This window comes from Sturnira hondurensis, unplaced genomic scaffold, assembly GCF_014824575.4.
Source record: "Sturnira hondurensis isolate 20B ecotype Veracruz unplaced genomic scaffold, ASM1482457v3 Scaffold0015739, whole genome shotgun sequence".
In the NCBI taxonomy this organism is placed as follows: Eukaryota; Metazoa; Chordata; class Mammalia; order Chiroptera; family Phyllostomidae; genus Sturnira; species Sturnira hondurensis.
In genome coordinates, this window is record NW_028088370.1 from 61,353 (window position 1) to 122,300 (window position 60,948).

Here is a 60,948-nt window from a genome sequence, read left to right on the forward strand (position 1 = left end):
GTGGGGGAAGGGGTGTGCAGGGTGGAGGGGAATGAAGGGGGGAATAGAACAACTGTAATGGTATAATCAATAAAATATATTAAAAAATGAAGTGACATCCTTCAGGTAAAAAAATAAAATAAAATAAAGTAGTTTTCTTTGCATGATAAGAATATAAAAATTTCCCTTTTTTCCTTCTTCTTCTTCTTTCCTTCCTTCCTCCTTTTTCATATTATTTTAGTATCTTAACTTTTCATTATTTTTCTTAATTAAGAATGTAATAAATAAATTACTGAAAAATTTGCGTTCCCACTCCTTTCCCTCCCTTCTCAGTACACACAAACCTGCACATGGTGACGGGGAATCGCAGTCCCCAGGTAGTCAGGCTTGACTTTCATTGTCTTAGAGACTCTACAAATGAATCCCTGTGGGAAGCAGTAGACAGATGGACGATCATCGGGAGGGTTATGAGGTCACAGGAAAAAAAAATTCAGCAGAGCAGGTCCTGACTCAGTCTGAAAATGGCTCACGTTTGGTGGCTCTTTTCCTCTCCTTTCCTGGGCTCTCTCCCCTGTACTGTAACCCCATCAGAGGGGTTGCACTAAATTGTTTGGAAAGCAATCTGATTGACTGCTCCCCAGGAGAAAGAAGCTGACAAGCACATTATAATCTTTTTAAGGGGAGGCATACTTTCCTAAGTTACCATGGACACCAAAAGTCCTTTAAATCAATGTGGAATTAAGTCTCCCATAAGAAGGACAGTCCTGCTTGAATCCTGAAATAAATTCTCCTACAGAGATGCTGGTGGCCAAGGAGACATTTTCCAAACAAGGCTCCCTCTGAAAGGCTGGACTCCTGCCATGACTGCATTGTCCTCTCCCACATTTGCCACGTTCCTCCATGTCACAGCACTGCCGTGAGCCTTCTCCGGAGTTCTGCCAGGGAACCAGGACCGTTAGCCACAGGAGGATGTAGGGTAAAAGAGTGGCAATGAAGAGGAAGAAGTACCGAGAGCCACACGCAAGAGACCACCAGGTGTGTGTATCATCAGCCATGAGGAATTCCATTTCTTTCTGCTAATGACTACTTTTGTGTCATTCCAGGAGATTGCTAGATACACCCAGTAGGGTCAGCCTGGAGTAAACACAAGAGCTGCAGCAGCTGTCAGGAGGGCAACCTATCCTGCAGGAGAGTTGGAATGGGGGAAGGGTTGCGGAGGGGATCGGGGCAGACTCCTGGAGGCTATGAAATTTGAACAGGAATGACAGTGAGAAGGACAGCAAGGCATGCCCACCTCCAGGAGTTAAACCCCCCAAGTCAGAAAAGCCTGGACAGCCTGAGGGATGCACAGAAGTCTTTGGCCCAAAGGGTCAGGGACTTCCCAGCTGAAGGCAGGATACATAATCAAAGTGTATTCATGACTGCAGAGCTAGCAGACTTGAGAAGCCTAAATGAGGTGAAGCAAGATGTGAGGATGACCCCCAGTCCAGAGAAACCCTCAAATCTGGCAGCAGCACTTGCAGTTATTCTTGGTGTGATATCATCACCTTGAATATAAATGAATGTAGTCTTTCAATAGATGATTTTGTAACACTGATAAGAATGTTCAATCCACGTACCCTTTGATATTGTGGTTCCACTTACAGGAATCTCCTACAGAAATGCTCCCCACCTGTTGTAGCTGAGAAAACAAAACAACCTAGGTATCTATCAGTAGGTGACTGATGATCAGCATCCTTCTGTGAAATACTCTGTAGCCATTAAGAAGAATAAGCTAAAACAGACAAAAAATTGAACTGTACAGAAGTCCAATAACCATTCAATCAAACCAGTAAGAGGGGTGGAGTTGCCAGCCGGTGGAGAGAGATGGCGGCAGGAAAAGGCAGTGGCAGCCAGACCCCGGGAGTGCAGGCGGTGCAGGACTGACTGCAGTCACACATTTGTGTGCAGATAGACTAGGCAAAAATGGGCAGCAAGATGGACCATGTAAACCAGGGCCCCAGTGATGGGAAATAAAGCCTAAAAGCACCAATTGAAAAGGTGCCAGCTTGTGGGAAGCAGCAGAGGGGACTGAAATCCGGAAGAGAGCAGAACAAGTGCCATTGTTCCCTCTCTGACCCTTACCCCACATACAGCATCACAGCCCAGTGACTAGGTTGACCCACCCTGGTGAACACCTAAGGCTCTGCCCCTCACACAAAAGAGGCACAACCTGACCAAAAATGGCTCAATCAGAAGAACAAATCAAAGCCCCAGAGCCAATACTTTTAAACAACGAAGAGATAGCCAACCTATCAGATGCACATTCAAAACACTGATCAGGATGATCACAGAACTGGTTGATTTTGGTCGCAAATTAGATGAAAAAATGAAGGCTACACTAAGTGAGATGAAGAAAAATGCACAGGGATCCAAAAGTGATGGAAACAAAACTGGGACTAACATCAGTGGAGTGGACCAGAAGGAAGAAAGAAACAACCAAACAGAAAAGAATGAAGAAACAAGAATTCAAAACAATAAGGCGAGGCTTAGGAACCTTCAAGACATCTTTAAACGTTCCAACATTCAAATTATAGGGGTACCAGAAGGGGAAGAGGAAGCACGACAAGTGGAAAAGTTATTTGAACAAATAATAAAGGAGAACTTCCCCAATCTAGCAAAGGAAATAGACTTCCTTTGGAGGAAGGAAAGTGGAGAGTCCAGGAAGCTCAGAGAGTCCCAAAGAAGGTGGACCCAAGAAGGAACACACCAAGGCACATCATAATTACACTACCCAAGATTAAAATGTAGGAGAGAATTCTAGAAGCAGCAAGAGATAAGGAGGCAGTCACCTTCAAAGGAGTTCCTATCAGACTGTCAGTTGACTTCTCAAAAGAGGCCTTGTGGGCAAGAAGGGGCTGGAAAGAAGTATTCCAAGTCATGAAATGCAAGGACCTACATCCAAGATTGCTCTATCCAGCAAAGCTGTCATTCAGCATGGAAGGGCACATAAAGTGCTTCTCAGATAAGGTCAAATTCAAGGAGTTCATCATCACCAAACCCTTATTATATGAAATGTCAAAGGGACTCACCTAAGAAAAAGAAGATAAAAAATATGAACAGTAAAAGGACAGCAAACTCACAGTTATTAACAGCCACATCTAAAACAAAAGCAAACTAAATGGACAGCTAGAACAGGAATGAAGCCACAGAAATGGAGATCACATGAAAGGTTAGCAACAGGGGAGTGGGAGGAGGAGAGAGGGGGGAGAAGGTACAGAAAATAAGTAACAGAGATGGTGGGGAGAAAATAGAGGGAGGGCAAGAGTAGTGTGGGAAATGTAGAAGCTAAAGAACTTATGACACATGGACATGAACTAAAGTGGAGGGAATGTGGGTGGGAGGGGGTGTGCAGGGAGGAGGTGAATGAAGGGGGAATGGGACAACTTTAAAGGCATAATTAATAAAATGTATTTAAAAAAGAAAAAAGAAGAAGCTATGTCTCTAGCTCTGATGAGGAAGTTGTCCGTGATATATACTGGAATTTTTTAAAAGCAAATTGCAAAACATTATGTACACTATAATCTTAATTTTTGCATTAAAATTATTGAACTAGTATAGATTGTGAACAACACATTGTTTTCAGCATAATATAAAAGTCACATATTTCTCTTGTTCACTAAAGAAGATAGATGGGCAGATAAAACAATAGTAGAAGAATCTGGAATACTAAATTTTATTACTAGAAGTCTCCCTAGAGATCAGAAAACCCACTCCCATTTAACAGACCAGGAAATAAGAACCACAGAGGCTAACATTTTCCACTCTACAAATGTTTAGGGCACTAACCATAAGGCAGACACTTGCTTGGCGCTGGGATATAAAAGTAAGCAGAACATGGTACATGTACTCAAGGGCTCATTGACAGGTTAGTGAGTGATAGTACATGTTCAAGCTTCAAAGTGCACCTAATACAGGGTTGTGAGTAATTTCTGGAGAAGGTCATGTGTGAGCTGACCTGAGAAGGATGAGCAGAAGTCAGGTAGACCAGAAAGTCACAGAACAGTGTTCCAGGAAGGCCAAAGTTGGGGAAAGCATAGTGCATGTAGTTAACCAAAAGAGTTGAAGGATACCCTGGCTGCTGTGGCTCAGTGCATTGAGCACTGGCCTGCATACCAAAGAGTTGGCGGTTCGATTCCCAGTCAGGGCACATGCCTGGGTTGCGGGCCAGTTCCCAGCAGGGAACTCGTGAGAGGCAACCATACATTGATGTTTTTCTCCTTCTCTCCTTCCCTTCCTCTCTAAAGATAAATAAATAAAATCTTTAAAAAAACGTTTTAAAAAATCGGTGGACAACATCTCACTAATTTTTTCATTGAGTTTATTGGGGTGACATTATTACCAGATGGGGTCTGGCCCTGGAGTGGGTCAGCCCTGGGCCAGCCAGTAGTTTGCTGGTTCTTAACTTCATGTAGGAAGAATTTCACATTAGACTAGGTGATTTTGGGAATACATTTATTAAAGCTGTGGACAGTGAAATTCAGGAAGTGCTTAAGGTAGAAGAAGTAACAGGAGAGAGCCTAGATGGGGCTGCTTTTAGCTCACTGGAAAGTCAGAGAAAAGGGGGAGCCTTGGAGACAGGTTCAGAGGTTAGCCAGAAACGAGCTTCTGCCACCTTCTGGTCCCTTGGTTGTAAGTCTCATGGGGACCTTTAGAGTTAGGGGGGGAAATAGCAGAGATACAAGGTGTGGGTGTGCTCTAGAAAGAGCACTGTGAGTCCTGTGTCTTGAAGTTTTTTATCTTTCTCTGGCCACCAGGAATCCCAGGGAAGGTCTCAGGGAAGGGTCTTAACAGAACACTCATTAGCTTCCAGATGTGTCCTTTACTATGTTGCTTAATCAAAATGTGGGTATTTGAAGGGCCAGGGTTATTTTCTGATTAGTTTTATTTTTAAGGAATGTTCTCATAGAGGGACCAGACAGAGGACAGTCCACCCCAGGACAGTCTGGAATTTGTAAATCATTCTCTCCTAGTGTCCTTGCTTAGGGGAGATAAAACCTTTTGATTCATTAGCTGGATGTGAATTGTTCACATTGTTTGGCCTTGTTTGATTATTTTGTTTGTTTTCCATATTCCACTTGTCATGAAAATTCTCTAGCTTCTTACTACCCTGCCTCGACATTGGTTGACAAAATTATAATGTTTTGGGCATACAATTCTATAGTACATCACCTGTATATTGTATTGTGTGGCCACCACCCCAAGTCTAATCTCCTTCTGTCACCATTTATCCCCCCTTTACCCTCTTCTATCTCCCCCCACCCCCTTTCCCTCTGGTAATCACCCTACTGATATCTGTGTCTATGAGGTCTTCTTCCTTCCTTCCTTCCTTCCTTCCTTCCTTCCTTCCTTCCTTCCTTCCTCCCTTTCTTTCTTTCTTTCTTTCTTTCTCTTTCTTTTGCTTCATCCCTTCACATTTTGCTCACTAATTGTTTAATTTATTGATTTTAGAGAGAGAAGAAGGGGGAAGAGAGAGAGAAAGAAACGTCGATTTGTTGTTCCACTTATTTACGCATTCATTGTTTGATTCTTGACTGGAAATCAAACCCACAACCTTGGAGTATCAGGATGATGCTCTAACGAACTGAGCGACCCAGCCAGGGCCTTTGCATCACTAATTTTGATGAAGGTTTCCTGGATAATGTTTGACTGTATAAATGCCAATCCGGGTTTCCTATGCCCCAGTGGATTTTCAGTACACCACACCAGGATGACGATAGGCTCCTGGAGCCCTTATGGAGGACTGGTCTTCAAAGGTGGCATCCTGAGGAATGTCAAGAGCATTGTTGGGATCTGTCAGGGTGATCTTCCAGTGTTTCTTCATAGCTTATTCAATCTGAAAATTACTCCATCCTTACAGAGGAAAATCCACTCAAATAATCTTTTGCCAGGGATGACTAGCTCCTTGCAGGTTGAGTGGGTGGTGGGAGAGTGGGGCACAGCTGTGAGGGGAGGGCAATGGGATGTGTACCAAAACTCTCACTAAACATCTGTGGAGAATTCTGGTTATCTCCTAGACTATGGTTGTAAAAAACTTTTACTTTCTCCATTACAGATGTTAGATCTCTGCAATGTTTGACTTTTTCACAATGTATATCTATTTTAGAAGTAGGCGTAAAAGGCAATTTTTAAGTATATTTTATTGATTATGCTATTACAATTGTCCCATTTTTTCTCTCCTTTATCCCCCTCCACCCTGCATTCCCCCCTCCAACACCACCCCTGCCTTAGTTCATGTCCATGAGTCATACATATATAAGTTCCTTGGCTTCTCCATTTCCTAGACTACTCTTTTTTATTAAGATTTTATTTATTTATTTTTATAGATGGAAAGGGAGGGAGAAAGAGAGAGAGAAAAATATCAATGCGTGGTTGCCTCTCAGTTGGCCCCCCACTGGGGACCTGGCCGGCAACCCAGGCATGTGCCCTGACTGGGAATCAAACTGGTGACCCTTTGCTTCACACCCCACGCTTAATTTACCAAACTACCCCAGCCAGGGCTCCTATATACTATTCTTAACCTCCACCTGTTCATTTTGTGCCTACTAAGTATGCTTCCTATTCCCTGTACCCTTTCCCTTATTGTCCCCCCTCCACTTCCCCACCAATAACCCTCCATGTGATCTCCATTTCTGTGATTCTGTTCCTGTTCTAGTTGTTTGCTTAGTTGATTTTTAGGTTCAGTTCTTGATAGTTGTGAGTTTGTTGCTATTTTACTGTTCATAGTTTTGGTCTTCTTTTTCTTAGATAAGTCCTTTTAACATTTCATGTAATAATGGATTGGCAGTGATGAACTCCTTTAACTTTACCTTGTCTGGGAAGCAGTTTTTCTGCCCTTCTATTCTAAATGATAGCTTTGCTGGATAGAGTAATCTTGGATGCAGGTCATTGCCTTTCATGACTTGGAATACTTCTTTCCAGCCCCTTCTTGCCTGCAAGGTCACTTTTGAGAAATCAGCTGACAGACTGATGGGAACTCCTTTGTAGGTAACTGTCTCCTTTTCTCTTGCTGCTTTTAAGATTCTCTCCTTATCTTTAATCTTGGGTCATTTAATTGTGATGCATCTTGGTGTGTTTCTCCTTGAACTCAACTTCTTTGGGACTCTCTGAGCTTCCTGGACTTGCATGTCTAGTTCCTTCACAAAATTGGGGAAGTCTTGTTTCATTATTTTTTCAAATAAGTTTTCAATTTCTTGCTCTTCCTCTTCTCATACCCCTATGATTCAGATATTGGAACGTTTAAAGCTGCCCCAGAGGTTCCTAAGACTCTCCTCATTTTTTTAATTCTTGTTTCTTCATTCTATTCTGGTTGAATGTTTACTTCTTCTTTTTGTTCCAAATCATTGATTTGAGTCCCAATTTCCTTCCCTTCACTGTTCATTTCCTGTATGTTTTGTTTTATTTCATTTTGGGTAGCCTTCACTTCTTCCTTTATTTTGTACTCAGTCATTTCCATGAGCATCCTGATAACTAGTGTTTTGAACTCTGCATCTGATAGGTTGGCTATTTCCTAGTCTCTTAGTTTTTTCTGGAGTTTTGATCTGTCCTTTCATTATGACCATATTTCTTTGTCTTAGTGCACGTGTTACATTGTCAGGGGCAGAGCCTTAGGTATTCACCAGGGTGAGCAACCCACTTCACTGTGTTGTGGAGCTATATACGGGGGAGGAGTCAGAGAGGGAACGATGCCGCTTGTTTGGCTCTTGCCCCATTTTCAATCCCTTCCCTTGCTTCCCACAAGCAGATTGTGCACTTTCAGGTGCTGATTCCTGAATGGGTGGCTTTGTGTACATTCTAGGATACTATAGGCCCTTCCAATAGACTCTCCTGTGATTGGGAGTTTCTCCCACCACTGCAACCCCTGAGGTTTTTACAGCCAGAGGTTTTGAGGCTTTAGTTTCCCGCCCTGGAGCCCTGGGTTACGTGGTCTGTTTTGCTCCCCAGTTGTTTCTTCCAGTTTATTGATACACAAATGTGGGATATCCCAGTGTGCCAGCCACTACCTTGTTGCGCATCTTCAGCGTCTCCAGGTTCCCATCTCTGCCCCTTGTACAATCTGGATGAATGTTTCTTTAACTCCTTGGTTATCAGACTTCCATACAGTTTGATTTTTTGGCAGTTTTGGTTGTTTTTTTTTGCTTCTAAATTGGTTGTTATCCTTCTTTTGGTTGTGCGGGGAAGTAAAGTATGTCCACCAATGCCCCTATCTTCGCTGGAAGCTGCAATTTTAAGAGTTACTTTATTTCATCCCTTTCCTCCACTGGGTTTCATGCATACTATGCCACATTCTGATATGGCTTCTGTTGTATGTGTTAGGGACAATACCATCAAATGTAAATAGTTACAATTTTCCCCACCTGCATTCCATGGGAGGTCAGATGCTAAAAGAGAGACTTCTTTGTTTTCCTCAAGTGGATGATGGGTGGGCATGAACAGGAATACACTGAGAGAAGTGTAGCTGGCTTTATGTAGATGGTGCCTGAAGCCACTATGCGAATAGCCAATTCTGAAGGGAGAGAAGGTAAAGAGGAGGCAGTGATGTGAGCACTGCCCTCAGCAGCGAATTCTGTGAAGGGAAGGATTTGTAAAGGGATTGTTAGGAAGTTATGTAACCTCCGCCTCATAGTCTCAAAAAACTTCGGTGGAGATCCCTGTGACTTTTCAAGGCTCTTCAGAAAAGCATTCCAAGTGTGATGGTCTGAGGCAATGAGACTTAATAGGCCAGGAAGTCCCAGGTTTCTTTGCCATGCTTTGGCTTTCTCTCAGGAAAGGACTGTGCTGCCCAGACCAAGGAAGTTCTGGTCAGTGCTATAGTTCTAACTCTTCCACTATGACTCAACAGGCTCCTGGTTTATACCTCAGTTTCTGGTGAGCTGCATCAGGAGTCATCCATCCTGAAATGTTGCTGACAAAGTGGGATTTCTGGTTCTGCAGAGCAGTGGACCAAATTCTATAGCAGTCACTCTACTGAGATGCTCTCCCCTCAGTAGCCCTCCCTGGGCAAAGATTACATCTTCATTTACTCTTTCATGTAACAAATATTTAGATTTTCTGCCAGGCACTAGGCTAGGTACCAAAGGTACAAAAGTACTAAAAGATACTGAAGCACTGAAGATACTTCATAGAGTTTATAATATAATACATGAGAGTCAGGACAGACATAAATCAGATTATGTCATAAATGTAAAATTGTCACAATTGCAGGAAATCTACACTTGCTTTGAAACATTATAACAGAGGGATTTGGCCCAGGCAGGGGGACCTGAAGATGAGAAGGAGATACGGAGGGAAAGTGCAGGGAAATGTGCTCCAGGCTGCCTTTGCAGAGGTGATGTAGGAGAGGAGGGACGTGGCGGGTAGGAGAGACCTGAAGAAGACTGGGAAGGGGAAATGGATTGCAAGAGGGGGCTTTGGGGCACGAAGACACGGAGACACTTGCATTTTAAGATTTCCCTAGGCAGAATGGATGAGGGGAGACAATTTAATAGGCTATTATTCAGTCCTTTTAGTGGGTGTATTGCAATATATCCCGGAAAAATCTCCACACAGGCCGCAAGGGAGCATGCATAGGGTGTTCATTGTCACAAGTCCATCATCACGGGTCTGAATAACTAAAATGTTATGAAATATTGCACAGTTGCCCCAAGTCACAGACTAAGTATACACACAGCAACAAGGACAGGTTTTAAAACCATGGTGCTGGGTGGAAAGAGTAAGAAACAGAGTGAGGTTCATAGCACAATATCACTTAGGTACATAAAAAACACATGCACACTAAACAACACACATGTTTTCCAAAGACACTCCCACATACCACTGGGGAAGCTAAGAGGAGTAGAAAAAAAAGAGATAAAAGACCATAAACATATAAATCAAGAGAGAAGCCATTGTAAAACCCAATGATGATAGTGTGCCATAAAGTGAGAAATGACCCTTGGCCAGGTGGCTCAGTTGGTTGGAGCATGGTCCCTAACACCAAAATGTTGCAGGTTTGATTCCCTACCTGGTCAGAGCACATACCTAGGACCTAGGCTGTGGGTTTGATACCCGGTCCGTGAGCATAATGGGAGGCAACCAATTGATCTCTCTCTGTCTCTTTCTCTCAAATAAATATCCTCAGGTGAAGATCTCTAAAAATGGGTAATTCAACCTCTACATCCAGGATTTTAAAAAATAAAAAGATTCTGCACTTCTGCCAAGAGTGAAGGAGCCTTGTCCTAGGGTGGATGTAGTAGAGATGAAAAGTGGATCTGCTATGGTACACAAATGAATACATGTAATGCATTTCAGCAGTGCCTGATATGTGCACAGTAAGTGCCCAACAAACTCAAGCTGTTCTCATTTTTATGTTGCAAACACTTAGTGATGAATTGAGTATATAAGGAGAGGGAAAGGGTGTTTTCAAGGATTAACTCCCAGGTACCGGATTGGGCCATTGTTGCCGAGTGGGAGGTGAGAAAATGGAAAGTTAGGACCCACAATTCTTTTTGAGGAATTTGGATGTGAAGGTGAAGACAGAGCTATCCCTTACATACAGACAATACTCTGAAACACTTTTTAAAAACTAATCAAGTAGTGCTCACTTTAGCAACACACATACTAAAGTTGGAATGATACAGAGAAGAGTAGCATGTCCCCTGCAAAAGGATGACATGCAAATTCATGGAGCTTCCATATTTTTAATAGAACCAGAGGCGTGGAAACAAGGAACAGACTGACAGGGACCACAGGAGATGGAGAAGGAAGTAAGTCAGGAGAGAAGGGGGAGAGCCTAGTTAAAGAATAAGTATACATGCCCCATGGACGTGGACAAAAGGGTGGGGATTAACTGTGGGAGCGGGGGTGGAAGGGGTGGGCAAGGCAGGGCAGAGCAACCAGGGAAAATTGGGGCAACTGTAATAGAACAACAATGAAATAAATAGATAGATAGATAGATAAAATATTAATCAAATGATATAGTTTTATTGTAGAAACAACAGAAATTACAGAAAGATTCAAACAAATTATTTTGAGTCACAAATATCTCCTGTGGAGCAGCTAAGGTCCATATTTGACACTGAGGAGAAACAGCTCCTGAGGCCTTTACAAATGCAAACTTTGTGAAATTCCTGGTAGCATAAGTCTCATAAAATGCAGAATATAGAGCTGAAGCTGAGTAAATGATCACCCCATTCATTGAGATAGACACCACAGAAGGAAAAGAAAGTTTGATGGATGAAAATGATATGTGAAGTTTTGGGCTGAAACAGTGTGTGTTGAAGTCTCAGATTCTTCTAATAAATACAAAAACATTGCGGGGATATTATGTGCCAGACACTATACCAGGTGCTAGGAATGCACAGGTGAACAAAACAGGTGAACAAACAGACTCAGTACCTAACATTACTGAGTTGGCTAGTGTATCAAATAACCAAACCGATAAACATATAATCATAATTTTGGTAGGGGTTATGTAAGAAACTATAAGATACTATCACACAAACAGTTACAGTTAAATGTTTGCACATATCCTTAATATGTTCCTGCGGAGTTTCGCTAAAAGCACGATTTCTGAGTCTACAGATTTGCTTGTTTGTTTTTTTACTTATTTCAAAATTTTAATAAATGGACTTCTTTCTAAAGCAGTTTTAGGTTCGCAGCAAAGTTGAAGCAGAAAACGGAGTTCTCATACACCCATTGCTCCCCCTCAATCAATATTCTTGTTTTTTAGTTTTAAAAAAGTATTCTTTTTAACCAGTGTTACCCCAAAAAATTAACAACAAAGAACAATTATTCCCTTACAGAAGCTTTGAGGAGTAAGAAAAAAACACTGAAAATCTACAAGGACCCCGGTTTGTTAAAATAAGGTTCAACTTTCAAGTTGGAAAGTGTGTAAAGCAAAAACTACATTTCCCAAGGGGCAGCGCGGCACGTTACGTTGGATGAACGGCGCATGTGTACAGGGGGCCCCCAGTTGCGAGCCGAGTCCGCGCTGCGACTCATCTTGTAAATGGGAAAAAGCGCGGTCCTCCATGTGCCGCGAATCTTCGAAAGCAAGCGCGTTGTTATCCACAGGCTTTGAAAAGCGTTCGAGGGGCGAGCTGACGCCCGCTGTGGCAGTTTCCAGCGCAACGAGCTTGTCCAGCCTGGGGATTGGTAGGTGGGGATGGGTCATTTTGTGAAACCCTGGGGGAATGCCGAGAGCGGAGGGCTAGGGTCCTCCCACTGCGTCCCCACTCCTCCATCTCTCTAAAAGACTGTGCGCGCGCGCCCGTCTCCCTGTGGAGAGGCGGGGCTCGGGGAAGGAGGGCCAGCGCGAGCCGTTAGGGTCTACGCGTGCGCCGGCAGGTTTCGCAAGCTTGGGAAGCAGCCGCCCTCGGAGGTTACTGTGGAGGGCGGCGAAGGTGGGGTGTTCAGCCCAGGTGCGAGAAGATAAGGGCTGAGGATGGGCTCTGAACTGTGACAGCTTTTATTATATTCTCAAGATGTGCCCCTCTTAACAAAACAACCTCATTCTCCCTCATGGATACCTCCAATTACCTTTTCTCAACTCTGCCCCCATTTGCAGCCAAAGCTTCAGCCTACTCATCAGTACCTTTTCTCCAAAAAGTCTCTGTCGCAGTCCAGTCAAGCCTTGGCCCACACCACTTCACTGAAATAGGTCTTTATCAGAGCAACCAGTGAACTCCAGGTCCCCAAATTCACTGTTCGATGCAGCTGATCACTGCTCCTTCTTGAAACACTTGTTCATTTGCGGTGGAGAACATTCTCGCCCTTAGCCTCAGCTCTCTCTGGCATCTCCTCTGCAGGTTCTTGCCCCTCTTCCTTTAATGGATGTATTAGCCCAAGGCCTCATACTAATCTCTTCCCTGCCTTCACTTCCCAGGAGTTATCTATTTCAAGGTTTTAAATATAAATACCATCTGTTGTGACAACTCTCAAGTTACCATTTTCAAACCTAGTGCTCTTTCTTGAACTCCAGGTTTTTATTATTGTATGTCCAGCTCTCACAGTGCATCTCTTTTTTTTTTTAATTTTAATTTTTTTAAGTATATTTTATTGATTATGCCATTACAGTTGTCCCATTTCCCCCTTCATTCCCCTCCACACCCCTCCCCCACCATTCCCCCCTTTGATTTATGTCCATGTCTCACAAGTTCTTTAGATTCTATATTTCCCATACTATTCTTGCCCTGCCCCCTGTCTATTTTCTGCGTACCCTCTATGCTACTTACTCTGTGTACCTTCTCCCCCCATCTCCTCCTCCCACTCCCCTGTTGCTAACCCTCCATGTGATCTCCATTTCTATGGTTTCGCTCCTGATCTAGCTATCCTCTTAGATTGCTTTTGTTTTAGGTGTGGTTGTTAATAACTGTGAGTTTGCTGTTGGTTCACTGTTCTTTCTAAAAAAGAACAGTGAAAAATCTATTTCCTTTGCCTCCTTTATTTGTTCAAATAAGTTTTCCACTTGTTGCTCTTCCTCTTCCCCTTCTGGTGCCCCTATAATTTAGATGTTGGAACGTTTAAAGATGTACTGGAGGTTCCTAAGCCTCTCCTCATTTTTTTTTGAATTCTTGTTTCTTCATTCTTTTCTGTTTGGTTGTTTTTTTCTTCTGGTCCACACTGTTGATTTGAGTCCCAGTTTTCTCCCCATCACTATAGGTTCCCTGTGCATTTTCTTTCATTTCACTTAGTTTAGCTTTCATTTGTTCCTCTAATTTGTGACTAAAATCAACCAGTTCTGTGAGCATTCTGAGTAGCAGTGTTTTGAACTGTGCATCTGATAGGTTGGCTATCTCTTTGTCGATTAGAAGTATTGGCTCTAGGGCTTTGAGCTGTTCTTGAGCCATGTTTTGGTCTGTTCACTCCTGTTGCGTATGAGGGGTGTAGCCTTAGATGTTCACCAGGGCGGGGTAACCCAGTCGCTGGTTTGTGACGTGGTCTGGATGAATGGTTCACTGTTGTCGAACTTTCATACAGTTCAATTTTCTGTATTTTGGTTGCGTTTTTGTTACTCAACTTTCTTGTCTTTAAACTTGGTTGTGCGAGGAGGCACAGTGTTTCCATCTACGCCTCCGTCTTGTCCAGAAGTCCAGTGCATCTCTTAAATGACTTGACATATTGAGTTTTACCCTTCACCTTACCCAGTCTTCTCTCTTCCTGTTTCTCAGGCCAGACACCTAGAGTTATCCTTAGTGTCTTTTGCTTCTCCTCTCTCCTCATCCGCCATTAATCTGTTAGCACATATTTGTCCCTAAAGCTTTGAAGTTTCACTACTGGGTGTTTAATTGTAGATATTCTCTTTGGCACTTTGTTAGTCTTTTTTGCCTGAGAATTTGTGTTTTCAGTTCTTTGACACTCTGTCATTATCGAGTTTTATTTATTTATCGGTATTCTGTTCTGTTTGTCCCTTTTAGAGTGTTTATTTCACCTACAGATAAGTATGGAACTGCTTAATGTCTATGTATCTTTCTAGTTTCCTAAAAGCAAGGCGGAGACTGTCTCTCTCACTGTTATCCCACATACCTTCCATTAAGTAGGTACTTGATAAATACCTTTAAATGAGTGAATTTATAAAGGGGCAGTACCTCTTTTCTAGAGGTGGAAGTAGATAATCCTTCTTAGAATATGTTGGTAACAGCTAATTTTTTTTCTGGATTTAGGAAGAAGATATTGAATACCCCAGCTACAGAATTGTTGCTGTGTTTATAATTTGAAAGACTATTTCAGGAGGTTTGCAGGATTCAGTTCAGCACTCTGTTTTGAGGACTTAGTAGGTGACAGGTCCTGTGCTAGTTGCTGGAAATAGAAGATAAGTAAAACTGCATCCCACTCTGCTGAGAGCTCAGAGTCTGGCAGAAGAGACAAGCAAGTGAAACAGTCTTTTTCAGTATATATGTGACAAGTGCAAGAATGAAAGTTTGTGTATGGTGCTTTGGAAATTTGTTTGAAATATTTTATTTATTTTTAGAGAGAGAGGAAGGGAGAGAGAAAGACACGGGGAGAAACATCAGATGTGTGAGAGATACATCAGTTGCCTCATGCGTGCCCCTAACTTGGGATCTGGCCTGCAACCCAGGGATATTCCCTGACTGGGAATCGAACCAGTGACTTTTTGGTTCACAGGCTGGAGCTCAGTCTGCTGAGCTACATGAGCCAGGGCTGCTTTGGAAGTTTTGATTTCCCTTGGCATTGGGGCAGATGAGAGTAGCCTGGGTGGCCGTAAGCATCTTTGTTCTTTACTCCAGTGTACCATACAAATGTTGTCATGTTCTCTGTGTGTCATGGTATGAAAAAGTTGGCAAATACTGCTGTAAAGCGTTAACATTGCTGCCATTTGATTTGGGCCCTAAAAGATGAGTAAATTTGCAAAATCCAGAGGGGAGGAAGAGGAAGGATTAAAGGGCACTTCAGGCATTAGTTGTTTGTTTGTTTGTTTTTAAGATTTTGCTTATTTGTTTTTTGAGAGAGGGGAAGGTAAGGAAAAAGGGAGGGAAGAGAAGCATCAATGTGTGGTTGCATTTGCACACCCCACTGGGGACCTAGCCTTCAGCCCAGGCACATACGCTGACCAGTAATCAAACCAGTGACCCTTGGTTCAAAGGCCGGCGCTCAATCCACTGAGCCAGCCACTTAGCCAGGGCTCAGTCCATAGGTTTTGTTTTGTTTTGTTTTGTTTTTAAGATTTTATTTAGTTATTTTTAGAGAGAGGAAGAGAAGGGGAAAGAGAGGAAGAGAAACATCAGTGTGTGGTTGCCTCTCATATGCTTCCTGCTGAGGACCTAGCCTGCAACCCAGGCATGTGCCCTGACTGGGAATCAAACCAGCAATTCATTTATTCACAGGCCCATGCTCAAGCCACTGTCAGTCCATAGGTTTTTTAGTGACTAACTTTCTGGAGCTGGCAGCTGAGACATGTGATAGTCACAGGCCTTGTTTTTTGGGGGTTTTTTTTTTTCTGATTTCCAAATTTGTATACAAAGATTCTTACAAAGGTTTGAAAAGAGAATCTCATTTAGATTTTTGATGAATCATCTGCATGGGAAAAAATGTTTTATGTCAGTCAGAATTTGTATCTACTATATCCATGGAGTAGAAGGTAGTATGGTGAGCATAAGCCAGAGCTGGGTGTTGATGATAAGGGCAGTTTGAGTCCTCGAGACTTTGGCTGTACAGTCAGACAACTCTGGATTTGAATCCCGCTTCTGCCACTTATTACTTGCATTACCTTGATAAAGCCATTCATTTCTCCAAGATCCAAGCTTCCATAGTACTAAATGTATAGTATGTACTTTGCAGGATTGTTAGGAGGGTTACATAGGATAATACACATAAAAGTGCTTAGCATATGGTAGATACTTAGTAAGAAATAGCTGTCATTATTGCTTTTATTTTTCTACCTCTTTTTTTAGGTACCACAATAAATTACCATCAGTGTAATCTAATAACCTAATAGATAATTGACAGTTTATTGTAGACAAATGCTTCTATTTGCTGACTATATCCTCGGTCTCTTTTGCTATTGAGTATATGAAGTTGTGACAAAACTTGGAATTGGCCCTGGATGGTGTGACTCAGTGGATTGAGCACCAGCCTGCAAACCAAAGGGTGGCCAGTTCCACTCCTGGTCAGGGCACGTGCCTGGGTTGTGGGCCCTGTCAGAGCATGAGAAGAACCACACATTAATGTCTCTCTCCCTCTCTTTCTCCCTCCCTTCCCCTCTTTCTAAAATAAATAAATAAAATCTTTAAAACAAACAAACTGGAAATTGAAAGGAAGAGCATAGATTTTAGAGTTTCCAGTTGCGGAATCCCAGCTTAAATACCAATATTTCATGAGTTACCTAGTATCACTTAACCTATCTGAACTTCAGTTTTCCCAGATACAAAAAGGATGTGTGTATGGAATTGCTATAATGTTTTTAATTACTTACTTATTTCTTTGAGAGAGAGAGAGAGACATTGATTTGTTTCATTCTTTCATTCATTCATTGGTTGAGTCTTAATGTATGCCCTGACTTGGGGTCAAACCTGCAACCTTGGCGTATTGGGACTACACTCTAACTGACTGAGCTACCTGGCCAGGGCAGAATTGCTCTAAGGTTTAAATGTGAATCACCTGTGTAAGCTCCAGTAAGAAGCATGGTAGGTACTAGGGGAAACGAGTGTCGTTTTCTCCTTTACTTTTTAAAAACCCAAGTGATGAATGTAGATGCTTATTGATGGTGGCTGGATTGATGGTATGGGATCTGAGTGTAGGGTTTTAGATGCCTTGCTACCCCTTGATTCAGAACAAAGCTCGTGTTGTCTTAAGACCTTGGAATTAATTTTAGACTATTAAGTATAGGATGTTTGGATTTGTATGAGACCTAGGCTGCTAATAGGGACCAGGGTGATGTTTTCAGCAGGGTGTTTAGCAATTGATATATGCTCTCATACTGCAACCTTTGTACCTCTTAGTAGTCAAACTTCTCAGTTGCAGGTAGGAAAAAGCTAACCCAAATACCAGCCTAAGTGAAAAGAGTATTTATTGACTCTAACTGAAGAGTCCTGGGTATATCAGCTTCAGACATGGCTATCTCCAGAAGACTAAACTATGTCATCAGTATTTTCTGTCTTTCAGCTCTGCATTCCTCCATGTTGGTTTCTCTCTTAGGCAGGCAAAAGTCTCTGTCAGTTCCAGGCTTTTATACCTTTTAACCAGCAACTGAAAGAGGGTGTCTCTTTGCAGATAGCTCCAGCAAAAGATCTGAAATTGATTTTGGCCAGACTTTGGCCACATATTTCTTCCTGAACTAGTCCTGGTGGTCAGGGAGAATGTAATACTTGCATTTGCTTGCTTCAAAAAAAATAGTACTCTTAAGAAAAACATAACAGAATCCAGACTCCAAACTACATCATTCACAATGTCCAGAATACAATCCAAAATTACTAGCATACCCCTCCTTGGAGCCATGGTAAGGGACAGTTCCCCAGAAGGAAATCATAGTGCTGTTAGCAAATGGAGAAAAGGTGCCAGGCAAGATGCCCAGGTTGCTCCAGTAATGTATCAGGCCAGCTTTCCTGCAAATACTGAGTATAAACACTGCACAAGATATTGGGTGAAAACCCCACTGTTTGAAGGTACTGGAGAGTAATCAGAACAGCCAGTGACTGAGCTGGCTGAGCCAGTGACCCAGAAGGAGGAAATGACACTGGTGAGTTTCCTGTTTGTTTGTTGTCAGTTTTAATGCCTTGTGGGCAATATGACAAAGGTGTGTCCGGAAAAAAGATAGCAGCAGAGAAGGAATTCCAAAGCTTTGTACAAAAGTAGTTTTGCCCAAATGTCCATCTGGTGGGGGGGGGGGGCTCCACCTGAAGGGCCCTGCCCCTCCCCACCCTGCCCCGGGCCTGCACCAGCTGCCATGGATGAGAATAAATCTACCAAGACATGATCTGCTTGGGGAGGAAAGGTGATCGATCTCTTAAAGGAGAAGGACCAAGAGCCTTTTCCTCAATGGGCTTTTATTGGGTTCAGTTTGCACAGTAATACAGATAAAGCTCATCAGTCATTGTCAGGTAGTAAGGATCAAACAATAGATAACACACAAAGAACTACCAGGGCTCATTCTCAGTCAGGGTCTGTTAGCTAAAGGGCTACAAAACTGTGAAACGAACTCATTTCCTGCTCGGACCCTTATCAGAAAATTGAGGGCATTCTTAGCAAAGTAGGTTTCACAGGATTTTACATATTCTTTCCTAGGTCTGATCACCCCAGAGAACCCACCCTTTCCAGCACAGGCCACACCACCCTCTCACTGTTTCAGGCTTAAGTCAGGGGAAGTAAGGCAGCCAAGAGATTAGGAGACTTCCTGCAGACAGAATGAGGGCTCAGGCTATGTCAAAGCCAAGGGGTGAGGGTCCATCACCCCCTTTTGGTGTAGCCCCCCAAGTCCTCCCTGAGGACCCCTCATGACCATCTTAGGTCATCCCTCCCTTGAGGAATCTTACCCGTCATCGGCTAACCAGTCATGCTCTAGGAGCCAGGCAGGGTGAAGTAAAAGGAGCAGAGGCGGCACCCCTGCCAGGGAGATAAGCTTTCTGTCTTCAGTGGCTTATGGTCCCAAGGTCTCTCACCCAGCCTTAGCCATGGGGTATTACAGCTTCTGAAACCAGGCAGGGCAGTTCCCAACATCTGTAAACTAATGAAAGGATAAGCAAAGTGGCATATATCCATACAGTGGAATTTTACTCATTTGTAAAAGGAATGAAGTACTGATACATTCCATAACATGGATGAACCTTGAAAATATGCAAAGTGAAAGAAGGTAGTCACAAAATCCTGCATATTGTATGATTCTGTTATATAAACTGTCTAGAATAGGCAAAACCATAGAGATGGAAAGTACAATAATGGTTGCCAGTGACTGGGGGGGCAGAGATTGGAATAGGGAGTGACTGCTGATGGGTACAAAGCTTTTTCTTGGGGTGATGAAAATATCGTAAGATAGTGGTGATGGTTACACAATCTTGTGAATATACTTTAAAAAAAACCCACTGAATTGAACCCTTTAAAGAGTGAATTAGCCCTGGCTGGGTTGCTCAGTTGGTTGGAGCCTTCTCCCAGTGCACCAAGGTTGCAGGGTCCATCTCTCATCAGAGCATATACGAGAATCAACCGCTGAATCCATAGGTGAGTAGAATAACAAGTCATTGTCTCTGTCTGTCTGGTTGTCTGTCTCTCTCCCCACCCCTGTTCTCTCTCCCCACTCCCTTTCTCTCTCTAAAATAATTAACCACAATGAGATACCACTTTACACCAGTCAGAATGGCCATCATAAACAAAGCAACAAACAACAAATGTTGGAGAGGTTGTGGGGAAAAGGAGACCCTAGTTCACTGTTGGTGGGATTGCAGACTGGTACAACCACTATGGAAAACAGTACAGAATTTTCTGAGAAAACTAAAAATGAACGTGCCTTTTGACCCAGCAATTCCACTGTTAGGAGTATAACCTAAGAACCCTGAAGCACCAATCCAAAAGAACCTATGCACCCCGATGTTCATAGCAGCACAATTTATGATAGCCAAGAGTTGGAAGCAACCTAGATGCCCACTGGTAAATGACTGGATCAAAAAGCTATGGTACATTTACACAATGGAATTCTATGCTGCAGAAAGGAAGAAGGAGCTCCTACCCTTTGCAACATCATGGGTGGAACTGGAAAGCATTATGCTGAGCGAAGTAAGCCAGGCGGTGAAAGACAAATACCATATGATCTCACCTTTAACAGGAATCTAAACAACAAAACAAACAAGCAAGCAAAATATGACCAAAGACACTGAAATACAGAACAGTCTGACAGGGACCAGAGGGGAGAGTGGAGAGAATCACGGGGGAAAGGGAAGGATTCACAGGAACAAGTAGAAAGGACACATGGACAATAACTAAGGTGGGGGGGTGGAAATGGGAGGGAGGTGGGGAGCACTCAGAGGAGTGCGCAGGGCTGGGAATATAAGACAGAAAACTGTACTTGAACAAGAATTAAAATTAAAATAATTTTTTAAAAGAAATGCCAGTTTCTAAAAAATAAATAAAATAAAACTCTGTTAATCAAAAGACACCACTAAGATGAATAGGCAAGGCACAGACTAGGGGAAATAATTTTAAAAATTCACATTCGACAAAAGACTTAGATCCAGAATATATAACTAACTCTTAAACATTGGTAATAAAAAGACAGCTTAGCCCTGGTTGGTGTAGCTCAGTGGATTGAGCATGGGCCTGCAAACCAGAGGATCATGGTTCAATTCCCAGTCAGGGCACATGCGTGGGTTGCAGGCCACTTCCCAGCAGGGGACGCACGAGAGGCAACCATACATTGATATTTCTCTCCCTCTCTCCTTTCCTTCCCCTCTAGAGATAAATAATTTTTTTTTAATTTAAAAAGACAGCTTAATTAAAAAAGAGGCCAAAGACCTGGACAGATGTGCCATAAAGGAAGCCAAATAAGCACTGTAGAAGGTGCTCCATGTGGTTGGTCACCAGAGAAATATACATTAAAACCACAATGAAATACTACTTCACACTGGCTAGGATGGCTCAAATTGTTTAAATAAAAATGACAACATTGTATGTTGGCAAGAATAAAGAGCATTTTTCTGTGAGTGGAAAATAATACAACTACTTAGTTTCTTATAAAACTAAATATATACCTCAGGCCTAAGTACTTTTTAAAAGATTTTATTGGCCCTGGCTGGTGTAGCTCAGTGGATTGAGTGCGGGCCTGCGAACCACACAATCGATCGCGGTTCGATTCCCAGTCAGGGCACATGCCTGGGTTGCAGGCCAGTTCCTGGCAGGGGACACATCAGAGGCAACCATACATTGATGTGTGTCTCTCGCTCCTTCCTTTCTCCTCTAAAAATAAATAAAATCTTTTTTAAAAAAGGTTTTATTAAATTTAGAGAGAAGGGAAGGAGAAAGAGGGAGAGCAATATCAGTGTGTGGTTGCCTGTCATGCGCCCCCATACTGAGGACTTGGCCCACAACCCATTTGCCCTGACTAGAAATTGAACCGGCGACGCTTTGGTTTCCAGGCCCATGCTCAATCCACTGAACCATGCCAACCAGGGTCAGACCTATGTATTTATTCAAGAAAAATGAACATCTGCCTCAAAAATGAATCATATAACTGCTCAGCACTGTTTCATATATAATGGCCCAAAACTGGAACTAGCCCGGGCACCATTTAAAGAACTGGTTAAACAAACTAATTTGTTCATACAATAGAATGAACCAATAGAAAGGAACCAATTCCTGATGCATACAGCATAGATGAATCTCAAAAACATGTTAAGTGGAAGAATCCAGGCACTAAATAATTGGATGGCACAGTTACATTTATATGAGGTTCTAAAACAGGCATAACTAACCTGTAGTGAAAAATAACCACAACAACCCTGTTTGGTATGGCTCAGTGGATTGAGCACGAGCCTGCAAAGCAAGAGGGTTGACAGTTCGATTACCAGTCAGGGCAGATGCGAACCAGGTCCCCAGTAGGGGGCGCGTGAAAGGCAACTGCACACTAGTGTTTCTCTTCCTCTCTTTCTCCCTCCCTTCGCTTCTGTCTGAAAATAAATAAATAGAAGCTTTAAAAAGGAAAATATCAGAACAGTGGTTTCCTCTCTGGGTGGAAATAGATGGTTTGGCCTTCTAAGTCACTAGAAAGAGAAGCCAAAAAAGTTTAGAGCGTTAACCCTTGGCTGAATCCCTAAAATCTTGTAGGAAATGCTGGCCTCTCATGGTTTAAGAATAGTGATAAGATCAACCTGGGAACCTTGGACTCTGCTAATAGGCAGCTTGGGCTGGAAGCTGTCTTGCCATCTGGGAGCTGCTTGGCCTTTCTGTTGGGTGTGCTTCAGGTCAGGTGTAGTTCCAGTCCCCAGTACCTCATGCCCACATGGCCCCTCATTCCTACTTGACTTTGCACCAGTAGACGTGGCATTGTCAGAGCAGAGAGTCTGAGAAACCTTTGCCTCTACTTATGTGTTTTCTAAGGAAATTAAAGTCATAACTCACCGGATCTGGAAATAGCAGTTGTTTAGTAGTTTGTTTTGACTTTTTGTAAAGTCAAAAAATGAGATGGTTCTCCTGGGCAGGGCGCTACCCAGTAGGCCAAGTGATCCTCCAGAATCCTGTAACTCAACTCACCACTTTAGACTTATTTCACATTGGACAGAAATGAGGGGAGACGAAAGCATGCTAAAAGTCACAAGTCACCGTTTACATGTGTGGGGAACCCAGTAATTGATGTAGGGCTGAGTGTTAGAGCGCCTAGAAATGTCTCTTCAGGAACGGGGCCCGCCTTTCGCACTGCCACCTGCTGGCTGCGGGCTCGGGCCTGCGTGGTTTGGTAGATGATCGCTGTCCCCCCACCCAGAGTACATGGGTCAGCTTTTTCACTTTGGTGTGCCGAACGTTTCGACCTCAGTCTCGTGTCTGTCTGTCTGTCTGTCTGTCTCTGCAGCTACCATTGACACGTTTTTCTTGTAGTTATCTGTGCTATCACTGGAGAAATAAATACCCAGGAAACAACAGTGGTTGCCTCTAGGGGTGGGAGGTATTGTACTTCTTGAATTGTTCAAGTATTTTTTTACTATGTGCGTCTATTATCTACTCAAAACGTTTTTTCCCCTTAAGAGAAATGGGCTTTGTGTCCACCCACAGTGAGACAGACTAAATTGAGATTTAGATTCTCAGTGATGAGATTCTAAACTAAGACAGTGGTGGGTGTGGGGTGTATTTGAGGTAAACTTCTGAGGCAAAATCAGTAGAATTTGAATGGAGATTGATCATGGAGATGGGCCACTGGAGATGAGCAAGAAGGAAGAATCGGTGACTCCGGGATTGCCCCTTGGGAAGCCGGCCTGACAATGATGGACACCATTAACCCACATCTAGAAGGCAGAGCAGTGCAGGGAGGAAACTGTGAGATGTCTGAGGGGCCCTCTTGGAAGCGCTTAGAGAGTGAGAAGTGGATCCCGGGGTGCTCTTCCACTGGGGTGGGAGAAGAGGACAGCAGGAAGCTATGCAGGTGGTTAGAGAAGTAGGGGAGATTGAAGACCTGGAACTGCAGACAGCAGAGCCTTGATAAGCAGCGTTTAGTCAGGTGTTGGGTGCAGAGCAGGGTTCCAGGAGCTAGCAGATCAGTGGGGACTGAGGGAGAGCCAGACTGTTGGGTTGAAGAATGAATGGGAGTAGAAGGAAGAATGGTGGGTACTGTGCGCCCGCTCTGTGCTAGGTACAGAACATAAAGTGATCCTTAACCCTCAGAGATTGGACGAGATAGGGGAGGAAACAAACACGCACAAAGAATTTTAATGTCATTGGGCAGGCACAGAGGTAGAGAGATGCACAGGGTATTATGGGAAAACAGGTAATTTAACCCAGAGTAGGACTAGTGGAGTAGGTGCCTCAGTGGTAAGCAGGTCTTAGAGAATAAGTAATTAAATCAGGCAGAGTATTGGTGGTGATCTGATTGTAGGAAGGACATCCCAGATAGAGGGAACAGCGTGACCATAAGGCATGGAGATACGAAATGACGTGGCATGTGGTCGAAAGCAGGACAGTTCAATACTGCCGGAATATAAAATGTGAGGCAGACAGTGATGAGAGGCGACGGGGTCACAGGAGAGATGGGGATGGAAGCCAACCTTGCCACCCTAACTTTTTTAGTAGTTCTAGTAGTCGTTCAGTGGGGTAGGGTTTTCTATTACAAGGTCATGTCATTTGCAAATACAGTTTTACTTCTTCCCTTCCTATCTGTACTATTTTATTTCATTTTATTGCATATTTGCCCTGGCTAGAACCTCCAGAACAGTGTTGGCTTGTTCCTGATCTTAGTGGGGTTGGGGTTGGGGGCACATTCCAGTCTTTCACTGTTAAGTATGCTGTTAGTTGTGGGCGTCATAGATGCCCTGTATCTGATTGAGGAAGTCCCCCTCTGTTCTTAGTTTGAATATTACTTTTTTAATAAACAAGCATAGATTTTAAGATACAAATATTTAAATACATGGAGTTCACAATTTATTATTGTGGAGGGGCTTACTCTGTTCATTGTGACTCTGGCCTTCATGGGTAAGGAGATGTATTAACTGAATAACTTGTCTAAGAAGATAAGCTATCATATAAAATTTCAGCACCCTAAAATTTTTCCTCTTACTGTTTTTCAACCTACCTTTACTTTTAGGCATATGTCCATTTTTACCTAGTTATAGTAATTACTCTTTTATTACCTCTTACTATTCTTTTTCTGATTACCTTTTATTGCATTTTACTTTCATCAATACATTTGTCTTTCCTTGAGTCAGATTTTATTTTTTACTGGTTAATGTCTCTTCCCTATATCATAAAAAAGTAACAGTGCTTTGTGACATAGAAGGTGTCCTTATATAAAATTTTGCTTGAGTCTCCATTTTACAGATTTTTTTAAATGGAGACCAGAATGCTTAAATCGTTTGTCAGCAGAGCGGGGCTAGGGCGTGCTGCTTTCTAAGCAACCTAGTAAGTGCTCCTTGACTTGATCAAACATGTTGAACACAGACGTCATTATATCGGGGTAGAATTTCAGGACTACTGGCCACTACATTAGTTCCCTGGGGCTCCTGTAACAATGATCCCAAACTGGGTAGCTTGAAACAGCAGAAATGTATTCTCTCACAGTTCTAGAATTCTCAAATCAAGGGGTTGGCTTGGTTCCAAAACCAGGGTGAGTTCCTTCTTGGGTGCTCAGAAGGAGGCTCTGTGCCGTGCCTGTGCCCCAGCCTCTCGTGGGGCCCACAGTCCTTGGCGGTCCTTGGTTTGCAGCTGCCCAGCTCCGGTCTCTGCCTCTGTCCCGTGGCTGCCTTCCCTCTGCACATGTCTGTCCACCTGGCCTGCTCTGTGTGTGTCCATCCCTGTCTTTTCTCTGAGGGACACCAGGCATGTGGATTAAGGCCCAGCCCTACTCTGATAATGACATACATCTTAATTACATCCGCGAAGACCCTATTGCCAAGTAAGGTCACATTCACAGGTACCGGGGTTAGGACTGAGACGTATCTTTTTTGAGGACACAGTTTAACACGTAACAGCAACAAACAAGGCTCTCTTCTGTTCCCCCTCCATCCCAGGTGCCCCGTATACAATGGCCCTTGTGTCTGCTGATTCCCGCATTGCAGAACTTCTCACAGAGCTCCATCAGCTGATCAAACAAACGCAGGTAAAAGGCGACCGCCCTCCACTCCTGGAGGGGATCATGGCTGTGATGCTGACATGTGGAGAGCTGGGTGGGGTCGTGTTCAGAGAGAGTGGACCTGCAGGAACCAAGATGATGCCTGAAGGGGAGAGGAGGGGGCGGGGTATGACTCCCACTTCTGTTGGATTATTAATCATGGAGGATCTCATGATTCTTTGTTTACTAACAACTATACAGTTAACCCATTTAAAGTATATAATTAAGTGGTTTTTAGTGTATTCAAAGAGTTGTACAACTATCACCATGATCAATTTCAGAACATTTCATTGCTTGACAAATGTGCACTGTACCAAATAATAGTTACTCCTTTTCCTTATGCCCCTTTCCCAAACAAAGGAAGTCTTACCAGGCAATATAATACAAGGATTTAGAGAGTCTCTCTCAGAAGTTGGCCAAAGGCCACGCCTTTTTTGGAATGTGCAGTGTTTGAGAACCCAGGCCTGCTGAGTTAATCTTTTTATTTGTTAAGATTTTATTTATTTATTTTTAGAGATAGGGGAAGGAAGGGAGGAGAAAGAGAAGGAAAGAAACCTAATCATTTGCCTCTCTCATGCCCCCTGACGGGGGGACCAAGCCCACTACCCAAGTATGTGCCCTGACTGGGAATTGAACTGGTGACTTTCTGCCTTGCGGAATACCCTCTACCCGTAACCAACTGAGCCACACTGGTCAGGGCATGAGTTAATCTTTTAGTGTACAAACCACCCTCTGGCCCTTGGCCTAGGCTCTCTTATAGCAAAATGATCATATTTGAGCATTTACTTTTTTAATATTATCTAAGATTTTTCTTCTTTTATTTTAACTGTTGTTCAATTACAGTTGTCCCCATTTTCCCCATGACTCTCCCCTGCCCACACCCCACCCCCACATTCAATCCTCTCCACCCCATTGTCTTTGACCATGGGTCCTTTATACCTGTTCCTTAATGAATCTGCCCTTTCTTTCCCCATTTTCCCCCTCTCCTCTGGTCACTGTCAGTTTGGTCTTTATTTCCATGTCTCTACTTTTAATGTACCATATACATCCCAGATACAGCAATAATATCAGTATGAATATGCTTGACATTTGGAGGAGCCAGTGTGGGGTAGAGATAGACTTAAAGAAACCACTAATCTAGAGCTATTGCATACATTTTCATATTATTGAACTAATTTGATTACTCATTTCCCTCCATCTACCACTGTCTGTACATTGTGATAGATTCGTATAGAAAGGACTTCCGGCAAAGACTGAGGCATAGGTGGAAATACTGTACCAACTCACACAACCAAATTTAAGGACAACAAAGATTTAGAAACAAAAACACAACCAAAACGGACAGAAAATTGAACTGTACCAAAGTCCAACAACAACAAACCATTCATCCAGACGGGGTGCAGTCGGCGGCCGGTGGAGAGGAGTCGCGGCAGGGAAGAGCAGTGGCTGCCCTACCGACCCAGGTGCGCAGGCGGTGGTTGGCAGATCCCAGGCACGGGGTGGCAACGGGCAGACCCAGTGAGGGTGCAAGGCAGCTGGCTGACCGTGGTCACACATTCACATGCAGATAAACCAGGTGAAAAAACAGGCAGTGAGACAGACCACGCAACCCAGGGCCCCAGTGACAGTAATTTAAGCTTGAACGCACCAATTGGAAAAACTTTCGGGGGTTGAGATGCCGGGAGAGGCTCCCAGCCTCACAGGAGAGTTCGTTGGAGAGACCCACAGGGTCCTGGAATGTACACAAGCTCACCCACCCAGGAACCAGCACCAGAAGGGGCCAACTTGCTTGTGGGAAGCAGCAGAGGGGACCAAAATCCAAGAGAGAGTGGAACAAACGCCATTGCTCCCTTTCTGACCCTGCCTCCACATACAGCATCACAGCCCAGTGACTTGGGTTGCCCTGCCCTGGTGAACACTTAAGGCTCTGCCCCTCATACATAACAAGCCCAAACAGACCAAAACATTATAGCTCAAGCAGAAGAACAACTCAAAGCCCCAGAACCAATCTAAGTGACCAAGAGATAGCCAGCCTATCAGATGCACAGTTCAAAATACTGGTGATCAGGATGCTCACAGAACTGGTTGATTTTAGTCCCAAATTAGATGAACAAATGAAGGCTACACTAAGTGAAATGAAGGAAAATGCACAGGGAACCAATAGTGATGGAAAGAAAACTGGGACTCAAATCAATGGAGTGGACCAGAAGGAAGAAAGAAAAAACCAAACAGAAAAGAATGAAGAAATAATTCAAATAAATGAGGAGAGGCTTAGGAACCTCCAGGACATATTTAAACGTTCCAGCATCCGAATTATAGGGCTGTTTCTTTTCCCCTTCTTTTCCCAGAAGGGGAAAAGAAACAGCCACGAGTAGAAAACTTATTTGAACAAATAATAAAGGAGAACTTCCCCAGTCTGGCAAAGGAAATAGACTTCCAGGAAGTCCAGAAAGCTCTGAGTCCCAAAGAAGGTGGACCCAAGAAGGAACACACCAAGGCACATCTAATTACATTAGCCAAGATTAAAATGAAGGAGAGAATTCTAGAAGCAGCAAGAGATAAGGGGACAGTCACCTACAAAGGAGTTCCCACCAGACTGTCAGCGGATTTCTCAAAAGAGACCTTACAGGCAAGAAGGGGCTGGAAAGAAGTATTCCAAGTCATGAAATCCAAAGACCTACAGCCAAGATTGCTTTATCCAACAAAGCTTTCATTTAGAATGGTAGGACAGATAAAGTGCTTCTCAGATAAGGTCAAGTCCAAGGAGTTCATCATCACCAAGCCCTTATTATATGAAATGTCAAAGGGACTCACCTAAGAAAAAGAAGATAAAAAAATATGAACAGTGAAAGGACAGCAAACTCACAGTTATTAACAACCACACCTAAAACAAAAGCAAACCAAGAGGACAGCTAGATCAGGAGTGGAACCATAGAAATGGAGATCACATGGAGGGTTAGCAACAGGGGAGTGGGAGGAGGAGAAGGGGGGAGAAGGTACAGAGAATAAGTAGCATAGATGGCAGGCAGAAAATAGGGAGAGGGCAAGAATAGTGTGGGAAATGTAGAAGCTAAAGAACCTATAACACATGGACAAGAACTAAAGGGGGAATGGGGGGAGGGGGTGTGCAGGGTGGAAGGGAATGGAGAGGGGGAAATGGGACAACTGTAATAGCATAGTCAATAAAATATATTTAAATTAATTAATTTAAGAAATTTTGTGTAGAAATATCTAGTGTAGAGCTACTGCTGCTGTGGCTCAACGGATTGAGTGCCGGCCTGCGAACCAAAGGTCACTGGTTCGATAACCCGGTCAGGGCACAGGCCTGGGTTGCAGGCCAGGTCCCCAGTAGGGGATGCACAAGAAGCAACCACACATTGATATTTTATTCCCTTTCTCTCTCCTTTTCCCTCTCTCTAAAAATAAATAAAATCTTTTTAAAAAATAAAGACTAAAAAGGAAAAAAGAAATATCTAGCATAGAAATTAGCTGATGTTTAGTGAAGTCCAGTTCTTCCTCAGTACACTTATTTTCAACAAATATTATATTTTGAGAAGGCTTGGACTCAGTCTCTGAATACATTTGGTTCTCAATATCAGTGTTATCATCTCCCTTATTTACATAAGGTAGTTGAATCTTACCAACAGTGCCAGTGTGCTGCACCATACTGATGTATGACCATGGTAAAACTCAGCTTCAACATAGAACAAATCGGTGAGAATTACAGAGCCATTTGTCATGTCTTCCGAACAGAATCGGCCCTGCCCATTTACCAGATACTGTTATGGACAGGGTTTGTTGGAGATGGCCATCCTTCAGTCATTTCTGGGTTCCAAGTCAGCTGGGGACAAAGCCAATCACCCTGTCTTGGCTCAGAGGCTTGTACTGAGACTGTTTCCATTGCATGCTGTTGTGTATCACAGCTTCCCTCCCTCCTAAGGAGAGGACAGGTGGTAGACTGAAAGTTTTATCTCTGCCACCTACACTTCAGGATATTCTTGTTTTCATCAATTCTTGGGTTAGGCATAATCATGGTGCATCAGTGTGACTAGCAGGTGCCCTTAGAGGACTTCCATAGATCTGGAGGTCCATAGCATCCCCTTGTTGTGTCAGCAAATCCCCTTCAGGCTCAGCAAATAGTATAAAGAGTCATTGCCCTATGGCTACTCGGCCTCCATCTATATTAAAATAGTCAGGAAGCCCAGGTGGGTAAGGGTGCAAGCCTTTTCCCAACAGCAGATGATTCTAGAATCATCCAGCATTTTTTGTTGAGTTGGCCTAAACCACTTCACTAAAGCTTCATCTTTCCAGGCTGATGAGAGAAATCACGCCAGTCTTTTCTTTTTACTGATTAACACATCTTTCCCCCTTCAGTGCTGCTTCTCATTGAAAATGCATTTAGCCCTGGCTGGTGTGGCTCAGTGGGTTGGGAGCTGGACTGCAAGCCAGAAGGTTGCCAGTTTTGTCCGGGTTGTGGGCCAGGTCCCCGTTTGGGCACATGCAAGAGGCAGCTAATCTATATTCCTCTCACACATCGATGTTTCTCTCCCTCTCTTTCTTCTTCCCTTCCTCTATCTCTAAAAATAAGTAAATAAAATCTTTTTTTAAAATGCATTTAGCTCGTCTCACAACAGCTCACATACCCTTTCCTTTCTGTAGGCTAGTGTTGCTTACTCCACCATGTATTTTGTGGCCCGGGTACAGTTAGGATACATAGTTTGTACCCCCAAATGTTGGGTACCCTCTACTAGAACCTGGGTGTAACTTAGCCTGAGTATGCCATACAGCCTTTCAAAACCTTCTGCATGTCAGGGTGGGGTATTCCCCAGGTGAATTCGGACTCAGCGTGTGGTGCCCACTTCTTTAATCCTATCAGAAACCTATTTCCCCCCTCTTTTAAATATTTTTTTGTTCACAAAAACAACACTGATGTGTAATTGCACATAGCGTGCTGCAGTGCCTCAGGCATACACTGCCATTATTTTATCCATTCTGCTTTTCTCAGCACACCATTACCCAAGCTGATAGTTGTACAGTGATCTGTCTGCTGAGAGCCATGCACTGCACTGTCCGTTGATCCAGAATGGAACAGTTCCCAGAAATTCCTTCCCAACTGACATCCTTAGTGGTGAGCTGTAACCTGAAAACAGTCAAAAAATACCGGCACACAGCCCTGGCCAGGTGGCTCGGTTGGTTGAAGCATCTTCCCACGTATCAAAAGGTCACAGGTTCAGCCCTGGCTGGTGTAGCTCAGTGGATTGAGTGCAGGCCTGTGAACCAAAGGATCGAGGTTTGATTCCCAGTCAGGGCACATGCCTGGGTTGCAGGCCACTTCCCAGCAGAGGACCCATGAGAGGCAACTATACATTGATATTTCTCTCCCTCCTTCCCTTTCTCTCTAAAGATAAATAAATTTTTTTTAAAAAAGGTCACAGGTTCGATTCCCCATCAGGGCACGTATAGGAGGCAACCAGTGTTTCTCTCCCCCTCCTTCCCTCCTCCCTCCTTCCATTCCTTTCTCCCCTCTGTCTAAAAAGCAATGAAATAATGTCTTCAGGTGAGGATTAAAAAAAAAAGATCCTGGCACACATATTTCTAAGTGAAAGAACCCAGTGTGAAAGGTTATATATTGTATGATTCCACCTATGTAGCATTCTGGAAAAGGCAAAACGAGACAGTTCAAAAATAAGGGGCTTAGAAGGACGGAGAGGCGAATAGAGGGAACACGGGATTTTCGGGGTGGTGAAACTATTCTGTGTGATACTGAAATGGTGGGTACATGACATTATGCATTTGTCAAAACCCATGGGATGTGCAACACATTAAGAAAGGAAACTTAATGTAATCTGGGGCTTTAATGAATCATTATCAGTACGGGGGAACCTCGGTTCTTGAACTTAATTTGTTCTGGAAGGCTGTTCGAGAAGCAGTTTGTTCAAAAACCAAATCATACAGGTGATTGATCATCCAGGCATCAGCATGAAAGGGTTGTCGGGTCCAAAACTGAAGTTTTGTTCGATAACCAAGACATTTATTCCATGAACAACTTGTGAGGGAAGCAAATTGTCTGAGTTCAAGAACTGCTGGCTAACCAGCTGTAACGAATGTAACCACACTAGAGCCAGATGGCAGTGAGGGGAACCTGCAGGGGAAACAGGTGCATGGGAACAAACTGGACTGTCTGCTTGATTTTTCTGTAAATCTAACAGTGCTCTAAAAATAGTTCATTAATAAAACTTTAAAGCTAAAGAAAAAGAGGATGCTGGCACATGGCTGGGATTCCACTCCATCATCTGCAGTTTTGTGACTGTCGTCATACTGTGTGACTATATGTCTGTCAGAGGGATGCTGCTCGGGATTGCAGGCTCCTGTTTGACCTTGTCAGGTTCTAAAAGCAAGGGTGGCCTCGCAGATGCGTGGCTTTACCTTCAGTGCATCTGGTATAAGTGAGTTAAGAGCCAATAGTATTCTCTTACTCTGAACCTATCTTGTGGTATTAATATAATAGTGAATTCACGGCATTGCATAACCTATTCATTCTTTTACCCTCATCTACCATTCTCCTTTTCTCCATTTGTCATTAATTTTTACCCAGACCTTACTGTCCTTGAAAGAACCGTAGGATTGCCCACTATCCTGGCCCACACCGAGGCAGCACCCCTAGTCTAATGAGAGTCATGTTCTGCCTCCTCCCCACTCCCTCTCAGTCATTCCGGTTCATGCAGGGTCAGCTCACGCAGGCCCTGAACTAGTGGGCTGTTGCCACAACTAGGCAACAGCTGCATTCACCACTGACTCCATTTTGCCAGGCACTTAGAAATTCTGACTAAGAATCACCTCTGCTTATGACGTCTTCAGTCGCAGCCCCAATCCCAGGACCACTGATGTGGGGAGCAATTGTACCAGCCTCCTTCCCCACCCCTTTTCCCCGGTGAATTGATCATAGGTGTGCGTGTTAATTTCTGGACTCTCAGTTCTAATCCATTGCTCTATATGACAATAACACACCCTTTGACTACTATAGCTTTGTAGTAAATTTGGAAATTGGGAAATGTGTGTCCTTCCATGTTTTCTTCTTTTTCATAATCATTTTGATTATTCTGGGTTACTTGAATGTCCATATAAATTTTAGAGTAAGCTTGTCAATTTTTACAAAGTCAGCTGGGATTTTTATGGGGATTGTATTGAATCTGTAGATCACTTTGTCTTTTCTGACAGTCATTAAATCTATAACTTGTGATTTAATTTGAATGCCCTTTGTAATACTTTTGCATTAGTCAGGGGGAAAACATCCTTTTGAACCGGTCCTGAGTTTGGATCTAGAAGATGAGGGTCATATTTATGAGGCCTCTGGCCTGGGGTGCAGGGGCCACAGCAGGATGACGGGCCTCCCTCACGACCTGTTGACCTCGTCCTTGTAGGAAGAACGTTCACGGAGCGAACACAACTTAGTGAACATCCAGAAGACCCACGAGCGGATGCAGACAGAGAACAAGAGTGAGTAGCTGGGCCCAGGAGAGAAAGGGCATTAGAAGAGGGTGTGGGCTGAGACTGGGACATGGCTTCTCTGTTTTTCTAAAGGGACTTTTGCATGTATCTTCATAATGCAAAATGAGTTACTTCTTAAGCCAGAGGGACAGTTGTCCCTTAGGCTGGGTGACCTAAGGTGACCTAGGAGGCAGATAACAGACTGCCCAGCCCTAAGGAACCTTAAGATCCCCCAACTCTAGGGACTGGAAAGTCAGTGAAACGAGGCTGCATCTAGGGGAACACCTCAGCCCAGGAGCACCTGGCTACTGGTGTCTCTAGAGAGCTCCTCCCCGCGTACCTGGGGCCCTCAGAAGGCCAGGTCCCTGGCCGTGTGCTTTCCAGCCCTCGAGCACCTTTGAGAATTGTTCTCTGTTTTCCCGTGCTGAGAAATATTTTCTGTGTGTATCATGCTATGGCAGAGGTAAGAAAGTCCTCCCTTAGATGTAGTGATGGCATTTGTACTCTATTAAAATGTGAACTCATAGTACATGGAATTCAGGTGCCTCGGAGAGCACTTCTGAGCCAGTAAAGCTCGTGCCTCGGCCTGTGGCTTCTCAGTGCCTCCCAGGGTCTGATCCTGGTGTACTCGGAGCAGTGCCACATTCCCGCCAGCTGGGCCTCACCCACATCTCTCCCCCTGTGCGTACTCTGCAGTCTCTCCCTATTACCGGACGAAGCTGCGTGGCCTCTACACAACCGCCAAAGCCGATGCAGAGGCCGAGTGCAAGTGAGTACCATCCCACGCCCTGCCGTCGCCTCCCCCTCCTGGCCCAGAGCTGGACTGCAGGAAGCTGTGCGCCACAGCCTCGGCCTGTCTTTCCTGCCGTGTGTGAGCCTCTCCCATGGAGTGTGCCTTCCCTAGAGCCCGCTTCTAGGCCCACTCCCCCCAGCCCTGCTGTTTTATGGATGGCAGCAAGGCAGGAGTCAGGTCCCAGCGGGGCCGTTTACTGGTCACGTGACCTTGGGCAGTCGCTTCAGTTGAGACTCAGTTGTGCCATCATTAAAATAGGGATAATACTTACCTGTAGAATTGTCCGTGTAAAATGAGATCATGCATAAAACATGCCTAAGACTTGTGTTTTTCAAACTCTTTTGGCCATAAGTTACACTAGGAAATATATTCTGTATCGTGGCGATAATAATAACAATAACAGCTCTATGGCCTTACTGTGTGCCAGGTACTATTCCAAATACTTCATCTATTTAATCCTCTGAGCCACCCCGAAAGGGGGGTTGCCACATTTAACAGATGAGGAAATCGGAACAACAAGGGGTTGTGTAATCTGCCACAACTCACAACTAGTTAAGTGGGGGAACCCAATTTTAAACCCAAAGTCCCTATTCTTTAGTACCATGCTAGAATGGTATAATGATGCCTTTCCATAACACACACTTATTTTATATGTACATGTATCACAGAATTAGAGCAAGAAGTATAGTTTTTATAGTTATTATTGCATAGTCTGTTCTGTTTGATTTTTAAAAAATACTGAACGTAGTTACCCAAGAAATTAATACATGATCCACTGATGAGTCATAGCTTAGTTTACACAACGCTGCCTGGCACATTTGGTCGGTGGCTAACCTGCCGGGCCGGTGGGGGGCAGGGACAGCCATGCTCAGGGTCAGCACACTGAGCATTACGGGGGCTCCAGGAAGCTTCTTGTCCTCCCACCTGGCTCTTCCCAGGTTCTTCCTGGTACTCACGAGCCCACGTCTTCTCTGCCTGCTGTCAGTCACTCCGCAAACCTCTGCTGGCACTGCGCTGCCTCTGGCACTGGGCACTCCCCATGTAGAGACATAAGGATAGTAAGGATCCTGCCCTCACTGGCAAGCAGTCCAAAAAAGAAAGTTTAGTGGACTGTGTAGTTAGTGGGCCTGCAGAGATGGGGCTCACTACACCTGGGGGTCTGGGACAGCCTTGGAGGAGGAGAGGCTCGGGTTGGGGACCAGTAGGCAGACAAGGCAGAGAGGACAGAGAATGCCAAGGCCAGGGAGGAGGGCCTGCGGGACATATGCATTTGGGGAATGAAAACTAGTCCTGTGTGGCTGAGGAAGGAGGGCAGGAATGTGGAGGGCCTCCAATACCTGGACTTTATCCCGAAGTGACGTGACAGGGAGCCAATGAAGATGTAAAGCAGGAGAAAAAATCCTGGCTGCATGTGGGGAGTAGACTAGGTGAGTCAAAGGCTAGTTAGGAGACCAGGCAAGAGGTCCTGATGGGGCTGGGGTGAGACGGTGGCAGTGGGGGTGGAGAAGTTGAAGACTCCGAGGTTTTTATCTTGGACAAATGGATTTGGTGGGGTTCCCTATGACAGTTCGGGGAGCAGAACAAAAGGGTGGGGCTGACTTGGGGGGAGGAGACAGTGGGTTTTGACAGAAAGTATTACCTTCTTAGCTCTCCAACACACCAATCCCTACCTCTTTCTTCTCCCTGATTTGCAAATTTCTCATCTGGCCACAGTCAGGCCCCTCTTCCCAGTCACCTAGGCTGGTGTTTGGCTTGCAGAAGTCAGAGTAACTCATGCTTATTTGAGAGTAGAAGGCAAACTGTCCCTTCCCAGCTTAACTGCTAACAAAGTGAGGTGACAGCTTCTGAAACCAGTTTGGTGTCGGCTCTTCTCTGGCATTGACTTACTAGAGTTAAGCTGCTTTCATAACTCCAGGCCCCAAGCTCTTGTAGTTCTGCTACCGTTTTACTTTATACCTCAGCTAAACCCTGAACAGGGCCTCCTGAGCACCAGATGCCGTGCTGGGTACGGGAGAGCAGGCGGGGCAGCAAAGATGCCAGCCCTGCCCGCAGGGAGCTCCAAGGCTGGGTGGGGAACACTCACTGTCCTTCAGCACTGATCCAGGTGCTACAACGCGCATCTGCTCACTTCCTAAAAGAGGTGAGTTAAGACCATCTGGAACTGAAGATGCACCAAGTGCCGGCTTCGGGAACTAGCCCAAGTGCTGAGAGGCATTGCTGTGTGTACCACACTGCCTCCCAGCTGGCTTTCCTCCTCCTGCTTTACAGAAAATGGAAAGGAACCCCTGTGTCTTCATTTAACAGTCATCTCTTCTTTAAAAAAGCCTTGAAGTAATACACTGGCAGCAGGAATCAGGGAAACGAGATAAAAAAAATCTCACTCTCCATACTCCAGTGGAAGGTGGGTAGCCATTCCCAGGTGGGAACAAGTTATTTACTGACCTTAGTTCAAAAGGCATTTCTCAAGATGCAGTTCTGTGAGGGCGCAGTGAACAGCCAGAGGGACGCGTCTCTCACTTGGACTACAAACAGTGAGTTGTTCTCAGCCTCACTCAGAGTGCCAGCTGGGGAAGGTAGTTCTAGGAGTGGCAAAGCCCGTGCAGGCAGAGGTACAGTTTAGCTTTCTAAGGGCTAAGTGGCTCGCGGGCCGAGCGTCAAGTGGCTAGAGGACAGAGTGAGTGCCTGGCCCATCTTTCTGGGCCTAGCACTGGGGCCTGGACAGCAGACCACTCGCTGGCGGGCACCTGACACCGTGGATATTGTCCCATGTTACTGACCAGAGGAGTGCCCTGGTCTTCGCAGTCACAGGCTGCATCAGCTCTCCCTCCTTGGCCCGGACACAGACCACTTAGAGTTGGGCACAGAAGCCGTGTGCCTGAGAAGCTGACATTTTGCCTTTATCCCCCGCAGCTGCAGCCTGGGCAGAGGAGGGGCGTGGGCAGGCAGCTCCCATCTGCTCCGCCTGTGTTGTGCTCCTGGGCTTGGCTGCTTCGCATCTAGCTTTAAAGGCACAACTCCAGCTATCTCAGCAAGGGAAGAAGGCCTAAAGGGAATTATTTTTTTCCCTTTTGTATTTTTTAAATGTTACCCTAATCAGATAATTACACCGTGAATTTGTATGCAGCATTATTGGAGTATTTTAAAGGGCCCACACCGTCATAGCCCCTCACACGGTAATAGCCTCTGACCCGTACATAGGTCAGAGGGGAGGCGCTGAGGTTGGGAGGGGGAGGTTAGGGCTTGGGGCTCTTAACTGTGTTCAACAGAATGATTTATGTGGGGTGGAGCTCACACACTGATACTGATTTAACTTTATTTGTATATAATTTCAGAGTTATATAAATGTAGAGTTTTTGCCACATCTTCACCATTCTATATATACACATACATATTTTTCTGAACTGTTTATATTGCAGACATATTGCCCTTTGACTTCTAAACTTATTAGTATTTCCTAAAAACAAGGACTTTTTTACCAGAGTTTATTTATTATGTAGCTAAATCACAACTTTACATTCAAGAGGAAGTAAATGAAACATGTAGAATAGTTTAAATATAGAAATAGAGAAAAACATTCAGAATCAATTCTGTTGGAATAGAATCTTAGCAATCATTAAAGAGGAGTATGTCCACCCTGGCCAGGTAGGCCAGTTGGTTAGAGCATTGTCCCCAATGCCAAGGTCGTGGGTTTGATCTCCAGTCAGGGCACATAAAATGGACTGGTGTCTGTCTCTCCCTCCGCCACCCTTCCTCCTTCTTTATAATTGATAAATATTTTTTAAAGAACACATTTTTTTTTAAAGATTTTTTAAATTTATTTATTTATCTTTAGAGGAGAAGGAGAGAGGGAGAGAAACATCAATGTACGGTTGCCTTTTGTGCGTCCCCTGCTGGTAGTTAGCCTGCAAGGAACCGGCCTGCAACCCAGGCATGTGCCCTGACTGGGAATCGAACCGCAATTGTCTGGTTCGCAGGCCGGCGCTCAATCCACTGAGCTATGCCAGCCAGGGGGCTAAAGAACACATTTTTTACAAAACGATGAGAGTACTGCGTTCCACCTGGTGTCCCAGGAAGGACGTGGCGGGGGCAGAACTACCCACATGGACGGAAGGGCAGTCAGAAGGCAGTCCTCACCTGCAGCTGCCGGGACCTCTCGTTTCTTGACCTCATCCTAAGAAAGGTCATTCTGAGGATCAACTTCACAGACTGCGCTCTTGGCCTTCGTTGTCGGCTGATGAAGACGACCTGCATTTTGAATTGTTGAGTTGTCTGAGATTGTTTGGGTTGGAATGTCTTCTGTATTTACGACCATTGTCCCAGTAACCCCTTTACAGCCTTCTGTCCTCGTTAGGGTTTCTACTTCTGCCAGTATTTTTGTTTAATCCATTAGGATCTTTCTTTTGCTGTCGTTTGTCAAGAGTTCTGAGTCACTGAAAAGTTGTAGGTGGTAGTGATGGAGGTTCTACAAAGTGCCCAAAGGACATTTTTACATAACCATGGTACATTTCTCAAAATCAGGACAGATATAAAAATATCAACTAATCTACAGATCTTACGCAACTTTCATCTCTGTCCATTAATGTCCTTTGTAGCAAAGAAGTTCTTTCTAGTACAGATTATTGTTGCATTTAGTTACCATGTTTCTTTAGTCTCTTTCAGTCTGAAACAGTTCCCAGGCTCTCTTTTCCTTTCATGACCCTGACATTTTGAAGATCATAGGCCAGTGACTTTGTTGCTTGCCCCTCCATGCAGATTTGTCTGTTTCCTCACGACCAGATTGGGGTTTTACACTTTGGGCAGTAATAGCATGGAAGTGATGTCCTCGGTGCGTCATGAGAGAAGATGGTGTCCCACTGGTTAAAATGGTCTTTTCCAGGTTTCTCTTGTATCAAGTTACTGCTGTTTTCCACTGTGTAATTAATAATAAGTATCTTATGGGAGATACTCTGAGACTTAAAATAACCCATTTTCCATCAGATGCACTAGTTTTGGTATCTGTTTATGATTCTTATGTAAAACATTTGGGCAGGGTTTTTTTTTTAAAGCTTTTCAGGGGATTCTGATATCCAGCTCAGACTGAGAACCACTCCATGAATAGCTCACAGAACACAGCCAGGACATGCTGCACAGACCCATGTCCTCCAGACGGGCCCCGTACCAGGGATCAGACTTTGCGAGTTCCCTCTGGCCTCCTGGCTTTTCCTCCTGGTCTGCTTTCCTGGGTGCCTGGTCGCTCCATGTCCCCGTGCTCACAAGCCTGCAGTGGCTCAGGCCGAGTCCTTCCTGCATCCCACACCAGCCACACCCAGCGGATGCTCTGAGTATACTGGGCAGGTGTCCGCTGCTTCCCTCTGCCATTAAGGGGCACGTATGAGATCGTGGCCACTTAATTTTGGAGGTTCACATTTACAAACAATAAAAACCCCAAGTCAAAGGTGAATATTTAAGCGATTTATTAAGCAAGAGCAAAGAGAAAGCAAGAAGAGCACACACATCAGCAGACGGAAGAAACACCAACACCGGAACACAGACACTGGGGAATCCCGGAGATGGCCGTGTTCGGGGTTCGTCTGGGAACAGTTCCAAGTGAAGCGTCCTTCCCTCGGGTGGGATTCCAAAGTCTCACTCTGGGCCCTCTTCTTAAATACGGTTTGGACAAAAGTGGCTACGCACCCAGGGCCTTTCGTGACTCGGTTGACTGAATGACCATTCCCTCAGGGAAAATAGCTGGTTCTTCCCCAAGGAAACAGTCAGGCACTGAGTTAAAAATGGTACTTAGTCTTCCGTGGAGAAGGGCTCCACTCTCTGATTCCTTTACCTATCTAGGATCCTCTTTGGTTTTTTGGCCTGTAACTTCCTCCTGTGTCATCATGATTTTGTATGGTTGTAAGATTACAAACCATCTCTGTCAGATTCATAGTTTTTGGCAAGAAGGTTGATCTGAATTATTAACCAGAAAAGGAAGTCTATGCTTTGTGCTTCATCCAGACCTCTTCTTTCCCTTCTCCCCACCCTCAGCATCCTCCGGAAAGCCCTGGATAAGATTGCGGAAATCAAGTCTCTGTTGGAAGAGAGGCGGATCGGTGAGTTAGAGACAAGTTTGTTCGGGTTCCTTGGCCAGGCGGTGTGAGGGCTCCTGAGAGTAGCAGTCAGGTCTTCCTGTCGGGGAGCCTGTGACCTCAGCCCCGTGTGACGGGTGGGTCCTGGATTTTTGACAGAGGCACACCGGGGCAGCCTGGCACTAGGAATGGACGGGACCTCCTCCCTCCCACCTGAGGGCTCAGAGGCAGGGCCTCCACGTTCTCCCTCTGCACAACACGGTGGTTTGCCCCAATCCCTCAGGTTTCTCTCCCTCCTCCACTGCCTAGAGTAGCTCCCACCCACCTTCAGTATAATTTATGTCATTTTCAGTATAATTCGTATGCCTGTGTCGTTATTCTCTGTCTGAGCCACACCAGGATGAAGCCAGCCTCTCAGATGGAGTGTGCATAGGGCGCTGGCTTCCCAATCCCTTCAGTCCGCTTTCCCACCTCTTTCTTGCCCTTTCGATGAACCCACAGTGGGCACCCTCCTCACCCATCAAAAATGTCGCATTTCCAGCTGGGTTTGAAGTTGGGTGTTTTGAGCCATGCCTGAGGCAGTAAGGGGTCTGTCCACCCTTTGATAGTTCTGTTAACTTTTTGTTTAACTACAATATATTAAAATATATGCAAGTGTATATACAGCTCACTTGCATATATTTTCACTAACTGAACAAATGGATGTAACCAGCACTCAGACCAAGAAACAGAACTTGACCGGCACCTCAGAAGCCCCCATTTGTCCTTTCTAGTTCCTTCCTCCAAAGGGTACCCACTGAGCTGCCCTCTTACCCACCTGTTAAGTGTAGCCTGACAGTCTCTCGCCGTGGCCATCTGGTGGAAGGGTCAGGGGTCACATCTGGGCCCTCGGTACTAACTTGAGAGGTGGAGCTGAGCCCCTCTCATAGCTCAGTTAGGTGGGCCTTGGGGCAGGCTCCCTACCCCTGGTGCCTCAGGGGCTCACTTCCTTCCCACAGCTGCCAAGATTGCAGGCCTGTACAATGACTCGGAACCTCCTCGGAAGACCATGCGCAGGGGGGTGCTAATGACTCTGCTGCAGCAGTCAGCCATGACCCTGCCGTTGTGGATCGGGAAGCCTGGTGACAAGTGAGGGCAGGCTCAGGGCGGGGAACTGGCAAGGGAGAGGCTGGGACTAACACTCGGTTCCACTCTCAGGCCACCCCCACTCTGTGGGGCCATTCCAGCCTCTGGGGACTACGTGGCCAAGCCTGGGGACAAGGTGGCTGCCCGGGTGAAGGCTGTGGATGGGGATGAGCAGTGGATCCTGGCTGAGGTGGTCAGTTACAGCCATGCCACCAACAAGTGAGTGGACACACCCAGTCCTGTGGGAACTGGCATGTGAACAGCCAGCTCCTTGGGTTACTTTCCCTCTCCACCCTCCTCCTGGGCCCCCTACCTGGACCGTGCGCCTTCCTGTACCCACTGCTCCCCTTTTGTTCACCCACAGGTATGAGGTAGACGACATCGATGAGGAAGGCAAAGAGTGAGTGCGCTGGCTGGGGGCAGGGCAAGGGAAGCCTGGGGGACAGCCGCACTGCTGGGGGGAGCCCCCTACCTAGCCGTGGGTTGACCTAAGCTCCCCTCCAGGAGACACACCCTGAGCCGGCGGCGTATCATCCCGCTGCCTCAGTGGAAGGCCAACCCTGAGACTGACCCCGAAGCCTTATTCCAGAAGGAGCAGCTCGTGCTGGCCCTGTATCCCCAGACCACCTGCTTCTATCGGGCCCTGATCCACACGCCCCCGCAACGGGTAAGGCAGCCCCATGGGGGAGATCATCCAGGACACCAGTACCACTGCGCTGACCAGATGTGTCCTGGGTTGTATTTCTAGTTCCTACCCTGCTTGTCCTCGTCTTGCGGCCTCTCTGAGCTGGGAGTGTCCTGTGAGCTTCCCTCTCTCCCCTCCCTGACAGTCTGCCCCGTAACTCCCCTCCAGCCTTGTCCTAGGCAGTGCCAGCCGACCTGCAGAGCCTTAGCAAGTCCTGAGTGGAGTGGACCTGATGTGTCCTGTAGTCTAACCTCGCATTTGCATTGAGGTGGGAAGCCTGAGCCCCACGTTGGAAGTGCCGTGCCCGGGGCCTGTCTTCCAGCCCCCAGCTCCTGCATCACTGCCCTTCCTTCGCTTGAGGCTGCTTTTCCTTGAGCAAGTGCTGCTGTTGCTGGCACCCTGGCCACCCATCACAGATAGCCGTCTAAAGGCTCTTCACTCTTCCTTCAGGATCCCTGCCTGCTGCCCTCTGAGTTGGCCTGGCTCCCTTTAACACACAGTCCCTGAAAAGCACCAGCCCCTCCCATCCTGGCCTGTGTAGGTAGCCAGTCCCCTTTTCCGTGCTCTTCATCCCGTCCTTGGCCCTTTGATGGTGAGAGGAGCTCTAGTGGCAGGGACTGGGTTCAAACACCTAGAGGTCTCGGGAGAAGGTGAGGACAGGAACGGCTGGGAGCCCATGCACAGGGGCTCCCATCAGCCTAGGCCTGGGGGTGCGAGGCCTTGCCTGGGGGGTTCTGACCAGCCCCTCCTGTCTGCTTCCTGCCACAGCCCCAGGATGACTATTCGGTCCTGTTCGAAGATACTTCCTATGCAGATGGTTATTCCCCTCCCCTCAATGTGGCCCAGAGGTATGTGGTGGCTTGTAAGGAGCCCAAAAAGAAGTGAAGCGGGCTGGCAGGCTCACAGTCCCCTGCCATCCGCAAGGAGGAATGCAACAAAAGATTGTGATCAAATAAATATTCTTCCCCTTTGCCTATGTCTCCTGGGTTTTACTTTTCCAGACTGTTCTTACCCTCCCCCACATAGGGCAATTGGGGAACTGGAGGCTGCAGGGGGTCTCATTTAGTTCAGATTTGCTTTGCTTCCAACAGAGGCACTTCATGCAACACAAACTGTATTTTATTCTTGAGGCCATTGCCAGGCTGGTTTCATGCCGTTCACTGTGGAGTGAGTCCAGTGAGCACTACTCACTTCTCGGAGCAGAAGTTGAGGTTGCAGCCTGCCATCTTCTCAGCGTAGTCGGCATCAAAGCGCTCATTCTGGGCCACAGTGAACATGGTTTTCCAATCCCCCATGATGCCTGGGGAGGTGGGGAGGGAAGGAGAGAGGCTCAAGGTCCTGGCTGCAGGGGACGCCCCAAGGGGTTCAGGGCCAGCTCGGGCCACTATTCACCACCTCATCTCCCCAAACACCCGTCCTGGCGGGCACTCACCTTTCCTCATGAAGGGAGAAATGCTGTGGTCCATGAAGCTGGTGGGTAGGGTGCTGTAGTTAGTCATGGGGTTCTTCTTCATTTCCTTGAACGATGTGTGTTTCACAATGAGATCCACAGTCTCCTCTGACAGGGAGCGTCCCACAAACTCCAGAATCTTCTGAATCTCCCTTTTGGGGTTCTGGAGGAGCAGAGGGGCTCTTCAGTGGAGATCTGGTTGTTCTTTGAACAAAAGGGAGGCCCCTCTCCCCTCGTGGCCACTTCTGACCCTGCTCCTTGACCCTCTGGTACTCTGTCCCTGGGGCAGAGTTAACTGCCTTCTGTCCTATGGTCTGTCAGTAAGCAGTGTCTGGTTCCTTGTGGGTGAGAGCTGGGACAGCCCTCTGTCACAGCGTGGCCCCAAGGAGAAGCAGTAGCAGTCATTCAGCAGTGCTGATGACTGCACGTGGCACTGACTCAGACGCCAGGAGTTAAGAGCTGCACAGTGCTGCTGCCCAGGTGGCACCGAAGCTCTGGGCAGGGAAGGTGACTTGGGGATTGAGTAGGACCAGTGTGGGGGCTGCCATAGGGGAGGGGGCTTAGACGACCTTGGCAGATTCCCCTGAGGCTCCTCCCACCGCATGTGCAATGTGGAGGGACGTGGTAGCAGTTGCTCTCACCTCCAGCATGTCCTCGTAGAACAGGTAGAGAACAGGGTGGGTGTGGCTCAGCTCCCACCACTCCTGCACGTGCTGGTACCAGGACCCATAGGACACTGGGGAAAGGGGCGGGGGGCACAGACAGAGGTTGGTGTTAGTTTTAGCTGGCTACCCCTCAGCTTTACCCCGTTCCTTCCTCCAGAGTCAGGCCCACCTTCCCCAGCCATGAACTTCTCCAGGAAGCTGTGCCAGGTGCCAGGGTCAGGGTACAACTTGACCGTGCGGTTAAAGTGGTAATAGGAGACAGCCACGTCCTTTGCATTTCGGGCAACATAGACCACCTGGAACAGAAGACACACCCCCCACATCACATAATCACCACACAGCACACCACAGGCACTACATGCTTTTAAGTATAGCATTCCACCCTTCACAGCATCCCTGAAGGGGGGTTCTCTTGGTTTGGCCTGGAAGAAAACAGGCTTAGAGGCTGACTTGCTTGAGTTCCCATGGTATGGACGTGACTGAGCTGGGGTGTGAACCCTTCTCTGATGCCAAAGTCGTGGCTGGTCCCAGGAACTATTATATGAACCCAATCCCCTCAATGCCACTATACCCAGATTTGGAACAAGGTGTGCAGAGTTCCTGCCAGCCCCCTTGTCCACAGGTCTGTGAGTACCCAGGCTCTGCAAAGAGTCTCACTTTCACTGGCCATCTGACCCCACCAGAGCGTGAGGTTCAGGACCTCTCCCCTTTAAGATGATGCCAGGCTTCAGGAAGGAAGGAGACCTTATCAGAAGATAGGGTCAAAGCTGGGATGGCCCCAGCAAGCCTTTTCCTCTGGCTTCCTCTGCCACTCACCTTAACCTTCTGATCCAGCAGGGACTCTGGGAGCAGAGCCAGGGGCAAGTGGGTCTTGAGGAGCCTCGGGATTGGTGCATCTCTTAGAACTTCCATACCTAAGCCATGGGTAGGGAAAGGTCCAGCAAACTGGAGCCCAGGTCCTACCTCCCTCCATCTCACTTGCCCCCAGTCCCCCACCACACACCTGTGCAAAACCCTGGACTCTTGAACTCAAGGAAGGGCACCCGCATGATGATGGGGGCCCTGCGACACTTCTCCAAGTCACCACCCTGGTATATCATGTCCAGGATCTCACTCACCCAGGTGGTGCCTGGAGAGGAAAATGGAAGGTAAGCAGGGGCTGAGGGTGTGCCCCTGCTGGCCCAAGGTGGGCCAGGAGAGGGGTGGGTGGTCCTCCATCACTTACCAGATTTGGGGTAGGTGCTGATGAGCAGGTCATCGGGCCTGGCTCGGAAGCTCTGCAGTGGTCCCAATGCCTCTGCGAAGTACTTGATGAGAGGGACCCCCTTCACATACTCCAGAGGTGGGCGGGAGGTGTCCTGGACCAGCTCCATGCTGCCGAATCAGGGGCCAGAGTGGGGCTCACCTCCCTTAACATCACAACAGTTCCATCTGTTGAACTCTTGCTTTAAGATAGAGGCTGAGCAACTTTTTCTCGCTCACAGAGCTAGTGAGTGCTGGGGCTGGATTCCAGCCAGATCTAATGCAGCAGGCCACAACTCGGACTGCACCTTGGATTTTTCCCCCCGAGCTTTTACAAATCCCACTGCCTGGGGTACACCCCAAGCCCATTACATCACTTGGTGGTAGGACTCAAATGCCTGTTTTGGGAAGCTCTCCAGGAGATTCCAATGTGCACTTGAGAAAACAACTCCTCTTGGGTGTGCCAAGTGTTCTTTCTTTCATTACTTCCTGCTGGGACTCTGAGCTCCCATGGGCTCTTCCCGGTCCTTCCCTCTTTGAGCTCCCTAGACCCCTCACATAGAGAAACCTCCCAAAAGCCAGCTGGGCCTGTGGCTCCACTTGCCCAGCCGCACTCCACCTCGACTCAATCAGCCAATCGAGCAATTGAGCTTGTTCGGGAGCCAGAGTCTAGCAGGTCAATGAACAAAACTGATGAGTCAGTGCGAGACGGGATTTGAGGCCAAACTAGAGCTGGTGGTGGGCTGAGCCAGGGACAGGGCAGAGTTGTGAAGGCCAGGAACAGAGACCAAGCCACAGGAGCTCAGTGGTGGGTAAGGGAGGTCTGGCCCACTCCACCCCCAACCTGCCACTTACCTGACCTCTCTGGACCTTGACCTTGTGACTGTCTCCTGCTGTGGCTTAGCGTGCGAGCAGTCTATTAAGTGCAGAACTGCTCGGAACTGAGTTTTATATCCAAAGTGGGAGGGATCTGGAGCTCATTCAGACTGAGCTACCCTCCAGGGAGAAAAGGGTGGGGCTTGGGGTGGGAGGGCTCCTCTGCTACCCTCCTTAGCACTCCAGTCAGTAGGAGACTGGCCTGAAAACCCAACATGTAGGATTAGTGTGTAGAAAATAAAAGACTGAATCTAGACAATCGAGCTTAATACATTTTGTTTTGTTTTGTTTTGTTTGGGTGGAGGATCGGTGGGGGTGGAGCTACAATCCTGGCTCCTGACCAGACAGCTGTCTTGTTTTTTGTCAGCTTTTTCCAATAAGCCTAGTCCAGAGGGGACAGAAGAGTGAGTGGAGGGGAAAGGTGGCTACATGCCCGTCTAAAGACACCAAATGTTCAGGTCCTGGGCAGCCTATAGTCCCCAGGCTGCCCAGACATTGCCCAGACAAGCAGGCTCTTGAGGCAGCAGAAGATGGGACAGAGCAAGAACGCTGCAGTCTCATAACCCGGAATCGAGCCCAGTTCCACAGTTCCTAGGTGGCCTCACTCAGATGGTGGACAAACAGAAAGCCCCCCAGAATATGCTTTTCTTTCCCTGGATTTGAAGGAGCCAGGACCTTTATCCTTATATCTGGATTAAGGCCCAAAGTCAAGCTGAACACTGGAGGTGGAAGAGCTCTGAGCCAAGGCTGTGAGTCACCTAAACCCTCAAACACTGTAACCTCAGAAGAAGGTTGGGGAACGCTGAGGCAGAGAGGCCTCCAGCAGAGGTGAGGCTGGTCCACGCTGCGGGATGGTCCCTTCTGCTCTCCACAGGCCTCAGCCTGCTAGCTCCACACACGCATCCCGGCACACACCACAAGGTCCCTTAACTCAGACTTTTTTTTTTAATAAAGATTTTTGTTTGTTTCTTTTTAGAGAGAGAAGAGAGGAAGAGAAACATCAGTGTGTGGTTGCCTCCCACATGCCCCCTACTGGGAATGTTGCCAGCAACCCAGGCATGTGCCCTGACTGGGAATGGAACCGGCAACCCTTTGGGTCACAGGCCAGCACTCACCCCACTGAGCCACACCAGCCAGAGCTTAACTCAGACTTTTTATTGTACTCAAGTAAAAACTGCCCAGACCAAAAGGAAGTGTCACAGAAAAGGAACAGGTGGAGGGGCGGGGATGCTGAGGATCAGATCTCCAGCACGTCTGTCCAGTGTTCCTGTGGGGAAAGGAAAGGTGGTTAGAGGCAGCTTAGGGGATAGGGTGAGGTAGGATCCAAAACCACCTCTTACCTCTTCAAATTCCAAGTCCTCCTCTTCCTCCTCGGTGCCCATCCGGCACAGGCAGACCAGGTCTCCCCATAGCAGTGAATTCTTACAGCTACCAAGGGGTACAGTTGGCAGGAGATACGGAGTCAGGGTCACAAGCTGCCTCCAGGCTAGGCCCTGGGTGCCAAGATGAGGACTCAGATACCCTGGGCTCAGACTTGGACAACTGGGCACTGTCTTCCCAGAGGTACACCAGGCTGGGGTAGGGATACTGGACTCACCCAGGGCACTGGCCCTCTAGTGGTAGAAGCTGCCCTGGCTCCTCTTGCAGGAACTCCTGTGCCAGGCAAATCATGTGGGCCCTTAGGGAACAGCCAGGGTGGGGGCAACACAGGGGGCCTTCTTCATCCTGTCAGAGATGGCAGGCAGGTAAAGAAAATGGGGAGTAGTGGTGTAGCAATAACAAAGAATTTCCATGGACCACTTTTCCAAGGGTTTTGCATAAAACCACCCTGTGAGGCACATACTACTACTCGTGTATGATAGGTGAGGAAACAGGCATGGAGGGGTTACAATACCTGTAGGGACTAAGCTGGCCAGTTTTCTCTGAGTTTTGGCAGTGATTCGAAAACAGCATGGCCCCTGCAGCTGGACCTAGATGAGAGTTCTTTACAGGGTATGTGATTGCAAGCAGTTCGCTAAAGCTCTGAATGGCCAAGTACATTTATGCACCGCATAACATTTCGGTCAATGAGAAACCACATATATGACGGAGGTATGTCGTAGAGCCTGTGTGTAATAGACTGTATCATCCAGATATGCATAACAAAATTGCCCAAGGATGCATTTCTCAGAATGTATTCCCCTAGTTAAGCAGCATGGGACTACACTCAGTTTACTCACATTTACTATGAGTGGAAGTCAGACCTACATCTCAGTTAACACACTAAATACTTACTTGCCACCCGCTCTGTACTAGACCCTGTTCTACAGTACTGAGTAAGGACTGCCCTTGTGGAATTTAGTATGGAGGGCAGGAGAAACCCATAGTAAAATAAATAAAATACAGTTGACTCTTGAAGAACACAGGTTTCAACTGCAGGGGCCTACTTACACACGATCTTTTTTCCAATAAATACACAGTGGACCCTCCATATCCCACCAGGGTTCTGCATCTGCAGATTCAACCAACCACAGATTAAAAATGATATTTTTGATCCAGAGCTGAGAATCCACAGATGCAGAGGGCCGACTATATGAACTGTTCTATACCATTTTATATAAGGGACTAGAGCATCCGAGGGGGTGGAAGGGTGCTGGAACCAATCCTGTACGGATGCCGAGGGAGGGCTGTTTGGGGGGAGTAAAAAGGTACACGTGGCCTCTCGACTGCTCGGGGTCAGTGCCCCTAACCTCCATGTTCAAGAGTCAACGCTACAGGATATGTCAGACAAGAAGTGGTAAGGCTTTAAAAAAAGGAAAAAGGAATTGCATCTTTCTCTTACCAAGAAATATGCAATTTTAGATAGAGAGCCAAGAAAGACCCCATGGAGAAGAGGTGGCATTTTATCAAGACTGAAGGTCTACAGAAGAACTTTCCAGTGAAGGGGAAAGGGCAAAGCCCCCAAGTTGGAGGCATGTCGAGGAATGACCACAACTACTGTCCTCCCCGTTTTTCAGATGGAAGCAGAGCTGCCACAGGGTGTCAGTGGGCTGCATGATCCCTCAATAAACAGTTTAATCCTAAATCGTCTAAGTGTAGAGCTGCCCCAACCCGGAGACGAGGTGGGGCCTCTCACCTGGAGCGCACGCGCGCAAAGGGTGCAGGGGGCCTCAGCATCCTGCTCTGGCTGGGGATCCGTGTCAGCAAAGAGATTGGTCTGGCACTTGGAGGTCAAAACTCCGGGTGACAGAGGCCCGAAGGCTAGCGGCACGTGTGGCGGCGGTGGTGGGCAGAGGTCCTGGCGGAAGTCAGCTCGCAGCCAGCGCACGGTTAGGGGTAGGCGCGCCCAGGGCGGCGCGCGCAGCATGTGCGCCAACACGCGCAGGTGGAAAGCGAAGGCTCCCTCACTGCGCAGGCGTGGAGCCACATGTGCCAGGCGGCGCGAGGCGTGAGGGTGCTGCCAGGCCCACTCAAACTGCGGGCAGAAGTGAGGGCCTCAGGACTGTCCAGAGAGGACCCCAAGCCCCAGACCATCTTCCCGCCAGCCCTGTCTTCTGACTTACCCGAAGGGCGGCCACGGAGGAAGGGAAGCCGTGCACGATGAGCACCATCTCCCTGGGGAAGAGAATAAGGGCGCGGCCTGTGAGCCCCTTGCCCCCTTCAGTGTCCTGCCTAAGCCCTCGTCACAGATCTCTGTCAGTCCTACCTGAGAGAGGAATCCTCACAAACCGCGTCGAGCCTCGCCCACTTCTTAGAGGTCCGACCCTCTCCACCTGCCAACTTCGGGATCCGCCTCCAGTCACCGGGACTCAACTGTGCTCCTCAGTTCCCTCCCTTCTAGGGTCTCTATCTTCCCTCCCAGCCAGTTCACCAACCCCCTATCGCTAAACCAAGCCTAAATCACTAGTCAGTCCCCTTCCTACCCAGCCCCGCCTCGGAGTCCCAAAGCCTTGTCTCACAGGGTTCCGCCTCTCGCAGGCTCCTCCCTCGAGACAGGCCCATCTACTTCTCTAGCTACCCCAGGCCCATCTCTCCGCCCCCGCCCACTGCCACTGGCACCTCTCTACCCTGTGGGCCCCACCTCCTCCTTGACGCCCTCCTCCTAAGTGATCCGCCCCTTCTTACCAAGGCCCGCGCCCGCTGGTCCGCCAAGCCCCGCCTTTTTTGCGGCCCCCGTTGTGCTGCTGGACTCGACGAGCAGGGTTGACGGTGAACCCCACATAGACGCGGCCCCGGTGCCGAGGGTTCAGGCAATAGAGCAGGTAGACGCCGAAGAAGCGCCCGGGCCTCGTCGCGCCCGCGGGTCCCATCAAGACTTGTGGGTTGATTGCTGTGTCTCGGGTTGCCAGGGCCTCAATGTGCTTATATAGGAAAAAGCGCTTGGGGGTGACTCCGAGGTATCCTAGAGACTGCAGCAGGGCGGGTTCGTGCACCCTTTCCTGGCTGGAGTTAGGGAGTCCAAAACCACCCAAGGAACCCAGGTGTCTGTGCAGACAGAGGACACCAATTAGCTTCGGCTGGGGAGGAGTCTGTTCGTGTGCAGACTCTGATTGGTTAACTGACAGTAAGCGCGGAAACCTAGAGAGGTTGGAAAGCCGGGCGTACATGAAAGCGGAAGAGCCGAGTTTACAGATTTCTTAGTAAGGGCGGAAGTAGAGGCCTCAGCGGAAGTGACTCCCGTAAGAGTGGAAGTAGCGTGACCTGCGTCCGTACTGGGGTTCTGCCCTCGCTGGGCCGCCGCCCCCTTTGGGCTGTCGCCCCCTTTGGGCTTCCACCATGGAACTGAGCACCGAGTACCTCCGGGAGAAGCTGCAGCGGGACCTGGAGGCAGATCACGTGGTAAGCTGAGCGGCCTGGATTCACCCAGCGAGTGGAAATGGGCTTCTAGGTGGGTGGTTTGTCAGCATCCACACCATTCTGCCCCATAGGAAGTGGAGGACACGACTCCCAACCGTTGCGCGTCCAGCTTCCGAGTCCTGGTGGTGTCGGCCAAGTTCGAGGGGAAGCCGCTGCTTCAAAGACACCGGTGAGGCCCGAGCAAACGCCTCGCTCAGCGCGGTCCCAGCTCTGGGAACAAAACCCTGGCCACCTCCCCTCTACCCAATTCCCTCACCCCAGCCAGTGCGGCCTAGCACCGTGGACTTAGGACCCCAATGATCCCGCCTTCTCATCCCCGAATCGAGTACTGAGACTTAGGTCCTCTATCTCTCTGTTCCCAGGTCCTGGGGACTACAATCTAGGGACACCTCCAGTCTCCCGGGTCAACCTAGCTTCGGGGACTGTGACTCCAGGCGCCTGCCATTTCCTAACCCCATCTTTTCCCCAGGCTGGTGAACGCGTGCCTAGCAGAAGAGCTTCCGCATATCCATGCCTTTGAACAGAAAACCCTGACCCCAGAGCAGTGGGCCCGTGAGCAGCAGAAATAAGGGACCAGGACCTGCACAGCCATTAAATTATGAATCAGGGCCAGTTTCTGTGTTGGTGTGTTGTATGTGGGAGGGATGCTGAGGCGGTCTGGGGCCTGGCTTCTCCCTGCCGCTCTCCATTGTTTTCCCTTGGGCAAGTCCCTCTCCACACATAGGCTTATGTGTCCCCACTTATAAAGTGAAAGTTCAATTCTTAAAATCTCTTCTAGGGCAGGCCTCGCAGTTCTTTTGTGTAATTCTTGGTAGACCCCTAGGGGTACCACCACTACCCAACAAACCTGTCCATTTATGGAGCATTGCTGGGTGTTACTGCCTTCTGCCAGCTATCAGGGTGTGCAGATGGGAAAGTACTCAGGGTTTCAGGGTGCTGGCCAATTTAACAAACCTGTCCCTCTCACCAACATGACCTCAGTGTCAAAAGCATAGTAGAGGATTCCACACTTCCCCTGCAGGTTCCCTCGGGGACTTGGTATCCCAGCAGCGGCTCTCCGACAGCAGGAATGCCGATGTTTTGGGGCCCACTGGAGAAGGTCCAGTGACTTTTAGCCCTGGGCTTGACATGGCTACATTTCCCCGTGGGAAGACCATAAGGTTTTTCTGGAATGGCGGTGTGGGCAGAGGATGGGAATAAGGATAGAACAAGAAAATAAAGCCAACCTGCAGCTTAAACACAAGTGCCAGGGTTGGTAAGGCCTTGTGCCGATGAAGGCCCTGAGACCCATTGTGGGCCAGGGCTCTTTGGGAGTACGAATTACAGGTTTCAGCCATCCTACCCATCCTGTTCCCCCGAGTTTTCAAGGCCAGTTTTTTGGCCCCTAAGTTATCTCCATCCCCACCTCCCTCTCTTGTTTCTGTCATAAGGAGAATGGGTTGGTAAAGCTGGAAGTCATGGTGATGACAGGTTAACCCTTCTGGGTTCTAGGGATCCTTCCCTGAACTTTTTCCCCACTGTTCTGGGCTAGGAGGAGAGCTAGCAACTGAGTCTGCTCAGGCGGGCCCATCCCCGTTCTACAGGAGAGGTTCGGAGCAGGAACCTCACCTCTTTGGCAGGCCCAGGCTCCAGATTTTCTGATTCTCTCTCCACACCCCTGATTGGATCCACTCACTGCATTCTCAGAGTTGTGGTGGTCCTTTCCCCATTTCATAGATGGGCAACAGAAGCCTGGAAAGAAGCCCAAGGTAGCATGGCTTGCATAAAGGGTGAGGCCAAAATGAGCCAGCAAAAACAATCTTATAGCTACCTCAGCTCCCTACCCAGGCGGTTCTCTGGCATGCCGAAGAGGGGGAAGGGGCCGGCAGACAGGGCATTACGTCCTTGCTGTCCCTGTGTGAACCAAACCCTGCTGTGGCCAGGACACCCAATTTTGATGGCCTTGTGTCCCAGCTCGGGGTCACCCATTAAGTTGGGTATCAGGAACCCACTTCCAAATCCCCGCCTGATAAGGGCTGGCAGGTCTATTCAGGTCCCTCTCTCACAGAGGCCAGGCTCAGGCAGAACCCACACTGAGGGCTCTAGAGGCAGCAACACTGCCCAGGGAAGGCTCTGAACTAGAAGAGGAGACAAGTTGTGACATGGGACCTGCCCTTCAGCAAGCCCCTCAACTATTCAGTGCCTCAGTTTCCTCACCTGTAAACCAGGGGTAGGCTGTTGCTTTCTTCTAAGCTTTCACCTTAAAAATGACGCCTGGAGCATACAGTTTGAAAGATGTTGTGTAAGTGCTAGTTTCTCATTTCCGCACAAGCAACAGCGTCAGTATAGTTGCGCATACCCTAATGTGGTTAGCTGGAAAAGGCAGGTTTGGGGTAAACATGGGAGTTCCTCAGGCCCCAGGCTAGGGCCTTGAAGAGTCAGACCTGCCTGCTGGAAAACAGGAGGCCCCCAAACCACACCAGAATGGGGTGGCTGCCAGCCACCAACACCTGTTCCTGTAGTCTAGGGCGTTCAAAGGCATCGCTCAGTCCCTGCCATGGATCGATTACATCAAGGTGGAAACTCAAGGGCATGTCAGTTGAGCAGACTCAGCATTCATGTGGCCAGTTATCAGAGTCTCAGAGGTACCAGAAAATAAAGCCATTTTATTATTGTATCTGCCATTGTGGCCTGAGGAGTGGAAGTATGAATGGAAGGGGAGGCAGGTGATGCTGTGGGCCCCAGCTGAAGGCCCCAGAGTCTTCTATTTGGCTTGGACCGTCTCCTCCAGCCTATCCAAGCGCTTCTGTAGCTCCTGCACTGTGGCCTGGAGCTTCCTCATCTCCTCCTCCAGCCGGGATACGACATCCTGGAGGACCCAGGGCTGCATTAGGCCCAGTTCCATCCTGACCTCCCTTAACCCTGGAGTCCACTAAGTCTTCTCCCAAGAACCCTAGGGCCTGGGCCCTTCTGTCTCTCAGCCAGTTGTAGCCCAGAGAGCTGCAGGCCTATAAGCCTGAAGCCTGTTTGCTAAGACCTCAGGATTACCCACTCCCAGGCCCCTGTAAGCTTGGGCTGCCTCAAAGGCCAGCCTCTCTCTCCACTGGGTCAATGACCACATCAGTACTAACCCCTGCTCTACTCTTTCTTCCCACCCTAATTTCCAGCCTTCCATCCATCTCTCACCGAGCTAGGAGTGCCACTGGTCTCTGGTGCTGTCCTTCTGCGCCCAGTGTCCAGGCCCCGATTGACCCTCAGCTCTCGGCTCTTTGGGGGCACGTAGCCATCTTTGAGGGAAATGAGGAGGGGCCCAGCATCCCGACCCCCCAGCCATTCCTCGGCCGTAAGGGCAGCATCAGGCCCTGCGGTGGGCGGGTACAGGTCCTCCTGGAACAGGTCCGACTGTGGGCAAGGCCAAGGCTGGTTAAGAGCATGCTCAGGCCACGCCACCACCCTGCAGCTCTGCAAGGTCAGTGCCTAGCCCACAGCCCAAGGAGGGACATGGAAGCATCACCTTTCTAGGTACTGTCATGGCAATGGGCTCACACCTCCGCTCATGCAGCTTGTAGAATCTGTGGAAACAGGAAAATGAGCAGCGTCCACAGCGCAGTTGGGCTGGGACTGAAAGTCAGTGTGAGGTTGGCACTGCCCTAAGAGCGTGCTGGGTCGGGGATCAGTCACCTGGCGATCTCACACTTGTTCACCTCCAGGCCGCGCTTGGGCATGTAGCCCATGCCACGCTGGGACTCCTTGGAACTGAACATGGAGAGATAGTGCAGGAACGGGGCCTCGGAAGTGATCTCAAAGTACCGGATAGAGCTGTCGCCCTGCAGGCAGGGGGTGCAAGGGAAGATCAGCACCGACACATGCCTGCAGCTGTGGTTCTTTCTAGGCCCCTCCGCCCACCTCGCTTCCCTGACTCCCCTCCCAACTGGGCCACCTTGCCACAGAGGTAGACAATGTTGGTGTCAGGGTCAAAGAAGGGCAGCAGGACACCACTGCTTGTATCCAGCTCCTGCAGCGACAGTGGCTCCTCCAGGTGCTTCTGCAGAGACAGGTGGGAGGTGACAGTGAGCTGGGCTGCATCAGGCCCCAGTGTGGTTCTCTTCACTGGGCAGGGGGCAACACCCTACAGACCAACCAGTGGTCAGTCAACAGGCCCTGGACATACAGCCATTCAGGTGGCAGGGCAGGGACTGAGCCTCCAGTCCTGATTCTCTGCACTCACCATGTCCCACAGTGCCACCTGACGCTCACTCATGCGGCTGAAGCCTGTGGTCAGGATCTTCCCGTCAGACACAAACACAGCACGCACAGGCCGGGTCCCCTCATGAGGACGGTCCTTCTCCTGGAAGGAAAGGGAGGTGGTCAGTCAGGCACCCATACGCACACCCTGAGGGCCAGACCCCCCAGGAGGGGCAAGAGAAGGTAGCAACTAGGGGCATGGTTGGTGGTGGGTAGGAGGGCTGAAGGTCTCTGGGTCAAGGGTTATGGTTCACGGCAACTCACAGCCACAACAGTGCCTTTGCGGGGCTCGATGATGCGCACGCGCTTGTCACGGCAGGAGGTGCAGATGAGGCTGCCGTCTCGGCTCCAGTCCACGCTGTAGATTGTGTCCGGGTGCACATCTGTGCCCAGCGTCAGCACGGCCGCCCCAGTGCCCACATCCCACACCAGGATCACGTTGTCACAACCTGGGCGATGCCCTCAGTGTCAGAAGCCGTGAGCCTGCCCCCTCGCTGCCAGCCCTCCCCTCTTCTCCCCCCAGGCACCTGCACTGAGCAGCACGTTCTGGGCTGTGGGGTGCCAGGCCACGATGCCCACACGCTTGGTGTGGCCCTCCAGGGTGACGACAGGCTCCCGCAGGGACAGCGTCAGGCCCCCATCAGGGATCTCCCAGACCTGTGGAGAAGGGGCAGGTGAGTCTTGGGTGTTCCAAATGTCAGAGCCTGTCTTGGAGCCCCCTCCTTGCCCCTGTGTGCCCACCACCACTCACCATGACTGTGCAATCCTCAGAGCCACTGGCAATGACATTATCATTGTGTGGGCACCAGGCAATGTCCAGCACGGGGGCCGTGTGGCCGCAGACTGTGGGCACATTCTTGTCCACACGTCCAGTCTAGAAGGCACAGGAGGGCCTCTGAGGGAGGTGCTTTTGCTCTCTGAACGCAATCCCACCTCCCTACACCCCTTCAGAGAGGCATGGAGAGGGAGGCTACAGGATCCCTGGGAGGCCAAGCAGGGCCTAGGGTGGGAGGGTTCGGGTGTCTGTTTGCCCCAGGCCAGAGTTGTCAGAATAACTCAGAGGGGCCGGCCACGAGAAACACAGATCTCGGGTGTGGGGCTGGGCAGCAGGTTCCTGCCATCTCTGTCTCAGTTTCTCATGTTTGCCCTGAGGACCCCCAGCCCTACCCAGCTTCTGTGAGTGAGGCTTCCATGGCACACAGGCCAAGGGCCGGGGCAGGTGGTAGGGAAAGGGGGTCAATAGTATCGGAGGAAGCGTTCCCCACAGAAATGTGTGTGAATGGTGGGGGTGTGGGCATGGGTCCCTTCAAAAGGAGAGGCACCAGGAAATCTGTCATAATTGGCCCCCAGACCAGAGCAGAGGTTTGGAAATGACCACTTCCGGGGAGCTACTGCAGAAGGGCTTCCTGTGTGAAAAGCAGGCCCAGAGCTCACCCTGACAACCACTTCCTCTTCTCTGCGCTTCCATCAGCCCTTTTAAGGTAACAACTTAGGGCCCATCTTCCCTTCCTGTCTCACCCCCCAAGAGCACAGTAGTGTGCTGGGAGTAGGGGTCAGCAGACGGCAGGGGACGGGGAACAGGATCAGGAGGGCAGGGCTGGACAGAGAAGGCCCTCTTCCATCACCCCGGCCTGTGAGCTGGGGGCCCGAACTTGCTGAGTTCCTAAGGGCTCTGACAGGCCCAGACTCGGAGTACCCCTCATTCTGAGAACACTGCTGGGCCTGCGCAGACCCCAACCCATCCTTCTCTGTGCTCCTGAGAGGGGAAGGCCCCAGGCTGAGACTTGAGACCCTTGGTCTCAGGACTCCCTGTGTGGCCCTTCTCGTGTCAGCTCCCCTCTGAGATTCAGTTTCCATATAAGGTTCAGTTTTATAGATGACAACACCCTGGCCCAAGAAGGCTTGGTGACAGTCACCTAATCAGGGCCCCTGGGGGCCATTGGAAGGCCAGAGGCCACCTTAGGTGGCAGAGTGCTGCCCAGAGGCTCACCTTGCTCAGGGACAGCACCAGGAAGGCCCCTCCCCCGCTGGCCTCACAGATCAGGGCCACAAACTTGGGGTTGACGGCACAGAAGCCACTGTCCCAGGTGGTCTGTGAGACGCGTACATCCTCATAGCACTGGTCGGCCTTGGCTGGCTGGCCAAACACATGGCGGAACTTGCTGGAGCGCACCACCTGCCGGCTCATGCTGGGGTGGGGGTGGAGAGGCACATGGGTTGAGAGCTTTTCTCCCCTCGGGTCAGCTCTGACCTTGTCTCCCCCAGGACACCCCTCAGCCTGGCGTTTAAGGTCTCAGCTAACTTCCCCAGCAGCAGCATCCAGGGCTCCCAGCCACTCACTGACCTCCTGCTCCCCTCACACTCCTCTCGCCGTCCGCCCCCCCCCCACCTCCCAGCTCACCTGCGAGGCCCGCCTTCTGCACACCCCTGAGCCCTTGCTTCTGTTCTGTAGCAGAGCCTGGCATGGGGCAGCGGCTACTGCGATCTGTCGTCAGCCAGCTGGCTGACAGGCACAGAGCCTCTCTCTGGTGGCTCACACTGTGGAGGGGCTTCTCTCAGCCTCAGTGTCCAGACCTCACCCCCCTCCCACCTACAGGGTAATTTCCTAAAGTCGGGCAGGGCACAGTGCCAGACACAGGGAACAGCATGTGGGCCTGCCCAGGAGGCACGTCATTCGGTGTCAGGATGGCTTCCTCCGTAGGTCTCTGGGCCCCACAAACGGGCAGATGGCTTAGGTCTGGGTTTCTCTTCCTCCCCACTCCTCTGCCCTCACCTTCACTTAAGCAGGTGCCCTAAGCACCATCGCCACCCCCACTGGAATTCTGCACAGGAAGGGAGAGACTGGGCTGGCTACTCTGAGGTCCAGCTAGGATGGCGTCGCCCATTGACTTGGCAGGCAGCGAGTGAAGCAGAGGGGCCTCCTCAGGCTCCCCAGGTACCAGGGTGGGGGTGCCTGCTGGAAGGACACCCTCCCCGGGGCCTGTCTTCTACCTCCTCAGGTTCACCCATTTGTCCCACCTAAGGGTCTGTCCTTCCCACTGGGGGCTCCGACCCCCTCAACCCCCTCGCCCTGCGAGTCTCCAGGAGGCTCACAGGGAGGAGCCTGCTCGGTGTGCGCGGAGAAGCAGTCTGGGGGCAGGGGGGCAGTCCCAGGTGAGAAGCCTGGATTTGGGAAGCAGAGAGCCCCAAACTGGAGGCTGGAGGACAGGAAGCCGTCACCCCACCCTGCCTCCTCCCCCACCGCAGGTACCAGGCCCGGAAACCACGAAAAGGGGAACTTGGTCTTTTCTTGTTTTGCTCTCAACCCCTCCCTGTCTCCAAGCTTAGGGCAGCTGCTCCGTTCACCGCACCCTGCCCCCACCCCACCCCCAAAAGCTCCGGTTCTGGGGAGAGTCAGGGCCCCGCACGTATCCCCATGCCCCACACACATCTTGGCTGCCCTGACCCCTCACCCTCGCCTCTTCTCGGAGCTCTCAGACACACTGAGGGACCCTCCCACGCTCACCCATACCCCAGGCGAGTCCCCTCCACGCACGGGCTCGCGGGCTCTGTCCTCATCTTGGCACTGGCGCCCTCTGACAGCCTGTCCACCCCCACAGCCGGCTCCTAGCAAGCCCACGCCTGCCCCACAGGTGGCCCAGGACAGGGATGCCTAGTCCCTTTTCCCGGGACCTGAGGCTTACCTGCTGCGGAGGCCCCCCTAAATGGAGGAGGAAGAGGAGGTGGGGGAAGGCGCTGAAGCAGCCAGAGACTGCCCGCTGAGGATGCTCTTGTCAAGACAATGAATGAGAAGCCTGGCCACCCGCCTCCTTAGGCGTGGCAGCGCCCCTTTGGGCGGAGCTCTTAAAGCACAGAGCCCTTCCCTCCGCAGAGGCGCCGCCTCACCCCACTAGCCTGCAGCCTCCTTCCTCTCCCTCCGTTCAGAATCTGCCCTACGCTGCCAATTCCGAACCAAAACAGATGCTGCTGGCCAGCCGCTGACAATCTAATCTTCACTTTTTAATGTCAAAATGCAAAAATACTCTGTTCCTTCTCCCCACCACCACCACCCCTCGGTCTCCTCCCAGCCTACTCTCCATCCCTTCCCTGGCATCGGGCCCAGCTGGCCTTTGTAGAGGCCCCCACGCCCACTCCCAGCTAAGGCTGCGATGCCTTCTCCACGCCCCCCACCTTCGCCCCAGAGGCAGGGAACAGAGTGGAGGACCAGATGAGGAGGAGAGAGAGCCCTGGTCTTGTCCAGGCTCCTGCGTGTACACACGGGTGGCCTGGAGAGAGTCACTGACCCTCCCAGTCCTCATGTCTTCATCTAGGAGCGCCTCGGGCCAGCTGCCTCGGGAGCCAATGAATTAATCTGGCACAGGGAGCACCTCTGCATGCAGGGAGACAGAGGCGAAGGACTCAGGTTCCTGCCGGCAGGGAGCTCTCAGCCTCCTGGAAGGAGGGGAGCAAATGGCTCCAAGGGAGCCAGGCAGGGGCAGAAGCCCAGACTTCAGACTCTAGGAAGGAGGAGTTTGTGCCGTCCCTGGGTTCTGGAAGCAGAGTGGTTTATGAGTTTGACTCCTGCTGTCCCACCTCCTGAGTGACTTTGGGCAGCTTACTTAACCTCTCTGATCCTCAGTTTCTCCTTCTGTAACAGATAACGCTTACCTTATGAGATTCTAGGGGAAGGAAAGCGTCAAGAACCTCATCTGGAGTGGCGCAGTGCTTAATGAATGTTAGCTCTTCTCATTATTGCTGTTTACAGAGTACCTGACCTGGACAGGAAAGGATGAGAAAGAGCCAGCAGGCCTGACTACAGAAAGTCATCTGGGCTGAGGGGCAGGCTGAGCAAAGACCCCAAAGTGTAATTTTGTAAGGGACTGGTTCAAACCCTGTCTCCACCACTGACGGGCTGAGTGATCTTGCACGAGAGGGTCTCACTTCTCTACACCTCAGTCTCTTCATCTGTAAATGGGGGTAGATACAGTTTGCCCTGCACACCCAACAAAGCTCTGACTTTTAAATGTGTGTATAAGTACTCCACAGATCATTCTGTTGTAAAAGCCGGTGTGTCCTCTGGTCCCCAGGGGCCTGTCACTGAGCTGGACTGGACAGGGACAGACAGGGACCGTGATGCACAGTCTCCAGCCGCAGTGACAAAAATAACAGCTGCCGCTCACTGAGCGCCTGCCCTGTGTCAGACACTGCCTGAAACGCTGAAAATGGGGTGCACTTGCTGAACCCGCATAGCACCTTAGGGGCAGGTACCACCTCCATTGTACAGAGAGGAAGCTCAGGCGCGCACTGCCTTCAGCCCTGGATCACCTCATTTCCAAGAAGAGGACAAGCATGTGGGTGAGGGACCTGAAAACCATGCCCCCAAAGGCAAGAGCCTGACAGGCCTGGAGGGGGAAGGGTTGAGGGAGCACAGATGGTGCTCTCGCCTTCCAGTTGGTCTGCAGCCGGGGGTGGGGGCAGACAGGTACGGGGCAGCTGCAGGGGACAGGTGCAAGGCCAGCTGTGGAAATGATGTGGAAGCAATGTCCAGTGAGCACAACAGTGAAAGTTAGTTCAGTGGTAGGTGGTGAAGGCCCTGCATGAGGCCCTCCCTATGTCTAGGAAGAGGTTGACGCCTCCCGATGAGGGGTGTAGGAGGGTGTTCCTGCAGTGTCCTGCGCACCCAGCTTCTTACCATCCCCTCTTTACTGTTGGCTACATCTGGATTTTCCTTTGGGGAGCCAACCTTTCCTCCCCGGCAATCCCTGAGCTGAGGTTC

At 48.5% G+C, this 60,948-nt stretch overlaps 5 protein-coding genes and 1 non-coding gene across 14 annotated transcripts; 3 read left to right on the top strand and 3 right to left on the bottom strand.

The window, feature by feature from the left end:
• The first annotated feature begins 10,593 nt into the window (after positions 1-10,593).
• LOC119000471 (U6 spliceosomal RNA) lies at positions 10,594-10,699 on the top strand. Its single transcript, XR_005069331.1, has one exon. It is a non-coding gene; the product is annotated as a U6 spliceosomal RNA (small nuclear RNA).
• A 1,254-nt stretch (positions 10,700-11,953) lies between these two features.
• Positions 11,954-42,872, top strand: SGF29 (SAGA complex associated factor 29). Of its 5 annotated transcripts, XM_037065352.1 has the most exons (12): positions 12,064-12,153; positions 23,006-23,091; positions 24,961-25,045; positions 25,654-25,738; positions 33,172-33,247; positions 33,935-34,007; positions 40,050-40,114; positions 41,089-41,218; positions 41,288-41,434; positions 41,580-41,615; positions 41,720-41,882; positions 42,669-42,872. In XM_037065352.1, the coding sequence occupies exons 4-12, from the start codon at positions 25,664-25,666 to the stop codon at positions 42,783-42,785; spliced, it is 882 nt and encodes a 293-aa protein (XP_036921247.1). In that variant the 5' UTR covers positions 12,064-12,153; positions 23,006-23,091; positions 24,961-25,045; positions 25,654-25,663; the 3' UTR covers positions 42,786-42,872. The 5 variants fall into 5 exon arrangements, with proteins under 5 accessions (XP_036921246.1, XP_036921245.1, XP_036921247.1 ...); XM_037065351.1 differs by lacking the exons at positions 23,006-23,091; positions 24,961-25,045 and adding an exon at positions 42,069-42,168 and having other exon boundaries at positions 11,954-12,153; positions 25,650-25,738; positions 42,669-42,749; XM_037065354.1 differs by lacking the exon at positions 24,961-25,045 and having other exon boundaries at positions 25,650-25,738.
• A 125-nt stretch (positions 42,873-42,997) lies between these two features.
• SULT1A3 (sulfotransferase family 1A member 3) lies at positions 42,998-46,228 on the bottom strand. Of its 3 annotated transcripts, none has more exons than XM_037065356.1 (8): positions 46,113-46,228; positions 45,241-45,424; positions 45,019-45,144; positions 44,832-44,929; positions 44,185-44,311; positions 43,992-44,086; positions 43,333-43,513; positions 42,998-43,200 (listed from the first exon to the last, which is right to left on the bottom strand). In XM_037065356.1, exons 2-8 carry the CDS (start codon positions 45,386-45,388, stop codon positions 43,088-43,090), a joined length of 888 nt encoding a protein of 295 aa, XP_036921251.1. In that variant the 5' UTR covers positions 45,389-45,424; positions 46,113-46,228; the 3' UTR covers positions 42,998-43,087. The 3 variants fall into 3 exon arrangements, with proteins under 3 accessions (XP_036921251.1, XP_036921250.1, XP_036921252.1); XM_037065355.1 differs by having other exon boundaries at positions 45,241-45,389; positions 46,113-46,226; XM_037065357.1 differs by lacking the exon at positions 45,241-45,424 and having other exon boundaries at positions 46,113-46,227.
• A 1,045-nt stretch (positions 46,229-47,273) lies between these two features.
• Positions 47,274-50,739, bottom strand: SLX1A (structure-specific endonuclease subunit SLX1A). 3 transcript variants are annotated; one of them, XM_037065360.1, is made up of 6 exons: positions 50,238-50,739; positions 49,676-49,727; positions 49,249-49,587; positions 47,731-47,858; positions 47,474-47,561; positions 47,274-47,400 (listed from the first exon to the last, which is right to left on the bottom strand). In XM_037065360.1, the coding sequence occupies exons 1-6, from the start codon at positions 50,717-50,719 to the stop codon at positions 47,371-47,373; spliced, it is 1,119 nt and encodes a 372-aa protein (XP_036921255.1). In that variant the 5' UTR covers positions 50,720-50,739; the 3' UTR covers positions 47,274-47,370. The 3 variants fall into 3 exon arrangements, with proteins under 3 accessions (XP_036921255.1, XP_036921254.1, XP_036921256.1); XM_037065359.1 differs by having other exon boundaries at positions 47,274-47,561; XM_037065361.1 differs by lacking the exons at positions 47,274-47,400; positions 47,474-47,561 and adding an exon at positions 48,028-48,103 and having other exon boundaries at positions 47,768-47,858.
• Positions 50,740-50,861: 122 nt separating this feature from the next.
• On the top strand, positions 50,862-51,581 carry BOLA2B (bolA family member 2B). The gene is made up of 3 exons (XM_037065363.1): positions 50,862-50,951; positions 51,041-51,138; positions 51,439-51,581. Exons 1-3 carry the CDS (start codon positions 50,889-50,891, stop codon positions 51,536-51,538), a joined length of 261 nt encoding a protein of 86 aa, XP_036921258.1. The 5' UTR covers positions 50,862-50,888; the 3' UTR covers positions 51,539-51,581.
• Positions 51,582-53,594: 2,013 nt separating this feature from the next.
• Positions 53,595-58,985, bottom strand: CORO1A (coronin 1A). The gene is made up of 11 exons (XM_037065358.1): positions 58,877-58,985; positions 57,184-57,382; positions 55,945-56,067; positions 55,721-55,850; positions 55,458-55,642; positions 55,177-55,296; positions 54,889-54,993; positions 54,630-54,775; positions 54,463-54,520; positions 54,135-54,350; positions 53,595-53,817 (listed from the first exon to the last, which is right to left on the bottom strand). Exons 2-11 carry the CDS (start codon positions 57,379-57,381, stop codon positions 53,713-53,715), a joined length of 1,386 nt encoding a protein of 461 aa, XP_036921253.1. The 5' UTR covers position 57,382; positions 58,877-58,985; the 3' UTR covers positions 53,595-53,712.
• Between the last annotated feature and the right edge of the window lie 1,963 nt (positions 58,986-60,948).

Excerpts from the sequence above, each read along its gene's own strand:
- SGF29 (XM_037065350.1), top strand. The coding sequence starts at position 12,030 with ATGTGCCGCGAATCTTCGAAAGCAAGCGCGTTGTTATCCACAGGCTTT. Across the intron at positions 12,154-25,649 it reads CTTGTCCAGCCTGGGGATTG|GTGCCCCGTATACAATGGCC; the intron begins GTAGGTGGGGAT and ends CCTCCATCCCAG. Across the intron at positions 41,616-41,719 it reads ATCGATGAGGAAGGCAAAGA|GAGACACACCCTGAGCCGGC; the intron begins GTGAGTGCGCTG and ends GCTCCCCTCCAG.
- CORO1A (XM_037065358.1), bottom strand. The coding sequence starts at position 57,381 with ATGAGCCGGCAGGTGGTGCGCTCCAGCAAGTTCCGCCATGTGTTTGGC. Across the intron at positions 56,068-57,183 it reads TGGTGCTGTCCCTGAGCAAG|ACTGGACGTGTGGACAAGAA; the intron begins GTGAGCCTCTGG and ends TGTGCCTTCTAG. Across the intron at positions 54,776-54,888 it reads TTGTCTACCTCTGTGGCAAG|GGCGACAGCTCTATCCGGTA; the intron begins GTGGCCCAGTTG and ends CCCTGCCTGCAG.
- BOLA2B (XM_037065363.1), top strand. The coding sequence starts at position 50,889 with ATGGAACTGAGCACCGAGTACCTCCGGGAGAAGCTGCAGCGGGACCTG. Across the intron at positions 50,952-51,040 it reads ACCTGGAGGCAGATCACGTG|GAAGTGGAGGACACGACTCC; the intron begins GTAAGCTGAGCG and ends TCTGCCCCATAG. Across the intron at positions 51,139-51,438 it reads CCGCTGCTTCAAAGACACCG|GCTGGTGAACGCGTGCCTAG; the intron begins GTGAGGCCCGAG and ends TCTTTTCCCCAG.
- SLX1A (XM_037065359.1), bottom strand. The coding sequence starts at position 50,719 with ATGTACGCCCGGCTTTCCAACCTCTCTAGGTTTCCGCGCTTACTGTCA. Across the intron at positions 49,728-50,237 it reads ACCAGCGGGCGCGGGCCTTG|GGAGATGGTGCTCATCGTGC; the intron begins GTAAGAAGGGGC and ends TCTCTTCCCCAG. Across the intron at positions 47,562-47,730 it reads CTAGAGGGCCAGTGCCCTGG|CTGTAAGAATTCACTGCTAT; the intron begins GTGAGTCCAGTA and ends ACCCCTTGGTAG.
- SULT1A3 (XM_037065356.1), bottom strand. The coding sequence starts at position 45,388 with ATGGAGCTGGTCCAGGACACCTCCCGCCCACCTCTGGAGTATGTGAAG. Across the intron at positions 44,930-45,018 it reads GAGTCCAGGGTTTTGCACAG|GTATGGAAGTTCTAAGAGAT; the intron begins GTGTGTGGTGGG and ends CCCATGGCTTAG. Across the intron at positions 44,087-44,184 it reads GAAGTTCATGGCTGGGGAAG|TGTCCTATGGGTCCTGGTAC; the intron begins GTGGGCCTGACT and ends CCCTTTCCCCAG.